Genomic DNA, 72,089 nt, shown 5'->3' with positions numbered 1-72,089 from the left:
ATTCCAAGTGTGATGAGTGCATGTGTTTTCACACTCCATTATTGGGTACTCACAAATATCATTCCGTAAGATTTGCAGTACACATGGCACTGAGAAATGTGGCTGAACTCTTATATCATTGCAAGGGATCGTCCTTTCATATACTAAAGAGAAGAAAAAGTAACCCAAAAAGCTTACACTGAAAGAAGAATCTATAGTTGTTAAAGATAAAGCCATTGCATTTTCTTCACTACTTTATATGTGGACGCAGTTCACCATAGGTGTTTCATTCGGATCACAGCTCCATTCTCATAAAGATAACATTCTAAATTTATTTAATCAACCAATTACAAAAAACAACAAGTCATTATTTCATATTTTTAGCAAAAATATAATTTAATTATCATATTTTGGAGAGATATATAATTTAGTAATGGTGTCCAAACTTTCTCAAATTTAAAAGTTATTCTGACAACAGACCAAAATAAAAATTAGCCCCAAGTCAACCAAACTAAATCAAGTCACCTATTTTAAAACCACACCAACTCAAATCACCTATTTCAAAACCAGAGCGACTCAAGTCACCTATTTCAAAATGAACAATGGGCCGCACCAGGTTTTGTTAGTTCATTGTGAATTTAATCTTTTTTTTTTAAGTCTCGTATCGATGAGAGACGTATCGTATGACCTATCAACACTCTCATCCATCCCTTCGGTTAGGCGGTCCAAGGATAAGTGATCGAAGGTCACCCACTACAGACGGACTATCCAGCGAGGTGTTGATGTGAAAACAATTTCTTTGGAGTGATTTTAGGAAGTTCACAACCGAATGGTCCGAGAAAAAGTGGTTAAGAGATAAGACAATTTCATAATATATAAATGTGATGTAAATCTCACCTAATAAACTGATTTTTATGGGATTGACTTAAGTTTAAAATTTACTTCTTAACAATTTTTTTTTATCGATAATAAAAAATATATTAATTGAAAGTGACCGTATTTCAATAAGTTTAAAAAGGTTTAACCTTTTACAAAAAAAATTTAACATTTCATAAGAAAGTCCGAAAAGAAGGATCAAACATTAATATTACACAGAAAGAATGTTAGGATAGATAGATATAAATAAACATATAAGCACATTCTTGGAGATATAGATTGACTTAGTAATAAAATTGAAAGAGAAATAAGAAGTTGTTGGTTCAATTTCTTTCACAAATACTTGGGAGATATAATGTTGGTTTGGAATGAAGAATGAGAGAGGTTATTGTTTAACAAAATTAATATTTACTTACTTTTTTTTTATAAATATCATTTTCATGTTTTGATTGTTAAATAAATATTTATTTAAAAACTACTAAAAACTACTAAAAAGTGTAAATATTATTTTATTAATACAAGTAAAACAAATGTCAATTTTAGAAATATGATGTGAGAGATAAGTGTAATATTCATATAACAAAATAAGTGCATATTCTCAAATATAAACTAATGAAATTAAAATGAAAAACGCCTCTAACGTGAAGAAATAATAAAATATTTATTAATTTTATATTTCCAATCTAAAACTAACATAGTGTTAATAACTAACCATCAACAAAAAATAGTATGAATTGTTATAACGTGTGTTTTTTACTCGATAAATATCTTTATTTTAATCTACTTTTATTTATTTTTTGTGAACAGGTCCTTTATTATGTGACTCCCTTTCCAATAGGATTACTTGTTGCCGTTTTTAGTATTCTGCAAATATGCGTCCAAGTAGTTCTGAAAAGTGAAGAGATGATGTCGTTCTTCCTTATCTGTTACTTTCTTGCGCGGAAGTAGTTTCCTAATATAGTATTACCTGAACCTGAACATGAATGCACCTCTGTTATTTCTCAAACGCGTGTCGTGTATAAGAATTTATGTTTAATACGTATGTTTTTAGGAAAAAAAAAAGGATTTGGTTTTATTTTGAAAAATAGTTAGAATGCAATGTGGTTGACCGCTGACTAAACATTGTTTGCCGGTAACACGGGGAAGTGGAAACTTTATTCGAGAGCTTGTCGGGTTCAGCAAATCTTAGTTTCAGAGTCAATAGATTGTGTGTGCTCATTCTGCTTCCAATGCTACAACCATAGATGCCACACCCTATACAACCTATGTTCTATCCTACAACTTTGCATTATAATTTCTACACTTATTTAAATCATTATTTCATTAACTACTAATAGAGGGGTTACTGTGACTTTCAGTTGTTAGGGGTAAAATTAACATTTCCAAATTTAAACAGTAGATTGCAGGTGATCTTTGTTTCCACTTTCGTTCACATGTTCCACAAAGATGACTTGGTTCACTCATGAACACTCTTTTCACTTTTTTTTTTTTTTCTTTTTCATTCCTTTTCTTTTTCTCTTTTTATTCACTTGTGCTTATCCTTCTGATTTTCTTCCCCATAAAGCATAGAGTGCAGAAGAGCAAGAACAAACACCAGTTAACTGAAAAGTTATTCATACACACTTATGGTAAAACCATCTTAATTTAATATTATAAGGACTAAATCATCTTTTTGTCTTGGAAGCGTTAACTATGGCTACTTTGTGGCTAAGAAAATTATAAATAAACTTGTGAAATAGTCAAACATTTCATTGTTATGAAGTTTGCACTTGTAAAATATCACTCATATCTATCTAATTTATTTATCTAATTGTAGACTGTTATAATAAAATGTCAATGTAATTTTTTGGAGAGAGAAAATAATTAGCACAAAAATACAACAAATTTATCTTTCTAAGGTGGTTGGTGCTCGAGATGAGAATAAGAGCTCTCCAGGTTCTGTTTTAAAGCTTGTCGAAGCTGTTACACAACATGCTGTGGAGCATGCCCTGTTTTGAAGTCTATCTTGGAGAGCCGGTTGTGGAACCTATGGTAGAACTTGTGGTTTAGTCTATGGTAGAACTTGTGGTTGAGTCTATGGTTGAGCTTGCGGTGAAGCTCATGGTCGATGTTGTAGTTCCTATGGTTGACGCTGTAGTGGATCTTGTGGGAAACAATAATGTTTATGTTGAGCATGAATCTTATATTGTTAAGAATTGATGTTTCCATTGGTGGTGGTGTGACAGTGGATTCTGATTCCTTGATTGATATGCCTTCTTTGGAGGATGTTATTTCCATTGTCGATAGTTTACAAGGTTTATAACGTTTAGACTTGTAACGTAATTGACTAGTGTACCTAATTGTACAAGTAATATAGTGGACAAGTTCATATATCGTTTCCCACAGATAATGTGATTTAAAATAATTGGTTGCTTACTAATAAAGGAGAAGAGTAACAAAACATTTTGGTGTATAAAAATAAAAATAAATTTAGAAATAAAGAAATAACAGAAATTCACGCAATGGAAACAATCAACTCGATTTAAGAAATTATATGATAAAAGCTTCATCGAAATTGAGTTTCATGATTCAATTCAAAGTAAAATCAACAAACAATATATTTCTACTTCCTTCTCTCACATTTACATCTTTTTTAACAAGCCTAAACTTGAATAATAAAAACTTTATGTTTAGCAATTTTTGTTATTAAGTTTGCATTAATGAAATATATGTTGATGTTAAGAATGACCAATGACCATGTCTATGTCTAGCATGTGAAATTAATTAGTTGTTTTATCCTACTTAGGTTTCCCAAACTATCTTTTGGATTAGCCAATACTCCCACATATGCACATATCTAAAATATGCACTTGAAGATCATAATCAGGTTTCCCAAACTATCTTTTGGATCAGTAGGTACTATCGCATGTGTAAAATTTCTAGACTATGCAGTTAAAACAAGAATAAAATACAAGAGATGATGAAAAATAATTATATTGAATGATTAATCCATAGAGAATTAAGAATACATTACAATCAACCTCCATGAATGAGGGAGTTAGGTATTTCTAGACATATTGAATACTAGAATGAAGATGAAATTGAATGCCTCAAGCCTTTAGAAGGCACTTCTACCATCAAGTGTATTTGGATCAAGTTTCTTTCTCTCAAAGTGTGTGTTTTGACCTCTGCTAGGCCCTTAATTTATACACTTTCAAATTTGGACCAGGCTTAAAATTTGAACTTGATTTTGTACTTGAATAAATTGTAATAGATAATCTTTGATATATACACTAGTGCAGGAAAGAGATTATGCCGCGATTATTTTGACTTTTTGGCTTCGGTTTTACACCCGAGGCATATGCTAGCGAGGTAAAAAAAGACATGTTTATGCCTCGGTTATGAACCGAGGCATATGCGAGGGTTACTGCCTCGGTTCTAGAAGGAACCGAGGCCTAATGTGCATCGCAGATTTAAAAAAAAAAAATTTCTGACCCAATAACAGCATCACACGTAGCCATGATCCTTGTACACACACCTACACCAATCACAGTGTGCCAGATCATCATCTTCAACCTTCTCCCAAATCAGAAACCCTAGCCACCATTCAAACCCTAAATGCCGCCAGTGTGTCGTGACCACCATCTTCGACCACCGCATCACGCCAGAACAACTTCACGACGCCTTCATTCATCTCGCCGGTGACGCAGAACACCCTCTCTTCACTATCATATATGAACGGAAACATCCCACGACTAACCATCGTGAGCCAAATCGCGACTTCGACACACACATCGACGTTCGAAACCCATAGAAGAGTCTTATGATTTGAAAAAGGAGAAGCACATACTTACAAACGAGATTGAATGACGACAATGGAGGCGGTTTTGCAACCTCTGCGATGACAACAATGGAGGAGGCTCGCGTGACGGAGGAGGCTCGTTCAACGGCGGACCGATGGTGGAGAGATGAAACTAATACTACGTGGAAGAAGGAACCTTTGCGATCTGGAACAATGGCGTTCGGAAATGGAAGAGAGAAAAATGGTTGTTGCTCCACGCGAAGAAGATGAACAGTGGCACGATTTATTTTAAACCCTAAGAAGGCTTATTGCCTCAGTTGATTTTAAACCGAAGCATAAACATCTATCTGCCTCGGTTAGATGTGACCCGAGGCGTATTCCACTTGAAAAGCAATCAAATATGCCTCGGTTAAAATAGACTCGAGGCATAAACATCTATCTGTCTCGGTTAGAATTGACCCGAGGCATAAAAGTCTGTCACCAGTTTAAAAATATCAATGTAGCGGGAAAATAAAAGTTTTAGGGGGTTTATGCCTCGGTTCTAAGTACAACCGAGGCATAAAAGTTTGAAAAAAATACAAAAGTGCCACCACGTCTTCATATGCCTCGTTTGGAAGTGAACCGAGGCATATAGGGTGTTGTAAAAAACCCATTATGCACTAGTGATATATATATATATATATATATATATATATATATATATATATTAATCGTTAGAGATTCCATATCTTTGATATATTATGCAAATCTTATGATTTATAATTGAAGTAAACATCTCAGTGGATAAGCTTTAATATGTTCTTTTAATCTCCATTTTGATTCTGTTGATAATCTTCTTAAATCCTTAAGATTTTCACTTATCTAAAAGATATAAATCAAATATTTATCTTTTCCAAATTTATTAAATAAAACCTGAAATATCTAAAAAGATAAATAAAATAACAATAAAAAGAATGATAATGTCAATTATCAAAACTCACTTTATTGTAGTTTTGAGGTAGTTTTTAATTTTTTGATGTCTAGGAAAGCTCATTGGTGGAGAAATTGAAAATAACTTCTCAATGATGATGAACTAGTTCAAATGACAAGAAAACCTAGTTGAGGTAAAGTCAAAAAAAATTAATACTAAATCATCTAAAACAAGGATTACGAAAAAATATTAATAAGTTTTAGAGGACTTTTAAGGTTAATACACTGAAGAATTTGATTATTAAATTTTATTTTCCTTTTGATGTTACATTGATTTATTTTTATCCATCTATGTAATTATTTACTTTTTTTTAATAATAAATAATTTTGCTTATGATGTATTTATATCATAGATTTGATGTGGTCCCTATGTTTTTTTTTTTGTTTTTAATAAAATCTTCGTGCTATAACATACATGCCTGACATAAATGCTTATTTGGAAGTTGGACGTGATCAACTTATTCCGATAATTAAACCTAATGCTTTTTTATGAATACTTTTGAATTTAATTATAGGAAAAGATGACAACCCTAACATTTCCGAAAGAGAAATAAATGATTTATTCTACTTTTAACTCTCACTTTTATTTAATAGTTTTTTAATATAATTTCTTCAGATTTTGCGACTCTCAATATATTTTAATTAATAAATTGAAATAATTCTAATAAAGAAAACTATTAAAAGTACGAAGGAAATAAATTACGAAATTTTCAATCTTGCTAACCGGTGGAAAAGAAGTCGAGAAGGATGCCGGTTGAAATTGTTTAAAAATACATATCACATTAAAATTCGTGATATATAATTAAATTGAACGATATTGTGTGGGTTTATGTAACCAATTTTAACTAGTGAAATAAGGTTTTACTATTGTTAAAAATATGTGTCAGTTTTTTCTTATTTTATCATACAGATAACTTAATCTGGTTATATAAATTCTTGATCCATTCATCTTAATCTTAATTATAGCATCTGTATTCTTCTGTACTAAGCAATATGAGGGACAATTTTACATGGGTCTACTGTGAGCGAATGTCTGATCTTCTTCGTGAAAGCAGCAAACATGTTTGTTTAATATGCGAGTAACATGATGAATCAAATATATGGTTAAAGTAAAAGTGCTGTTTTCTCCAAATTACCTTTATCTTAGGTAAATGTTTTTCTGACAAGAACAGGTAAGTAAGATATTACATGTTTAGCTCCTCAAATGAATTTTTTAAAAAAGTATTTCAATGAATATCTATGATATAAAATCACATTATTCAATGAATTTAGATAAGTGTTAAAAGAATGTGTACCATTAGTGTTTCCTTTTTCACTATCACCCATCCTCTAGCATCTTTTTTGTTTTGAGTGGGAAGGGCATTAAAACCCAAAACTACAGTCGATTACCACTTTTAAGTAATGGGGTTGAACAGAAGGCTAAGTTATCCTATGAAATATTTAATATATATACTAATTTCTTCTTTCACTTTTTAATATTTTATTTTCTTTCATATTACATTGTTATTGCATTTATCATTTTTTTTTTCCCATTCTAATTCACTACTGGTTCGTTTGGCAGAGTGATGCGAGGAGGGAAGAGCAAAGAAAAAAACAATATGGGAGGAAGGTAGTCTGATAGAGATGTTATGCAAAAATAGTTACAAGGAACTTAAAATTACTTTATATGCAAACGTGTGCAAAGATGTTTTAACTTTACATAATTATTATATGACTTTTATAATTGATTATATGACTTCTATAAGTTAAGGGTCTGACTTTGGTACTTAAAAGAAAAGGTTAAATATACTTTTGTACATTAATTTTTAATGAAAATGAAAATTAATTTCTTTTCTAATTATTAATCAAATTTAGTTTTTTAATTTTAGAAATGCGTAAATTTAATTCTTTTATCTAAATTTTATTTTGACATTTTAAACGTATTTATCAATTTAAAGCGAAAATGTATTAAATGAAGTAAACATTTCAAGTACTATTACGAAACACATTTGAAATGACAAATAAATTTAATAAAATTTGGTTAAAAGAACTAAATTCACACATTTTTAAAGCCAGAGGACTAGATTAGGTCAAAGTTTTGAAAAGAGACTAACTCCAATTTTCACTAAAAGTTAAGGGACCAAAAGTATATTTAATAAAAAAAAATACTTAATTACTTGGATGGTCTCCACTTTGGTGGGGTGTGCCAACTTGGTTTCCGCTTTAAAAAATTTTTAATTACGTTCTAACTTTTGATAAAGTGTCTCAATTAGATCTTTTTAAAAATAAATAAATTACTAACAACATTAACGACATGCCACTTTTCAATATGTGGTTTTTTATTTTTTTTAATTCTTTTATTTATTTATTTATTGCGAAAAACTTTTGTTACAACGTGTCAAGTCCCTACCGACACGTGACACTGTTAGTGCCACATGGCAAGACAATGTTAGTGTAAGTGTCACTATCGAGTGTTAGTGTTTTGATTCAATTTAGTTCCTACACATGTCTTTCCAATTTAAGACCAAATTTATTATTTGTATAAATGTTACATTGATATTTTTTTTATTAAAAATGACTTTTTAAGATAATACATTATTGTATATTATTAAAAATGACTTTTTAACATATTATTAAGTTAATGAAAAAAGATATTGATATCCTTCTATGTGGAACTAACCAATAAAAACATGCTATATGTACATAATAATTTTAAATGATGCGACATTATTATAATCTGACCATCAAACTGCTAGAAAAATGATGAGACATAATTTGGAAGCCCTTCCTAATAGTAGTTAGCATATCCTATAATATTCCAATAAGACCATTGAAGCATAAAAAACCACCACCACAAGTTTTTGAGTAAAATAACAAAACTAAATTTGAATTAAAAGATTACCAGAATTCATAACAGAGGCACCTCCATAGAAAGAGTGAAGAACAAAAATGCCAATTTTCTTTGAACTCGTACGACATTCTTGGTTAGTGTCTTCAGACCTACCCCACCACAACTTCCCAAGTACCCACAAACATTATCACTACTATGTGCACCATGTCCCTGACACCTCTTGACAACACGTGGTACATGGACACTAAAGCTTCGTCTCACACAATGACATCACAAAGTAATGTCACGTCTTATTCTAATTTGAGTCATTTAAATCAAATATTAATTGTTGGTAGTAGTAATGTCACATCTTATGCTTTGTTTCATTGATTTTATGATGAAAATGTCTTCTTTTCTAGTTCTTTTGCCCCCATACTTCTTCTCAAAATGAAAAAAGCTAAATGTAAAATTCGAATCATTAACATGATTCCCACTCTCCTCGCTAATTCGTTAGTTCTTCTTTAGTCACTAGAGTAGTTTGGGCTTTTTACAGCGTCCAATATGCCTCGATTTTAGTATAAACGAGATATATGAAGATGTGGTGGCTTTTTCGCAATATTTGGGAATGTTTATGCCTCGGTTCTACAAACAAATGAAACATATACATGTTTATGCCTCGGTTCTACAAACAAATGAAACATATACATGTTTATGCCTCGATTCTACAAACAACCGAGGTAGATATGTCCCAAAATTTTTATGTTTTCCCACTGTTTTCAATTTTTAAAATTAAACGCAGAGTTTTATGCCTCGGGTGGACACCTAACCGAGGAAGACAATCTTTTAGGCCTTGGTCCAATTTTAACTGAGACATATGTGGTTACATTTCGAGAGTATATGTAGCGAGTGTTACTTAATCGATGCATATACATGTTTATGCCTCGGTTTAAAATCAACCGAGGTAATAAGCCTTGTTAGGGTTAAAAATAGAATCGCGTAGTGTTGGAGCGTGTAGTGGCAATGTCTCCATTGTTGTGTTTCATCTCCAATAGTTGCAGAACGTGTTGGTTCCCTTCTTCCATTGTTGTAGAGCACACATCCCTTCTTCACTGTTGCAGAACGCGTGGAGCTTAGGCGCCACCTCTTATGCCGTTGTTCAACCCGATAAAACGATATATACTTCTCCTTTTTCTAATACACCTTTTCTTGGCTCTGAATAGTAAAGTGAAGGCAATGCACAAAAAAAAAGTAGATGAAGGAACTGTGTGCAATTCTTGCATTTGGTTCTACTACTTTGGTTTTGCATGAGTAGTAGCTGAGAAAATTGTCCTTCATCTAATTGAATGTTTTTTTGAGCCAATTGGGGAATTGGGTTAACTGTTAAGGGCCTCCATTAGGTGTGAAGGATTCCTTCATATTAAAGTTGGCTTGGGTGATATTTACATTAAATAGTGAGGTAGTATGTGACATAACCAAAAATAGGATATTAATAAAACATGTACGATTGATGCATGTCCTAAGCCATATCAGAATGCAGACCTTTTGCTTATGCATGCATAAAAGGATATGAACTAAATGAGGGTATGGATATATCACTCGTACAAAGAAATTAATCGAAAAATAAAGCCTTACTCTTGAAGTAGGATTAGTATATGATATATATTTGCTCTAATATCTTCCCGAGTTGTTCTCAATGTTGCCTCCTTATACACAACAACAAGTTCATCTACCAATCTGAAGTGAAAATAAACTTATGTGCTTCAAATGAATTACATTAACAAGGTACATATATAATAGAAATAAAGATGTTTATATCCATGAACTCACGGACCCAGGATTCTACCATATAAGTAATTTCAATATCTTCATAATTATCCTAGAAAGGGGCTAGGAAGAAAAGGATTGTTGTTGATGTACTCTAAATCTCTAGTGTATCAATGGAGGCTTCAGTAAAATTAACTTCTAAGGCAACCCTTGTCTAGAATTGGAGATCAAGAAGTTCGCCATTGAAAATTATGTCAAGAAACAACACTAATGTCATAAACATTAAACAGAAACATAATTCTTGGCCTCATCTTGTAAATATCATAAAAAAGAAAAGGAACTTACAGATTTCATATCATAGAAAAGGAAAAAAATTAATCATAACATTAATTCAATAAAATATTTACAACAAATAATTATAGAAAAATGTTTTTGACTGTGATAAGGATGAAGATATAGTCAAGTAAAAGATAAGCTCTAGTGCTTAATATACTTCCTCGGAAGGCGCCTCATCAATCTCCCACTCAACTTCTATATCATCATGATCCCTTCTATACACATTTACGAGTCTTTGGTTGTCTTTTTTATCCTTTGTTCCCTTCTCCTACCATTAACAAACTACAACCTTGATCGACTCTGTGTGTTTTCTTAGGCTATCATGTTAATCACAAAGGTTATAAATGTTTTGATTTGTCTCATAGAAAGGTAATAATATCATAATATGTCTTTTTGATGAAACACAATTTTCTTTTGCCTATATGTTTTCCTCCCCTAGCTCTACTTATGATTGTTTCACTGATGAAATACATCCCTTTCTTGTTCATCCTTGGCTTAACCTTGACCTGAAGCCTTTGCTTAACCTAAGACCTACAAGATTATCATCCTCTTCATCCAACACATCACAGTCAACAGCTAACCTTTCTACCTCTCCTACTTCAAACCAGTCTGCCTTGCCTCTGAACCCTACACTTCCATCATGACCCGTCTTTTCTAGTAGAACGATTGCCACCCGTACTAGACTTGTGTCTACAAACCTGGAAAGCTCTTTAATCCCTCTACTTCCATTGCCAATTTGACAATATCACCTCTTTCCAAAAATCACACCCTTTCTTTATCGGACACTAATTGAATTTAATGCTTTAATTAAAAATAATGTGTCGGATTTGGTTTCGCGACCCGTGATGTTAATATCATTCGTTATATGTGGATTTTCATACATAAAACGAAATATAATGGTTGTTTTGAGCATTACAAAGTGTGCCTTATAGGAGATGGTAAGTCTCAAATTACAAGTGTGGATTGTGATGAGACGCTTAGTCCCATTGTAAACCCACGACCATTCACATGATTCTCACCATTGCTCTCTCCAAATACTGGCTCATTCATCAATTGGATGTTCATAATGCATTTCTCCATGGTGATTTAATTCAAACTGTATGCATGCACCAACCGTTCGCTTTCTATGATTCCCTTCACCTTAATCACATTTGTCACTCGAGGAAATCTCTTTACAGTCTGAAGCAAGCGCCTCGTGTTTGGTACCAATGCTTTGTTGACTATGTCTCCAACATTTGGTTCTAGCATAGTGTTTCAGATCACTCCTTGCCTCTAAATGTGCTATGAAGGATCTTGGTCCTTTGAGTTATTTTCTCGGGATTGTGTGACAAGACATGCATGTGGCCTATTGTAATCCTTTCGTTACTTGATACCAAGCTGAAGCTCATTATAGCCTTTGACAAACCCTATGAGGATCACACTATGTACCAGAGTCTTGTCGGTGCCCTATAGTCGTTTAGGAGGTATGTCTTCACATGCATGCCCCTGCATCGAGCACATGGCAGCATTGAAACACATTTGACGGTATGTTCAGGGTACTTTACAATATTTTTTGCATCTTTATTGGACCTTTATTTAGAAACTTATTTCATATACTGATGCTGATTGGGGTGGATGTCCTGACACCAAACACTCCACATCGTGTTACTATGTGTTTCTTAGTGACAACCTCATCTCATGGTCTTCAAAGAGCCAACATACTCTTTCTCGTCTAGTGTAGAGGCTAAATATAAAGGTGTCGCCAATGTTATTTCTGAATCTTGTTGGCTCCATAGTCTTCTCTAGGAAATTCATTTTCTTCTCAAATAATCCTATGCAGCATTAGCGTAGAAAACATATTGAGATGGATATTGACTTATGGGGATATGATAGATTAGATATTATTCTTCTCTAATTAAGCCAACTAGAAATTATTCTCCTATGATTAAGCTAATTATCTTCATGTAAATAGGTTACTAATCTCTTGTAATTATGTTTTGAATAATTAGATACCTATTTTAGGTCATACGGTTTGTGTATTTATACCGACCTCTAACGAATAAGAATGCACACATTAAAATTACCATATGTTCTTACAACGGGAGTAGCACCACCAACATCGTTGCACTAGAGATGACTATTGTGGTCGCAATTGACGGAAGAGAAGGTGATGTTGGAGTACATGTCGTTGGTATAGGTCTAAACCTAACTTGACCAATGGATGTTGGGAAAAGAGTGGAGAGGTGGGTGAGGACGTGGAAGGTGAAGTAAAGTAGTGTCACATCATTTAAAATTATTACATATGACATGATTTGATTGGTTCCGTATATAAAAGAGTACAAAAATTGTTTCTTTGAAAAGGACACTGAAGTAATACCCTAAACTTAATTATATAATGTTATACAATAAGACATGATAATTTTCTTAATTCCTATAGTTTGTTGATTATGTAGTTCTCTTAAAATTTATGTGGCTTCTTTAATCAATTATGTAATTGTAATAATTGATTGTGTTACTTAATTAACTATGACCATATTTTATTTTGTTTTTTTTATAATAATAGTAATGTCATTTATAAATCCTAGTAAAATAGCACATAATTTATTATAGGCTTAATTATGTTTTGGGTCCTTAATAAATTTAAGAATTTTTAATCGAGGCCTTAAATGTCGTCATGCTTAAATGTTGTCACAATACTTTGCAAAAAGATACCATAATGACGAGATCTCCTGTCATCATGCTTAATTGTCGTCACAATATTTTGCAACAAGATACCATAATGACGAGCTCTCCATCAAGAATTTGTTGTATCTAACGAAAGTTATTCTCAAAAACAAAATTATAAATTATAAAACTATAAAACTATAAAATTACAAAATTATTAAACTTAAAATATACATAAATGTATTAAGTATAAAAATATTAAATTATAAAATCAAATAATTATAAAATTATTAAACAATGAAATTACAAAATTAAAAAAAGTAAAATATAAAAATTATAAATTATAAAACAATAATGTTATAAAAATATAAAATTATAAAGTTACGAAATTAAAAAAATTATGAAAATATAAAATTATGTAATTATAAAATAATAAATTTACAAAAAAAATAAAATTATGAAATTATAAATTCTTAAAATTACAAAATAATAAAATTATTAAATTATTAAATTATAAAATCATAAAATTCTAAAATTCTAAAATTCTAAAATTCTAAAATTCTAAAATTCAAAAATTCAAAAATTCAAAAATTCTAAAATTCTAAAATTCTAAATTCTAAAATTCTAAAATTCTAAAATTCTAAAATTCTAAAATTCTAAAATTCTAAAATTCTAAAATTCTAAAATTCTAAAATTCTAAAATTCTAAAATTCTAAAATTCTAAAATTCTAAAATTCTAAAATTCTAAAATTCTAAAATTCTAAAATTCTAAAATTCTAAAATTCTAAAATTCTAAAATTCTAAAATTCTAAAATTCTAAAATTCTAAAATTCTAAAATTCTAAAATTCTAAAATTCTAAAATTCTAAAATTCTAAAATTCTAAAATTCTAAAATTCTAAAATTCTAAAATTCTAAAATTCTAAAATTCTAAAATTCTAAAATTCTAAAATTCTAAAATTCTAAAATTCTAAAATTCTAAAATTCTAAAATTCTAAAATTCTAAAATTCTAAAATTCTAAAATTCTAAAATTCTAAAATTCTAAAATTCTAAAATTCTAAAATTCTAAAATTCTAAAATTCTAAAATTATAAACTTTTAAATTTATAAAATTATAAAATTATAAAATTATAAAATTATAAACTTATAAAATTATAAACTTATAAAATTATAAAATTATATAATTGTAAAATTATAAAATTCTAAAATTCTAAAGTTGCTAAATTGTAAAATTGTAAAATTATAAAATTATAAATTTATCAAATTATAAAATTATAAAATTACAAAATAGTAAAATTAAAATTATAAAATTATAAAATTATAAATCGATAAATTTATAGAATTTGAAAATTATAAATATATATAATTATAAAATCCTAAAATTAAAAAATTAAAAAAGTAAAAAATTATAATTTTTCACATAAAATTCTAAAAACTTGATTGAAATATTTTAAAATTTTAAAGATTCAATCTACCAAAAGAATTTAATAGGGATTCGAATTGAAATTCTCAAATTTATTAGGAATTCATAACATAATTTAGTCTTTATTACGTTTTGTAATCTAAGGACATAAATATGTAAAAAAAAAGATTAGGGTGACATAAACAAAAAAATTGTTATGTGTAAATTCTTTTTCCATATATATGTCATACTTTTCTCGTTTGAAAACAATTATATTATTGACAACTTGTCCTTCCTTCTCCATATATTTTACAAAGATTTGTCATCTTCTTTTGATAAGAACTTTGATGAGTCCACCCATTACATATGTATTAGTTCTATCTATATAGGTATACATTCACTCACCAATAAAGTTAACCCCAACATTTGAATTGGACAAAAAAAAAACATTCATGCCTTAGACTCACCACCGTACAAATCTACCAAATTTTCATCATTCCAGAACAACCAAAAACTATAACATAGTACATAGGGAAACTCCCCTTATTTGATTTTTCTAATCCAATTGCACTGCTAACTTCATTATTGATTCAAAATTGACACACCTTTGCCCTTTCCAACCAAGAACCCTTACTATCCTTCCTCTCACTCTTTGGTTGCGGAGTTATGCTCTCTTAGAACCTCTCTCTACTGCGACAGGTATGTCCCTCTGTTTTTTCTTCACTAGACTCTTTCTTCTATCATTTTTCAGCCAAAAAAATAAAATAAAAAAAAAACGAAAATTAACTACACCATGGTAATGGCCATTCAAATACAGCCACCCAATTATCAAGCATATGAATAACCAACAAACCAATTCATGTTTTGTGATAATTCATGCACATCTATGATTATATTATCAGACTCCACAGTCAAGCATACATGCAAAACAATTAAATAATTAAACTAACACACTAATGACATACACAAGACTCAAACCCAAGTCCTCTCTCTACACCATCCAATATGCTCAACCACTTAGGCTATCTATGTTCCTTGTTAGGATTGACCATTTAATTCCTTTAGGGTTATCCCTAACCAACAATTATTGATAATTGAATACTTATTTATAATTAATTTTCTTGGGTCTTACACTATATACAATGTTTCCACACCCTAAAATCAACTAACTAGGTATAGTTAACTATTCTAACTTTTAAAACTAAAAAATTGAAAATTAACTAATTAAATGAAATTAGACTATCTCTTAAACTAATCTTAGTGAACTCTAGTTCAACTGCCAATAGTTAAGTGCTCTCCAATGGTCATTTTTTCCTTCAACATGTCACATAAGATGTCTCTTAGAGTCTCCAACAGCTAGTACATGGATTTGAGTTTCAAATGTGAAAGTCAATTATAAGGTCAAATTTCAACAAGCTCCAACTATTTTTCGGATTTTGCATTTAATTAACATTCAACCACTGGGTTGAATGTATTAACCTGTACCAAATTCACAAAACTCAAATTAGTATATTGGTGTTCTAAGAAAATACCAAACTAAGCTAACCTCAACTCTATTATAATTACTAAACTGCATTACCCTATCTACTTAAACAAACTAAACTAGTTAATTAGTTAACATAATGTAACTAAACTACATTATCCTATCTACTTAAATCAACTACATTATCTAGCCTTCTTTCCTAGGTTTTCCATCTCCCAACAATTGTATTTTGATGTCCCTTGAAGTCTCTCTGAGCTGGTACAAGTCTATGGTGTTGAGGATGGTAAGATGGTGACTCCTCCTCTATGTTATATAACTCAAACAAAGGAGGAGTCTATGTATTCTCAAGAGAGGTTGGGCCAACTCAAGAGGAGGGTGGCTAGAAGAGACCACATGGGATGTTTTAGCCTTTTGGTGACCTAAATGAGTAGTATAACCCCCCACATTAATTACTATAAAGATCCTATTACCAACATTTATATTAAATAAATATTTATTTATTTAATTTTCCCGGGTCTTACATTCTCCCTAACTTATAAAAATTGTTGTCCTCGAAAATTGTACTTACCAGGAAACAAATTCGAATATGACTGCCTCATGAGGTCCTCCATCTCCCAAGTCATCTCTTGGGTTGCCTCGTCTCAAAGGACTTTCACCATCTTGATCTCCTTCCCTCTTAGCTTCTTGACTTGAGAATCCAAGATCCTCATTGGTCCGACTCCTACCGTCAGATCCTCTCAAACTTGGATATCGTTCGCTTTCAGCACATGTGTGGGACTTGCAATGTACTTCCTCAACTCTGACATGTGGAATACATTATGCAAGTTCGCCAAGTGCGACGACAAGGTGATCTCATATGCGATTGGATCGATCCTCCAGTAATCTAATATGTTTGATGAATCTCGGAGTCAACTTCCTCAACTCGATAATTCTTCCTATACCACCAATTGGTGTGACTCGGAGGAATACATGATCTTCGACTTCAAACACTAGCGGCCTCCTCCTCTTATCTGCATAGGACTTTTTCCTGCTTTGAGTCGCCTACATCCGGTCTTGAATCACCTTTACCTTTTCTGTTGTCTGTTGTAAGAACTCAAAACCAAGAACAATCGACTCTTCATCCTGATGCCAACACAAAGGTGTTCGGCATTGTCTTCCATACAAAGCCTCATATGGTGTCATTTTGATGCTGGAGTGATAGTTGTTGTTATAAGTGAACTCCACCAAGGGAAGCATCTCACTCTAACTGTTCAGGTGATCTAGTACACATGCCCTCAACAATTCTTCCAGGGATTGAATGGTCCTTTTAAACTGACATTCCGTTTGAGGATGATATAATGAACTCATCCTTAATTGTGTACTCAGTTCTATTTGCAATGACTGCCATAATATTTACGTGAACCTTGAATCACGATCTAACATGATGCTCGTGGGTACCCCATTCATCCTGACCAGCTCCTTGACATATAACTCAACCAATTTATCCAATGACATCCTCTGAGTGATTGGTAGGAAATGAACACACTTCATCAATCTGTCTACGATCACCCAGATTCAGTCATGACCCTTTGCTGAACTTGGTAAGTGAGTCACAAAGTGTATGAAAATGTTGTCCCACTTCCACTAAGGAATATCCATCGGCTTTAGCGTAAACCCCAACTTCTGGTGTTCAATCTTCGCCTTTTGGCATACCAAGTACGATGCCACAAAGTCTGCCACATCTGTCTTCAAACCAGTCCACCAGAAGGATTCCTTCAGATCCTTATACATCTTAGTCATACTTGGATGTTTGCTAAGACAACTTTATGCCCTTATTCCAGAATCCTCTTCCTCAACTCCGGTTTCTACGAAATGCACACTCTATTCTTGGTGGGGAGAGTTTTTGAGAGCGTGAAAGCACGATAAAGGAGATCTTGGAGAGATTTTATACAAAGGCTAGGAGGGGTTTTAAAGTTATGGCAATTTTTGTACAAGGAAGAATACTTAAAGTACATTGGAGCAGAATTTCCAAGTTAGGGGAGCAGCACTTTGTGATTTTAATTCTTTGTTGTGTAATTACGAGTTGTATGAAAAACAAGGGTGCTTGTTTATGCATTTTTCTAGATTTTGTTGCATTTCTGGAAATTTTCCAGAAAACCGACTAGCGAGTTTTCAATGCCGCCAAGCGACACAGTGAATCAACCCAGTTTCTGGGTTTTCTATTAAGAACCGCCTGGCAGCGATGTCCGCCAGGTGACTCGCACAAACTTGGTCTGTTTTCTCTGTTTCGTGCATTTTTTGAGAAAGTTAGGATCTCGTTGGGGTTCCTGTACTTTTGATAAATGTTTTGATATATTAAGTGTGTCGTATGGTGTTGTGATGACTGAAATTGGATGAATTGTTGAGTGAATAAGCATGGGGTTAAACTTGGGACTCGAGAATGATTGGAAAGCATGATTTTATGTTATAAAGTTGTGGTAATGATATATTGTTTAATTTAATTGAACCTGTATGAAAGCTGGAACCACGATCGCATAATTTTCTGGTAAAATTGCATGAATAGGAAAAGATATTGAGATTTTAAGGTTCACATAATGAAAAAAAATCTAGGATTTTCCCAGAATTAGAGGCACCACCTGGCGGTAACTAGTGCAGGCAAGTGTTTCCACTGTAGTTATTTTGGTCATTTGACCTCAATTTAAGACCCGAGTCATATCCAGCCGAGGAAAAAAATGGTGACCTTAATGGTTCGATTATGAATCGAGGCATATTTAACCCTTATTGCCTCGGTTTCAAAGTCAACCAAGGCATAATATAGAATGGCTACCAACATCTAGCCATTGTGAGCATAATACATGAATGAACCACCATGGATGCCGACAGTCGCGTCGTCGAAAAATGTTTCACTAACCACCACACCCATGCACATGCACATGAAGAAATGCATACAAATCACTATTGCTTGTCTGCACCAGAGACAAACCACCACCGTCATGTTTCTTCTACACGAGAAACATATACAAAAAGAAGCAAGTCTAAGTTCACACACCAGACTTTCTTGTTGCACATATGCAACCAGCCACCACGCATGAACAAGAATGATGTAGTAGCAAACCACCACAGACCATCATATCTTCACCATTAAACGCAAACTCGAACCCACACATGAACGACAACAATGGAGGCGACGCTTGAGCTCCACGTGTTCTACAACAGTGAAGAAGGCTTGTGTGCTCTAAAATAATGGAAGAATGGAACCTGTGTAGAAGAAGGGAACCTGCGCGTCTGCAATTGTTGGAGATGAAACGCAACAATGGAGACGTTGTTGCTACACCACGCGAAGAAGACGCTCCAATAGTGCACTATTTTGTTTTAACCCTAACAAAGCTTATTGCCTCGATTGATTTTAAATAGGGACATAAACAAGTATATGTCTCGGTTAAGTAGCACCTACTACATAAATGTAACCAAATATGCCTCGATTAAAATTGGACCAAGGCCTAAAAGACTATCTGCCTCGATTAGGCGTGCACCCAAGGCATAAAATTGTGTTTAATTTTAAAAATTGAAAACAACGGGAAAGCATAAAAATTTTGGAAAATATCTACCTTGGTTGTTTGTACAACTGAGGCATAAACATGTATATGCTTCGATTGTCTATAGAACCAAGGCATAAACTTCCTCAAATATTACAAAAAAGCCAATGCATCTTTATATGCCTCATTTGCGCTAGAACCAAGGCATATGGGGCACTATAAAAAGCACAAACTGCACTAGTGGGTACTTAGGTTGCCGTCAGGCGACAATCATTGACCAGTAATCTTTTGGGGCTTGATAGGGTGGGGGTGCGGATTGTGTTGTTTAAATTTCCTTGAATGCATATTGTTGATGAATAATGAACATGTGGTTGCTGTTGTGAGTCTAATGTGTGGAATGTAGTATGTATTGATGCTAAACGAGAATTAGTAAGAGTAAACTGAACTAAGAAACTATTATTGGGGCAGAGGTAAGTTATGTTTTGCATGAGATGTATGTAGTGTTTAGTTATGTTTTAGGATTTCATTATGAGCATGTTATACTTCTTGTAAATGTAAGGTTTGGCATGGTTTAAATTTGTTAATGGATATATGTATATAATATATATATATATATATATATATATATATATATATATATACATATACATATAATTGATGAATGTGATGATTGATTGAGCATTAGAGTCATATTAAGTTGCCTGAACATGCCTCAAGGTACACTAGATGTTGCTGGTTGTGAATGCTATTACAAGTAGGTATCCTTTAAGAATTGTATGTGGGAAAATAAGATCAAGTTATGAATGCAGGTGTGCTTATATACTATTGATGCATATGATCTACGGTGATACCATTTGAGGTATGTTGAATTGTTTGAATATGCAAATTGGTGCTTGATGTGTCCTATGGTGATTGGAAGTATGATTGGACTGTTCTGTTGTGCATAAAAACCAGTAAAATCACGTTAATGGTGTAGCGCCTAGTGGCACAAGGGAGATCATCGGGCGATAGCTATAGATAAAGGAATTCCTGGAGCACGTAGAACCTGTCGGTGAGGATGATCCCGCTAAGCGATAACTGTGTAGGCAGTGGTCACTAGAACGTGTGGCGCCTCACGGGGTGGATGATCCTTCCAAGCAATCACTGCCAAAATAGTGAGCTCTAGAGTACGTGGCGCCTAGCGGCGGGTAGTGCCTGCCAGGTTGCCTGTAGCAACTTATCGTCTAGCGGCGCTTAGGCTACGCTAGACGATAAGATATGGGGCAAGGACTGTTATTTGGAAATTTTGCGTGGTTTACAATGCTTTGGATGATGGCTTTAGCTTGAGACGTGTTGAGACCCATTTACGAGTAATGGCTTGTAATGTATTATGAACACATGCAATCATGGCTGATGGTCGGTGATGCTTACAGAGGTTGAATCACGAGTTGTGGCTCAAGGCAGCATGTGCCATCTTAAGGTCATTATCAAAGTGTGTAGAAGCTGGATGAACATGGTGGATGGCCATGTTTTCTAGTGCATAATGAAAGGTTCTCAAAAGAGGTTTTGGGATAAATTATTATGTTGCGGGTGAGGGTGTTATACTTCTTTATGCATGTTTGATTATATTAAGCTCACCCTTTTTGTTTGTGTTTGGCAATGATCATGTAACTTGTTACATGGGAGCAGATGATGTTTCAGGTGGTGCTAGTGATACATAGAGCCGGAGAGGGGCTAGTGATCAAACTCGTACCCAACCAAATAGCACATATAAATGCAATACTCAAGAGTTAAAACAAAGGTCATTTCCTAGTGATCATTATTTTCAAACAAAGCTTTCCAATTGCAATTCAACACAAAAGGGGGGGATTGCCAGATTCAAATGCTAACAACATATTAAATGAAATGCAACAATAATTCAAATGTATTGACTTCCTTGATTCAAATACAATTCCACTTATCATAGGCCACCAAATTAACATCTCTGCCTACTCTTAATCTACTAGACAATAACCCATTAAGCGAAAGTTACAATCCGGTTTCATTACGCAATTAAGCAATGCATACATCCATGAATTTGTGACAAGCAAGCTAAATACATCAAGCATGAACATAACCCAACCCAAACATAGGCACTTAATTTGTAAATTAAGCATAAACAGTGAACCACGTACATTCCACGAATTCAAGACAAAGAGATGGCAAAATTAACAAAACCAACAAAACCTCAAAGCTTTATTGCATTTTTTACCAAGGAGTAAATACACGAATTTGACAAGTCATGGAAATGGAACAATTAAACACTTCAAAGCGGAAATAACCAAAATAGAACATCAAACCCTAAGTTGGGTCTTATTGAAACGCAAATTCAAGAGCAAACGAGATTTCCAAAGCTTTAATGGAACAAAAATGATTGTTGTGATATAAAAAAAAACAAAAACTCCATACATGAGTGTTATTCCAAGTCACTACAATCCAAAAAACGAAATGCCTATGCTCGCAAATGAGCTAAAAACGTAAAACCCACATTGGGTGCTGTTAATAATGCATAAAAACGTTAAAAATGAGTGCTAAAATGTGAAAAATGAAGAAGACACCTTCATGGGTCACCAACCAACTCTTAAGGATGTGAAAATGGAGAATGAGGAAAATGATGGTGGCTGTCCATGAAAAAGAAGACCTAAAACTCAACATATTTACAAAAATGTCATTTTGGTCAACATAATTAAAAAAAATGCCACTATAGGCTGAAAATGCTAGCCCAATGACATGGATAGGCTCATTGACATGGTGCAGACGTGGCAATGATGTGGAAATTACGTGGCAACTCTCTCTTGAGCTTATGATTAACATCCAAGCTCCAAAACTTGCTTCACAAAGTACCTAAAAATAACTAGAAATAAAAATTAGATAAATTAATGTCAAATTACTCAAATTTCAGAATAATGGTCCAATGAAGCCCAATTGAGAAAAATGCACTAACAAAAGATAATTAAGCACTAAACAACCATCAAAATGGATACAAAAAGGCAATTAAATAATGGAAAATAATGACTCATCAGCTAGCATGGGAAAATGTTTATGATTTGGTAATCAGTATTTATGATTGGACCTAGTGTTTTGGACTATATATGTTTTGGTTTTAAGTTTTGAATTATGGCACGTTTAATAAAGTTTATATTTTCTCGCGTTTTGAGAGAGAGGTTGTATTAGTTGACGTCTTATTATTATTTGCAATTTTATTTCTATTTAAATTAGTAATATCCGACTAGGATATTACATCTTTCATCCTACTCAATTGGATATTAAATCACACAACAATATCTAAAAAGGTGAATGAAATGTGTCAAATACGTCCAGGAAGATGGATGATACTAGTATATCAATTGTGTTCCGGTACACCCATTAAGTCACACTTCACTTAGGAGTCAAGGTCAAGTGCAGTTGATATACTCCTTCCTCACTTCACCCTTCGAGGCACCTTTTAATGATAAAATCGTGACGGAGCTCTACGCTCCAAAGCAGACAATACCTCAGGAATGTGGTGGTTGTGCCTAACGATGACTACCAGAAGGAGTTGTGTCGGATCGGAACATTGGCTCCATCTGTGGGGATCGACAACTCCCCTTGCACTCAACTAGGGGGCTTATCCGATACACCCAATACCCAAATTGTTTAGGAGTCGAGGTCAAGCGCAATTTAAATACTCATTCCTTTCTCCATTCTCCGAGACACCTTTTAAGGATAAAACCATGACGATGTTCCACGCTCCAAAATAGACAATACCTCAAGAACATGATGGTTGTTTCTGATAATGATGTTACCTGATGGACTTGAGTCAGATCGAAACAAGTTGAAAGAATTCAAAAAGTAAATTTCCCTCCAAAATATTTTTCTTTTTTCCTTTCACATTTTGTATATTATAATTCAAAGTAGTATATTAACGTTTGCCGAAAAAAATCTCCACTTTTATCCTAATCATAAAGCCTCCAAGAAATTGGGCCAATGTTTTGGGGGTGACATTACTCATAAAAAAGCCGTATATGGATAGACACGAAGCTTGAGTCAGGTCGCAATGATTTATTAACCGTATCTGAAAATAAATAAGTACAGAAATTGAATATAAAGGTAATCTATAAAAGATGAAATATGAGCAAATTAAAGTAATGTACATAAAAATAATAAGGATAATGCATCCGAATATTCTTTCTTTATTTTATTCTCTCAATGTTGTTGTGATTGTCAAACTATTATAATCATTCAACAATACCTGAATTTTGTAAGTACATTTCATCAAAATATAATCCTTAAATTACATTAATTCAACATACACGACATTTAATTAATATTATTAAATTCGATTTGCTGATTCAGTTAATATAATACGAGAGGATACTGTGACGCTGATTTCAGTAGTTAGTCATTGGTCAAACTAATTAAACCAAATACACTTTCTATTTTTTAGAATAATATTTGTTTTTACACACTACCAGTGTATCAATTTTGCATACTGATATAAAAAATGATTACTTTGATTGGATTACAAAACAAAACTGGAAGGCTGAAATGTATTTTACCAGTCGAATTACTCTAGAAGTGTTAAATTCAGAGTACCTTAAAATAATGTATAAGGCAGATCGACATTTGGTATTGAATTCTTATTATTATTATTATTTTTTAAATGAAGGGGTGGAGGGAGAAGAAAAAAAAAAGGAAGGGAAGAAGATGGAGTGTGATACTGACATAAAGTTGGGATGTTTGTATGCAAGTTCATAGGAATATTTACACGTCATAACCTGATAGCACCTGGGCTTGTTAGTTCTTAACCATGGTTACCTTAACCAAGGCTGTTTAACTTATCCACTTTCCGTGCTTATATATTCAACTGATCCCCACATTCTCTACATCCCATGACACACGTCCATCTCTGAAAGTATAACAACAATTCCCTGTCCATCCATCTTCCTCTATTTTTCTTCCTATTTTGACCAAACATGAAACCCACGACAACATTCTTCTCCTTCCAAACCTCGATACTTGTTTCTCTTGCCCTAGCGCTTACCCTTACACCGACAACAACGACAAAGTTCCAATTCCACAACACCCTCTCCTTTTCCCCACTCGCCACTCTCTTTGTCACCCTCTTCGCTCTTTCCCTTAACTACTGGCTTGTCCCTGGAGGTTTTGCATGGAGAAACTATCGATTCCAACATCATTCCAACAACGAAAAACCAAACGCAAAGCTTTCTGGGCCTATGGGCTGGCCCATACTGGGCTCTCTGCCTCTAATGGGATCTCTGGCGCACGCCAAACTCGCTGCTTTAGCCGCGTCGTTAAACGCCAAGAGGATAATGGCGTTCAGCCTGGGACCCACTCCGGTTGTTATAAGCAGCCACCCCGAGACTGCCAGACAAATCTTATTCGGATCCTCGTTTTCGGATCGTCCCATAAAAGAATCCGCACGCGCTCTCATGTTTGAGCGTGCCATTGGTTTCGCTCCTTCCGGCACCTACTGGAGGCAGCTTCGTAGGATCGCGGCGTTCCATATGTTCTCTCCGAGGAGGATTCAGGGTTTGGAGGGCGTCCGGCAGCGAGTGGCTGATGACATGGTGAAGAGCGCGTGGAAGGAGATGGAGGAGAAAGGGGTGGTGGAAATTCGGCGCATGCTTCAGGAAGGATCTCTGTTGAATATTTTGGAGAGTGTTTTTGGGAATAATGATAAGAGTGAGGAGTTGGGTGATATGGTTAAGGAAGGGTACGAGTTGATTGCGAAGTTCAACTTGGAAGATTATTTTCCTCTTAAGTTTTTGGACTTTCATGGGGTGAAGAGAAGGTGCCACAAGTTGGCGGCTAAGGTGGTTAGTGTTGTGGGGCAAATTGTGGAGGAGCGAAAACGAGATGGGAGTTTTGTTGGGAAGAATGATTTTCTTAGCACTTTGTTATCCTTACCCAAAGAAGAAAGGTTGGATGATTCAGATATGGTGGCTATTCTGTGGGTAAGTACTCTACCTATTTTTCTTCTCCCAAACCCCACACTCGGTGGACCTCCATCCATGGATAATAATAATAATAATAACAATAATAATAATAATAATAATAATAATAATAATAATAATAATAATAAAAATAAAGCAAAACCGTATAAAAGCATGCATCCTTTTCCACACGCCATATAGCTTACATTTTCCTCAAAACAACCAAACAAAAACATTAATACATAATCTTTCTTGTTCATAATTGGCATGCACAAGTAAAAGCCTTTGATGTAAGGTAATGTTATGAATAAACGGTCTTTGAAAGATTCAGATTGGAACTCACCACAAATCTGTGATGTGATGTGCTTATATGTGTTGCTATGATCTTGTTATTTGAGCAGGAAATGGTATTTCGAGGAACAGACACAGTTGCAATACTCCTAGAATGGGTCATGGCCAGGATGGTTTTACACCAAGACGTACAAAAGAAAGCCCGCGAAGAAATCAACACGTGCGTCAGCCAAAATCGTCACGTGCGAGACTCGGATATTGCGAACCTGCCTTACCTACAGTCCATAGTGAAAGAAGTTCTCCGACTGCACCCACCGGGTCCACTACTATCGTGGGCCCGCCTCGCGGTCCACGATGTCCACGTGGATAAAGTACTTGTGCCAGCTGGCACAACAGCCATGGTTAACATGTGGGCAATATCGCATGACTCCTCCATCTGGGAAGACCCATGGGCTTTCAAGCCCGAGAGGTTCTTAGCAGAAGACGTTTCCATCATGGGGTCGGACTTGAGGCTGGCCCCCTTCGGAGCTGGACGTAGGGTGTGTCCGGGCAGGGCCTTGGGCTTGGTCACGGCCCATCTCTGGCTCGCGCAACTTCTCCGCCACTTCACATGGCTCCCGGCGGAACATGTGGATCTTTCGGAATGCCTTAGGCTTTCCATGGAAATGAAGACCCCTCTGCGATGCGTAGTGGTTCGTAGATAAAAATAAATAAAAAATGTGGTAAGTCCTTGAGCCAAACCATGTTAAATGCATCCGATGTTTGATGTTAAAGTGAGTCATCGTTTCTCCTTCTTTTCTTTATGAGTTTGGTACTCAAATGTGTAGTGAAATACTTTGAGATTAATCATGAAACTTATCTCTAAGTTGTATTTCACTTTATTTTCAAGAGTATCAAATTATTAAAGTAAATAATTATCCAGTGCTAGTTGACTAGAAGTGGATGTAAGAAGAGAGTGTATTAAGAAGGTTTTATGTCTCTAAATTGTAAAATGTAAATTATTGTAAGGTAATGTAATGAATTTGCTTTGCTTTGCTTTGATATGCACCATTTTCTAATTCTCTAGGTTCTCTCTCGTTTTTTTTTTCATATCACAACTTTAGGGAAAACCGGATTGCAAACCGTAGCGTAATTAATTAAGCTGCAAGCACAATTTTACATAATTTATTTATTTTTTTAAAAATATATGTGGCTCATTTCTTAATTATTCAAGATTTTTACATGGAATATTGGCATCTTTATGTTATGAAGTTGATATGAATAAAAGAGATCGTTTTACTGTAAAGATCTAGTTCTAAATTTTTGCTGGAGATGTCCCACCGCAACTTGATCACTAACCAAAGCCTTTATCATAATCATTTCTCAAATTAAAGCGAGTACTATTGGTTCTCACTATCTTTAGCTGTCTATTTTTTTATGATGCATATATACGTAACTGCTAAAAGCATTACACTTTAAACTCGTATCTTTGAAAGAAATAAAAAATAAATATGGCTTTTTCTATGTCGAACTTTAGCAAGTAAATAATGTTATTTGCTGTCTACTCATGATCTGTTAGAAAAGCTATTTTTTAGTTTTCTTTCACCAACAAGTTGTACGTTTATCTGAATGTATGTAGATTTTTTTGAACTTTAAATACCTGTAGTAGTAACCAAAACTTAGGGAAAAAATAAAATAAAATAGTAACCATACTTTAACAAACATAACGTGTAACCTTATTCTTTTTTAATTATAATGGTATTAAAATCAATTAAATCCACTTTACAATAATAGAGAAGATTTCTTTTTTTTACTTAAAAAAAATTAAAAATCATAAAACTATTTTTAAATGATTTAGCTAATGGTAGAGTCAATTTAGCAAGTTCTAAGTAAAAAAAAAAAAAACAACTTTTAACTCTTTTCAATAAATATTTGTGCCAGATTAACACTGTGACGAAGGATCATCTGGAAGGAGTCACATTGGACCTTTGACTAGAATCATGGTTAGGTGAATGTAAGAAGAGGAAGGACTTCAAAAAACTCTATTATTATGGAGAATAATTTATTAACTTGTCTTTTCCTTTTTTTAGTATTGTAAAAATGTAAATAAGCCTTTTTTTTCGGTCTTATATTTAGGCCAAGCAAATATTTCTTTTTTCGGTCTTATATAATCGATTAAAACCAAGCTTGTTCTACAAAGTAGCAGAACATCTACAATTTAATTGATTATGTAAGTAAATAGATTAAATCAAAGTGCGCAAGGATGTAGTTTTGGCTTTTCAACTAGATTCTTGAGTAACCTTAGAACATTGTTTGTGGACCAAGGCATCCTCTAGCATGCTCATGAAGCAAAAAGAGGTGCATGCATTTGACAACTGATTAGTCATTCTTGAATAAAGTTCTAGAGCTTTTTAGTTTCAGATTCTTTGTATATTTCTTTCTTCCATTTAGACTTGAGTCAACTTCTCAAATCTATTAATAGGAGATTCTTTTTATCTTTGTATCTTTGTATCTCGAAAATCACTTGCCAAAATCTTATCCGAAACAAGTTTTATTCTCCAAAATAAAACCTCATTAAAATAAATCAACCAAATTAAGTAATCAAATGAAAACTTATTACAATTTCTTCCAAGTTCCAAACTCCCACCAAGCTCCTCACAACTATGCTTCTCTAACTGCATCTACATTAACATCTACTCCCGTACAATACAAGTTATATGATCATCGCAGTTGGAAACCATAACCACAAACATTGAAAGGTGAGCTATACGAATAAAAACAATGCATAATAATATAAATTCAACATACAAGCAACAAATCTACACGTTCAACAAAGACTTAGGTAAGAGCACTCTTGCTAAGCTCATGTCAAAGACTTATGGTTTAAAGAAACCCTTTTACCCAAACTCAACCAAGCCCTCTGGTTAAAAGAACCATCATGGCTTGATTGTTATCAAAGAATTCATATTGTCTCATCGCATATGTATATATATACATATGGTTTAATTATTTGGATGGTACCCACTTTGGTACAAGTGTGTCAATCTGGTACCCGTTTTTTATAAAAGTGTCAATTGCATCCCAACTTTTGAAAAAGTGCTTCAATTAGGTCCCTTTCAGACGGAGTTGACTAACGTCGTTAGTCAACATGCCACGTGTCAGTCTGTGGTTTTTTTGATTTTTTTTAAATTTTTTGAAAAATAAAATAAAAATGCCACGTGTCAGGTTTATGTGTGTGACACGTGGCATTGTCAGTGCCACGTGGCATTGCAATGCCACGTGTCAGTGTCAGTGTCATACTGACATGTGGTACGTTGACTAACGACGTTAGTCAACTCCGTCTGAAAGGGACCTAATTGAAGTACTTTTTCAAAAGTTGGAATGCAATTGACACTTTTTTAAAAGCGGGTACAAAATTGACACACCTGTACTAAAGTGGGTATCATCCGAGTAATTAAACCTATACATATCATGTCATATCACATAATTAACCATACATCAACTCATCAAGTCCAAAAACTTGTATACTACAAACAGGGGACCTATCATAATTTATCATAACAAAAGCATCAACACAATACAATATGAAAAGAAATCAGCAATATTGTGTTGAATATATCTTCAACTACAAATATTCAAAAGACGATCACCCTGGTCAAACTCAAGAACAACATGTTACCGATCAACTATCAAATTTTCAACTCAATCCAACGGTTAACGAACCTGAAAACTCAATTTTACAAAAACTGCACGTAGACAAGAAAAATCACACTCGCCAAGCATATAAAAACGTGTCATGCAATAGTTCGTGACACATTGATTTAAGTAAAAACCCTCCCAACGAAGATCACAATGGTAAAAATGAAGAAAAATATGTAAACAATGAATTGTCAAAATTTCAGCTCAATCGAATGGTTAATGAACCAGGAAACGTAATTTTACCAAAATTGTGCAGACTAGAAAAATCTCGCTCACCCAACATACGTAAAGCCGTGTAAAACACATATTTTGGTCACATCAAAAGCACTTAAACATACCAAATAACCAAATGACCATTCATCATGCATAAACCTTCATAATACTCTATTCTTTACCTTTCAATCTTCCATTTCATGCACATCATTCATTGCTTCAACACAACCAATTCAACAAAGACTAAATTTAACCAATTTAGAACAAAATTGCACCTAATACATTCATGACACTTAGTAAAACTTACCACAATCTTTTAAAGCCTACACTCACACTACACCATAATATTTTGCACCTACCATTTTATGATACATAATAAAACCTACTCAATTTTTCCTTAACCATACAAACAATAAACCATACAAAATCTACTCTTATAAATTAGGGACATAATATTACCACCAAACCACTTCAACATTATATTCACAGCAACAAATTCAATCTTAAAATAACAAACTATACTACACCTATCAGATGCCAAGAATCTATATCATAAGCATTAGTGCACATGAATTATGAACCCAAAATCAATCAACTTACCTCCCATAAGCAATCTTTGCCACCAACAATTTCTCAACACAAACTTTTTGTTGCCCATACTACAATATTTATCCAATGCCATAAAAAATTCATATTGACAATTAAAATTTCCCTATATCCCAACAAGGATAACACCTCATCATACAACTTAGCATTAAAAAAAACTTTCTAACCACGACAACAAAATTTTATCATACCATAACAAATTCTTGGACCACCAAGTCTACCACCCAAAGAATACACCCCAAAACAAAATTATTATATCAACTTACAAGAGAATTAATCTTTCCACCAACATTATCATGTCAACAACATTGTATCATCGTCTCACCATAAACTCATCCATGGAATAAAAGAGACATCCATAAATAATATTATAATCATCCAGAAAATTCATCTTATCATCCCAACTTCAAACATTTTACAGAAAAAAAAAACATACCCTTCCCTTACAATTGCATATTCCCACTTCAAAATATTTTTATGTAATTAACCACACAAAAAAATAATAAGAAGAAAGGTTTAACTCCCCTGACCTGGAATACTCCTGAACCAAGATTCTTCCTTTTAATATTGAATTTTGTCCCCAAAGTGACCTTCTCCTTCTTTTCTTCTCTTGCACTCACAAAATTTTTCTACTCACTCTAAGAATTGAACGCTGCTCTACCACATCTCACAGGCAAATTTTCAACTTTGCTAAAAACCCTTCTATTTTCCCTTAAAATTCAACGTTGATACCTATCTCCTCTAAAAAAAAAAATCTGACTTAATTTCCCTTTCTAATAATCAATTTTAAAATAACAAAATAATTCAATTAATGGCCACAACAAAATAGAAATAATTATGACCACCATTTCAATTTTGTGCTCATAAAATAATGTCTTAAATACTGATTTGGTCCTAATATTCATTCAATTTTTTCAATTTGGTCCTAATAAATTTTTTCGTTCAATTTGGTTGTATTATTCGTCAATTTTGTTCAATTTGGTCCTATTTGCTAACATCGCTAAAATAATTAACGAATTGTGAACAGTAACTAACATGGGTCATTTCATAATTTTTATTTATTTATTTTTAATTTATATTTTTTTTGTAAATTTTTATTTATTTAAAACTAATTTCCACGTGTCAAGTCAATATCATGTCACATGTTAGGGTTAAGTTTTTTATATTCAACTTGGTTCTGATATTCGTTATTTTTGTTCAATTTGGTCCCAATTTTTTTTACTAAATTGAAAAATTTTGCCCCTCTCCAAATTGAGACTAAATTTAATTTTTATATAAATTTTATACTAATATTCTTATTAAAATTCACATTTTTAACTTTTAATTTAGAATTAGAGTTGGTTTAGAATTAAAATTTTAATAGTACGAAATAACACCATCGATTTAAAATTTTATGAGGTAAAAAATAATATAAAGTAATATAACTTATTAATATAAGGTATATGTCATTTTTAATTCTTTGTGTGGTTTTTAACCTCTTAAATTTTTAAACCAATGGTTTTATTATCCACTTTTAAAATTTTCCTTCTAATTTTAAACCAAGTCTAACCCTAAACAAAAAATATTTAATAAAAATGTAATTTTTAATAAGAATATTAGTATAACATTTATATAAAAATTAAATTTGGTCTCAATTTTGAGATGACAAAATTGCTCAATTATAAAAAAAAATTAGGACCAAATTGAACAAAAATAATGAATATCAAAACTAAATTGAATATAAAACATTGACATTGCCACGTGGCATGATATTGGCTTGATACATAGACATTTTCTAAAAATAAAAATAAAATAAAATAAAAACCTAAAAAAATCACGAAATGACACATGTCAGTTACTATTCACAATTCGTTAATTATTTTAACTACGTTAGCAAAAAAGATCAAATTGAACAAAAATCATGAATATTAGGACCAATTTGAACAAAAAAATATTATTAGGACCAAATAGAGAAAATATTAGGACCAAATCAATATTTAAGCGTAAAATAATTAAAAATGAGCAATTATTAAGCTTAAAAATGAGCAATTAAAAATAATTTAAGCGTAAAATAATCAATGTTTATTTCTACACTATAAACACCTTAATGAGCAATTATTTTATGTGTTTGTGACCAGATTCAACAAACCTACCTTAAACTTTTCATCTTCCTAAGAGTACCACAAACAAATAAAAAGGAAAACAAATATGTATGCATTTTTGTAAGACTCAAGAAAAGTAATTATTTATTCAATGGTGGTTTTGGGGCATGGGGTATCATTTAAATACATAAATAATGAAATAATTTTATGAAAGTGAAGTGTAGCATATTTGGGTAGAAGGCCTTGTCATGGGTTGGTGGCCAATATGCATTTGGAGTATTTATGTTTAAATATTGTTATTATGTATTTTTGCAAACATGGAATTACAAGGGAAACAAAGTTTTTTTTTATGTTCTTATTATGGATGGGGAATTCGTTGATGGAGAGTTAAGGTGTTGAATTCAATGATTGTTTTTTATGGTTGAATCATTGGTGTAGTTGGGGAGAATTGATCTTTGTCTTGCTATCATGTGTTTTTATTTGTGAGTAGAGCAATGGATGTCAATGATTTTTTTTTTTGGGAATGTTAATTATGGTTTGGAGAAAGCATGATTTGATAATGGGTTCTTAGATGTGGCCATGGAAATCTTTTGTGAAGTGCAGGGTGTTCGAAGGTAAGTTAATTGGTTTTTTTAAGTATTTGATGGCCTGGATTTATCGTTAGGAAAGTATAGGTGAATGGTTGTATGAAATATAATTGTTTAACTTTTGGCATGTGAGAAATTCTTTGAAACTTGAAGGTTTGATGATATGATCTTATTGTGTTTTTTTTTCCTATTCTTGAGCTTATGGGAAATTCCATGGTGTAATAGCAATTGGGGATGTTCCCTTATTATGATGAAATTATGGTTTGTGTTGGAGTTAGCCTGGTAGATTTACCTTTTCGATCAATTGAATGGAGGTTTATAAAGTGAATATGGTTCCAATGTGTACCATTTAATTGGTTTGGGTGCAATTTTTTTGTGGATATTAAGAAATCATGAGTTCGAGTCAATGATTGGGTGAATTTTAATTCTTGGTTGAATTGGTGAATGATGTGCATGAAATAGAAGGTTGAAAGGTAAGGAATATAGTATGGTAAAGTAGTATGCATGGTTAATGGTCTTTTGGTATAATGTTTATGTTTGAGTACTTTTGAAGTGACAAAAATATGTGTAGAATGTTATGGTGCAACAGGGTTTAGGTTGTGAAGGATTTTTTGTAAGTTTATTCATAGGTAAAGTAAGCATATGTATATATGGTTTATGTGATTTGTAGAATTGATGTGAGATGTGTATGCTTGGGCATGAGGATACTAGTATAAGAAGCATTTTGATGTGTGTATTTTCTTCTAAGAGGTAATTATATGGTGGGGGAAAGTTTAGAATATTTGCGTTCATGTTTTTGGTTGCCGGAATGTGTGAAATAAGTGCCTTGTTAATGGAAAATGCTATTTGTTTCGTGTTTTTGCCCAAATTGGGGCTTTAGGCATTGGCTCACTACAACTAGACGGTGAATGTCGGGATGTTAGAAGTTGGGCGCTAGAATCAGCGCGTTGGGTGGCACTGGGTTTTTCTAGTAAGCACACATTTTGTAAAATTAAGTTTCTCGGTTCATTAACTGTGGATTAAGTTGAAATTTTGACTGTTGATCGCATGTTGTTCTTCATATTTACCGGTGTGATCTTCATTTGGAGGTTTATATTTAGAGGTATATGTCACATATGATTGCTGTTTTTTTCTAATTGTATTGTGTTGATACTTTTATTATGGTAAATTATGATAGGAGCCCTATTTATAGTATGCTAGATGTTTGGGCATGATGAGTTGATGTACGGTGCATTATGTGATGTGATATGATATGTATATGTGTACATATGTGAAGGAACAATATGAATTCTCTGATAATTGTAAAGCCAAGATGGTTCTTTTACCTATAGGGCTTTGTCGAGTCAAGGTAAAAGGGTTTTGTTCCGCCATAAGTCTTTAGCATGACCTTAGCAAGAGTGCTCCTATCTAAGACTTTGTTGAGCGGGTGAAGTTGTTGCTTGTAAGTCTATGGAAAGCAGGGTAAGAGACTTTTCCAAGAGGCATTGTTGTGCAGGAAACATAGAGTGGTTGGTTGTGAGAGAATGTCATACTGTTTGATATTACTTGGTGCTCATATGTTGATAATTGCATAGCTATGAGGAGCTCGTGGGGGAAGACTTGGGTGCTTTGCTTAAGAGTGTTTTGTAATTGTGAATTCTTTTGGATGTCTTGGAAATTTTAAAATTTCTCATGGCATCTTGGAAGGGGTGTTACAATTTTACTCTAGCCAAAGTTTGAACACACAATGTTGCCACCCAATTGTGGGTGTGTGAATTTGTCTAGCAAGTGCATTGGGTCTATTGTACCACAACAAGGTCATTTCCATAGAGATTTGGTAACTAGATCAATATTCTATAATCTAACTTGAGTTTGACAATGGAACAATAACAAAGTTTTTGGTTTTGGTTTTGATAAAGATAAAATTAAATAAATATGAGAGAGGTGATGTTGATTAGGATGTTGGGATTCAACTTGTCTTCTTAACTACAATTGTACTGCCCTTTAATTATCTATATATTGTGTTCTTTATTTTAGTGTTTCTAAAAGTACGCTTATGTGTAGATCTAACCACATTCATGTGCTTTAGAACTTAAGGGTGTCAGACGCAGAATTTCCCAATCCAGGTGGAGGAACACTTGCTTCGAGAATAAGACTCTTTAAACCAACTAAACCCACATATCCATGTCTAGTATATGCCTAAGATTAGGAGACTTGATTGGATCTAAACACTAGACCATATTCCTCTGCATCTAACGTTGATGAGGTATGATGATTGGCCAAATCACTACCGAGTAAAATACAAATCAAGTAACCAACAGACAAAACAAGAATCATAATACATATATCATACCACAAGTAGCCTAGATGTTTTGGTGCTTGAAGATTTGATGAAGAGATATGAAGCCATTGCCTTGGAACATGTTGAAATCATGCCTAATTGAAGAAGATGTGAAGATTTGATGTTTCATGTGTTGATCAAGCCTTGTGTGTGTGTCCTCTATCTGGATTATTCATGAAGAAAACAAGCTTGAAGAATTGTATTCATGTTGTAGACCATTTAGCATTGTATAAATGTATAGGGTTTTTGTTGTGTCTATTAATCTATTGAAATATTTTTCAACAGATTAGATGGTGTTTTTTAATATGTTAAAAAAGGTTGTCTTGTTGTGCTTGTGTGATTCTTGTGTGATTCAAAAGAGTCATTGTGGAGTGTTTTTGCATATTTCTAAAGTGTAATGTTGTAAACTTTGTAAATCTTTTAAAATAGTGCAAAGTCAGTCTCAAGTTGCCTTGACTAACTGGATGCAGCTCAGGTTTGAATGAACCAATATAAAAATCTTATGCATTGTTCTTCTCTCTAACCCTTTTCACTTTGTATTGCACTTTAAAGTTTATAAATTTGAATTGAACCATCTTTTTTATATTCTTGTGTCTTCTGGCATAATCTGAAGTTGTGCTCATATTTGTATCAATCATAGGAATCAATCTTGTTTGATCTTTCATACCGTTTTTGGTTTAAATAAAAAATTCGCATTTCTACAATTCTCCCATTTTTTTAGTCGATTGTTTTTGGGATTTAATCTGTTGATTCTATCAGTGCTGTATCTGTTTAATGAAATCAATCGGCTATCTCTATTTTTGATTTATTAAAAGTGTGCAGTTCAGCAACCTATGCATCCTTAATTCGTGGTCTAATTAATTCAAGTGAATTGTTTTATGCTTTTAAACGTCACCATATTTTTTAACTAGCCAATTCAACCCCTCCTTCTTGGCATTTTAAACATTTCAATATTTACAATATATAATCAAGTGTAGTACAAAGAGAATTAGAAGTTACATTCAATCCCAACTATAGAGGAATTAGCTACTCATGATGATGTATACAAGATGAACATGAAGTAGCTTCCTTCCTTCCACAACTTTATACTAATATACTATAAGAACTAATCTAGTCTAAGAGTTTATCTCTCTAGAATAGTATACAAAATCAACATAATAATCCCAGGGACATGTCTTGTATTTATAGATTTTTAAGTGCTGCTCTAGCTTCCAATATTGAAGTTTAGCCATAGAATTTTCCTCCCTAAGTGGGTTTCTTTCCAAGCTTGGACATCCATCTTTAGGAGATCAACAATGGAGGTTTCTTTGCCTTGGAGGTTTCCCTTTGATGCTCAACTACAAATTTGGAGCATGATGTTTCCTTGAAGTGAAGGTTTCTTAAAATGTGGCTTAGTGTAAAATTTCGCTACTCAACCATAGGTTTAAATTTTACTTTCCTTAGTTCATCTTTCTGGCTTGAGTTGTAACTTTTGGGGCTTAGTACCAACTTCATAATTTCCTTCATTTTACCTACAAAAATAGTACAAAATGTATCAAATTCCACTTTTTATATTTTCTCGTAACCACATTTTGTATTTATATACAATTAGGGCATTTCTAATGATTTTTACATTGATTTAGTTTTAGATAAGTGTCTAAATGATGTGTAATTTGTAACATTCCGGCTGGATATTACTAATTTAAATAAATTTGCAACATTAAGTCTCCGTATTTGTCTGTATTTGTCCGAACCACAGTCCGTATTTGTCCCAAGACTACCAAACTCATCAGATAAAACTGAGGAAGGCAATCTTCTGGAACCCATCCGTACGAGCCACGATCTCGTACACTCCACTGGACTTCCAAAACCACCAGGCTACAACCTCGAGTGGCCACGTGTTACCCCAATACAAGCTACACTCGTAACTGGGCTCCCAACAAAGCATCACCTCAAGACCTCCATCCAAAATCGTGTAGAATCCTCCTTGCAATCTAACTCTACACCTGAAACCGCCTAGCACATCACTCGCGTCGTGAGGAGAAAACTGGTTCCAAACCGCCTGACAAGACACTTGGCGCCGCTAGGTGCCAGTCCACTGGATTTTGGTTCAGGCTCAATTCTACAACACACCGCTTGACGAGACCACTTACGTTGCCAAGCGCCAACTCTCGGGTTTGCTCCAAAGTTCGCTTTGTGGCCTATCTCCTGGCGGTTTACACAGTTCTGCCAAACGCCACACCAGTAACTGGTAATTTAATGGTTTTTTGCACTCTAGAACAGGTTCCAATGAACCTATTTACACAAGACACTCAATTCACGCAAAACATGCATCCATGAAAAGTAAATACACTTTCATATCATTAAGTTGAACTTAAGTACACAATATCACATGGTCATACATAAAACACAATCATATCCTTGCTTTCATACATCCCGGAGAATCATAATAAATTCACATAAAATCATCAAAATAAAGTGTTATACCCAACACACAATCCTAAACAACCAAACAATATACAAACCAAGAAGAACACATAATCATTGCTCTAAAATATCGCATAGGCAATAAAATAGTAATAATGATAATAATAAAAACAACAAGAACAACAAAAACAATAATGATAATGATAATATTACTAATAATAATAATAATCATCATCATAATAATAATAAAAAAACAAAACAATAAAAATAAAAATAATGAAAATAATAATAAAATAAAATGAAACAATAATAATAAAACAATAATACTAATAAGATAAAACAATAGTAATAATAAAATAATAGTAATAATAATAAAATAAAGCAATAATAATAAAACAATAATAATGATAATAAAATCATAAATAAAATAAAATAATGATAATAATAACAAAATAAAATAATAATAATAATAAGAATAGAAAAATAAAATAATAGTAATAATAAGTGTGGCATATTTAGAAGAAAAACTCTAAACATCACATACAACAAACATCAAGGGGTTAAACGATAAAAGAATTTGGTTCAGGTGAAGACTTTCATGCATCAATATATAACACAATTGCATAGGAAAAAATAAAATATTATGATTTTACTCTAGCCAATGTGTTCAAACCCAATTACTAAGTACATGCATAACCATCAAGCCAATTCGTGTTTCTTGATAGTTCGTACACATCTAGGATTATATTATCACGCACCATGATCACACATATTCTCAAAGAATAAAACAATTAATATAACACACAACACAATCAACTACTCTCAACCATTTAAGCTAGTACTACTCCACGTATAATTCCCAGTATTAAATGTCATAAAGGTTCCCACTACCCACATTTATTAATTAATTATTTAATTAATTAATTAAATTTCTCAAGTCTTACATAATTTAACTAATACTAGACACTTATCAACATGCTCCAACTTTAGCTCTTTGCTTGTCCCCAAGAAAAGCTTGAAAAAGTTCCACATAATGGTTTCAAAAAGATTTGATCATGGTTATTTTAGGAATTTATAACACTTCATAAAAAGGTTAATAGAAATGCAATCAAGTACTTGAATTGGAACCAATGTAATAAGTTAGACACAAATGTAGTTCATTTTTCATAGAAAAAGATCAAACATAGGGTCTCTCAATGTATTTTATGTGTACGTGCAAAATTGCATCCTCCCAAGTGGTTAAAGTGTTTGCTCTCTTAGCACTCATTGCAATTGTCCATTTAGCTTTGTATTTTCATTCACAACAACTATGTACATATGATTGGCAAATATCACTAAGGTCTTTTGGGCTTGTAACATCGTTGGGAAAATGAAGAACTTTGTTTTTTCAAGACAAGCAAGATTCATTGCTAAAAAGGAAAACAACAATGCGCAATTTCCATGGGTCTAACTTACTCTAAGCATCTTTTCTTTCTATTTTTTTCTTTTGTTTTTCTCTTCTACTACAATCCAATTTCTTTTATCTTCATTCCTTTTGTCTACATCTCTAATTACTTGCTTTTTGTTTATATTTTTCAGATTTGGAGTGTCCCAATTCAATTTCATTTTTGTTGTAGTTTTCATTTTTTTCTTTGCATTCTTAAGTATGCTTTCAACATACCCCAACTTTATTTCTTTATCCATATTCAGAGGTCTTTGATGAGTCATTATTTTTCCTTATTTCATTGCCATTTTATGCCCATTTTAATGATTTTTTAGTGCTTAATTGTATATTGTAAGTGCATTTTCATCAATTAGGCTTCATTGAGCCATTATTCCGAATTTTGATTAATTTGACATTAATTGGTCTAATTTTCATTTCTAATTATTTTGTAGGTATTTTTGTGAAGTAATTTTGGAGCTTGGACATTATTAATCTTAATATGAATAGAGTTTCCACATCATTTCCACATCTTTGTAATTTCAATTTCATGGTTTGCTAATTTCGTGTATTGACTTCTTGGAAGAGATGCAATTAAGCTTTAAGGTTCTGATTTGCATTTGCGTTTTTGTTCTCTCTTCATCTTGATTCTATGATGAATAGATAGTCTTGAAATTGTTAATGCTTAACTTATAGATTGGGTAATGTATTCTTGGTTGAGTTTGTTCATGCTTAATGAATTAGTGTTGCTGCCACAAATAAATGGATGTATGTTGTAAGACCTGAGAAATTTAATTAATTAAATAATTAATTAATTAATAAATGCGGGTAGTGGGAACTTTTATGACATTTAATGTTGGGAATTATATCTAGAATAATATTAGCTTAAATGATTGAGAGAACTTAATTGTATTGACGGGACTTGATCAAGTCCTGTGTATGCCATTTGTGTGTTAAATTAATTGTTTTATTCTTTTGAGAATATGTGTGATCATGGTGTGTGATAATATAATCCTAGATGCGTAGGAATTATCATGAAACATGAATTGGTTGAATGGTTGTGCTTTGACTGGGTAAGAGGGGGGTGGTGTGTTTGAACCTAAGCTAGAATAAAATTGTAATATGTTATTTTTGCCTTGGTGACAAATTTGCGTAGGTGAAGAGCTGGAAGTAGGTTTTACGAATCTGAACACAAAAAAAGAGGTTAATGAGACTTAATTAGACTTTAAGGAAAAAATTAAGTAGGGGATTTTAATTAATTTCGTTTTAATTTAATATAATTAGTTTTAGGGTTGAAGAGTGAGGAGAATCAAGTGAATTTTAGGGAGTTTAGAACCCTAAAGAGAGGAGTGTGGAGAGTGTTAGAGGGTTGGGAAAAGGTCTCAAGGTTGGAGGTTCAAAGGAAGGACAATGTGGAGCAAAGAGTTTTAGAAACACTTTTGGAGCGAGGAATCCAGGTTAGGGGAGCTGTCATTTCCTTTTTTAATGATATTATATGCAATTGCATTATATCTTGATGCATGAAAGCCTTCTCCTGAACCAAATTCTTTTATCGTTTAATCTCTTGATGTTTGTTGTATGTGGTTTTAGAGAGAGTATGCATGTGCTTGTGGTTTTCGTTGTATTGAGTTCTCTTTGTGACCCATCACTGTTATGTATTCTTCTTTCTAGCTTGACATGATGTTTAGAGTTTTTCTTCTAAATACGCCACACTTATTATTATTATTATTATTATTATTATTGTTATTATTATTATTATTATTATTAATATCAATATTAATATTTATTATATTATTATTATTATTCTTATTATTTTATTTTACCATTATTATTATTATCATTATTTTTATTTTATTTTACTATTATTATTATTATTATTTATTATTATTATTATCATTATTATTTTTATTTTATTTTACTATTATAATATTTACTATTATTATTATTATTTTTATTATTATCATTATTATTTTTTCTATTATTATTATTATTACTATTATTATTATTATTATTATTATTATTATTATTATTCTTTCATTTTACTATTATTTTATTATTATTGTTATTATTATTGTTGTTTTATTTTATTTATGATTTTATTATCATCATTATTGTTTTATTATTATTTCTTTATTTTATTATTATTATTATTATTTTATTATTACTATTATTTTATCTTATTAGTATTATTGTTTTATTATTATTGTTTCATTTTATTTTATTATTATTTTTATTGTCCGTGCGATATTTTAGGGCAATGATTATGTGTTCTTCCTGGTTTGTATATTGTTTGGTTGTTCAGGATTGTGTGTTGGGTATAATACTTTGTTTTGATGGTTTTATGTGAGTTTATCATGATTCTCCGAGATGTATAAAAACAAGGATATTGTTATGTTTTATGTATGACCATGTGATATTGTGTACTCGAGTTCAACTTAATGATATGAAAGTGTATTTACTTGTCATGGATGCATGTTTTGCGTGAATTGAGTGTCTTGTGTAAATAGGTTCATTGGAATCTATTCTAGAGTGCCAAAAACTAGTAAATTACTAGTTACCCCTAAGCCAAGGTCAACAAGTTAACTTAAAATAGTCAACTAAAACCAACTTCATGGAATTGAAACTAGAGTGATGCAAAATAAAGATAAAGAGGATTATACCTTCCCTTTTGTCATGCTTCATGTGATCCTCCTAGGATTGGCCTCCATAGAACTTGATGAGGTGGTCACATCTTCATCAGCTCCTATCATTCAGACGCTTGATTGGACAACCTCATATCAACTGATGTGTGATGCATCCAATCATGCATTGGGGGTTGTCCTTGCTCAAAAGATTGACAAGTAGTCGAGAGCGATCTACTATGCCTCCAGGACTTTAGATATTGCACAACCAAATTACACTACCATAGAGAATAGCTTATCACCATCTTGTTTGCTCTTGATAAATTTCGATCTTAATTGCTTGGTTCTCATGTTATTGTGTTTATTGACCATGCAACTTTGAAGTACTTGTTGAAGAAGGCAAAATCCAAGCCTCGGCTGATTAGATAGATGTTCTGGCTCCAAGAGTTTGACTTAGACATTTGTGATAAGAGCGAAACACAAAATTTAGTGGTTGACCATCTGAACAAGATTGAAAGGGTTGCTGATGATGCTTTTGACTTGGAAAATATTATTAATTATATCATTTCTTCTATTTTCCCTCCATTGGCATCCAAAGCTCAAATTGACAAGATTCAGACAAATGCAAGGTATTATGTTTTGGCTTACCCATATTTGTGGAAGTTGTGTAGTGACCAGGTCATTAGAAGATGCATTCTAGACCATGAGATTGATTCGATCTTGCAACATTGTCACTCTTCCGTAGTTAGTGGTCACCTCGACACTTAGAGGACCGCTCGTAAGGTGCTTGGTTGTGGTTTTGTATTGGCCTATCATCTTCAAGGCTGTGTGGAAGATTTGTAACACTTGTGAGCAATGTCAGTGAGCTGGTAAATCCATTTCTTAGATACAGATGCCCCGACAACCTATGCTATTCTGTAAATTTTTTTATGTCTGGGGTATAGATTTCATAGGTCCTTTCCCTATCTCTTTTGGCTTCTCCTACATTCTGCTTGTTGTTAATTATGTTTCAAAGTGGGTGTAATCCCAAGCCACTAAGACTAACAATTCTTGTGTTGTTGTGTATTTTGTTAGATCTAACATCTTTCGTAGGTTTGGAGTACCATGAGCCATTGTTAGTGATTAAGGCACACACTTCTACAATAAATCCATGTAGGCTTTTCTAAAAATGTATGGGGTTGTGCACAATATTTCCACACCATATCACCCTCTACACTAACGGGCAAGCCAAGATTTCAAATAGATAGATTAAGAGGATATTGGAAAAGATTGTGCAACCCAATAGGAAGGATTGCAGCAATAGATTGGAAGACACTCTTTGGACACATAGGATTGCTTATAAGGTACCCGTTGGGATGTCTCATTATCAGGTTGTCTTCGATAAAGCATGTCATCGTCCTATAAAGATAGAGCAATGAGCCTAATGAGTTGTGAAGTCCTAATATCTCTCTTGACCAAGCTAGGGAGGAAAGGAAGCTTTCAGATGAATGAATTGGATGAGATCTGAATGGAAGCCTATGAGAACTCCAAGTTTTAAAAAGAGAAAACCAAGAAATTCCATAACAGCTTGATAACTTGGTCACGTTCACCATTCCATTTCTCAAAGATCAAGTTCCATTAAGTGTTTTAAATGTTTAGGGTATAAACACGTTGTTTTGAATTGCCAAACCAAGAAGACCATGATCTTAGAGAAGAGTAATGATGTTGAGATTGAACACTCATTTCCCCCTTCTCTTTCAAAAGAATCTTCTTCCTCTAGTAAAACTGAAATGTGTGAGAGAGACCCTATGCTAATAAGGCGCATGATAGGCCAAGATCAAAGTGAACTTGAGCCAACTCAAAGAGAAAACATTTTTCAATCAAGATACAAAATTAACAAGTGGGTTTACTTTTTAATTATTGATGCAGGAAGTAGTACTAGTGTGGCTAGCACAAGGTTGGCGGAAAGCTTAACTTAGAAACCATTTCTCATGATAAAACCTACAAACTTACATAGATAAGTAAGTAAGAAGAAATATGTGGCAACAAATAAGTCCTAATTAACTTCTCTATAGGAAGCTACAAAAAATGAGGCCCTACGTGATGTTTTTCCCATGGAAGTTACATATATCTTACAAGGTAGGCCATGGAAATTTGATGAACAAACTTCACATGATGGGCATACCAACCAATACATTTTCTTCACATATGAGAAAGGGATCACTTTACTACCCCTGTCACCTCAAGAAGTTAAAAAGGATAGAAATAAAGTAAAAAAGGATAAAGAAGAAAAGGGGCAAGTTTCCACCAAAGTGTTACTTGCCTACAAAAAGAGTTTTCCAAAGCAAAAGGTGCACCAAAAGTTTTTCTATTCCCAAACCAAGAGAGAAGAACAAGGGCGCAAGCAAGATCCGGGAAGAGTGGCTTAGAAAATTTAAATGGCCTATCCTAACCTAGGGGTGGAATCATTAAAGATGGAGAAAGATCTCATGAGAAATTACTTCATCACCTCCATTCATCCTCCATCAACAAAGACTTCAAGAATTTGATGTCACATTCTCTCCAAGAAGAGGAGGATAATGAAGGCTTGACCCCTACCAAGGATGATGACTATGGCAAATGCTTAGGAGAAAAGCAATTCCTTAATCTCTTTCATTATTTTTTTTTTCATTGTGTTTGAACTTCACTAAGTTGACTTAATTGACCCAATCTTAGTTGACTTGTTGACCTTTGACTATGTTTGACTTGTTGACTAGAGTTGACTTGACTTAAGCCAACATGTTAAATCCTTGTTTATGTGTTTTGCAGGTTTAATCAAGGTTAAGTACGGTGGATGATGTGGCACAACCCTAGTGGAGAAGTGGAGATGATATGGAGCATAGGTACAAGAGAGAGAAAAGGCAAAAGTATAAAGTAAAAAGCATAAAGCATAAAGCAAATGTGTCTTTGTACCTTTGGTCTCCTTTATTTCTAGCACACTTAGGCTGCCTTTTGGAGACATATGAGACACCTTCTTTGTCTCATTTAGAGATTGAACGAAATTAGCATTGAACACACCATAATTAGCTTATTTGTCTCTCATTTTTGTAACCTTATTTGACCTAGTTTCTAGAAGCTAGGGTTAGATTTTTGTAGAGAAATCCATATGTATATTTTATTTGCTTAGAGGCCCCTAAACTCTTCTATATAAGGGGTGCTCCTAAACTTCTAAATGGTTGAACATTTTAAAGTAAAATACTCTTTTGTATCAACCATTTTTCCATGAGAGCTTTCTCCTCCAAGGAGTGAAGGCTTCACCTTGGCCTTATCTTGCCTAGCAAATGGCGACATTCCTTCACTCATATCTAGAGTTGGTTAGCCTTGTGTATGAATGGAATGCTTCACTTCCATTTTTATCATCTTTTATGCTTTCCATTTTGCTTGTTTCTTCCTTATTTCAATTCAGTTTAAGCTTATGTTCATCATTTGGGTTTTTTTTTCTTGAATCAATCTATTTCTCTCATTCTCTAGAACCTTTAGAAGTGAACATTCACATCTAAATAGTTTGCTATATTAATGTCAAGTAGGGATCTTCTCTAGGTTTTCCTTAAATAACTCATCACCATATTCTCAAAAATATATATAAAAAAATCAACTTAATCCTCATCACGTGTCCTCTTCCTAACGGAGAGGATTTTTTCCTTGGTCTCCAAGTTTGTAGAATTAGGGTTTTACTTCTCCATTTTGAGACACTTTAAGGTTGCCTAAGCTTACAAATGGTGTCTCTACCATCTATAACTATCTTTGGATTAAGTATTGTTATGTTGGAAATTGTGCCATACTACTCAACCTAGGTCACCAAGGCTATAACACCCATTCTAGGTTTCTTCTAGCTACTCTTCCTTAAGAGTTAGCCCAATCTCTCTAGAGAGAACTCAAACACCACCATAGCCTTTCCCTCTTGCTTAACTCATATAGCTTGGAGTAGGATCCAACATCTCATCAAAACCCCCATATGTGCACCATACTTCCAGCACCATTAAGTTTCCACAAACCACCACCCTTCTTCTTTGTCTTTATTTTCTATTTCTTTATGTTGACTTTCCCTAAGTGGACTTTGGTTGACGTGACTTTGGGTGACTTGTTGACAATAGTTAACTTGACTTAAGTTGACTCTGTTTTGTAGGACATGCTAGGCTATTTTAGAAGGGAAAAAGACTACATGGAGAGGAGGAGAAGCTCACTCTTAGAGCCAAGCACACCTAGTTGCATAAGGAGAAGCATGAGGAGTTGACCTTCCCTTCTAGAAGATCAATGGCGCATATGGAAGGCTAGGAGACCAAGCTAAAATAGTCACCGTTTCAAGTCTCCTATTTTAGATATAGTTTCTAGAAGCTTTTTGTGTTATTGCACCTTTATCTTTAGCTTTGGTTTTCTATAAGAGGCCTTTTTTTTATATCTATAAGAAGGGCAGTCTTAAAACTTTGGAAGATTTGAATATTTTGAAGTTATATACTCTATATACTCTCCTAGGAGTGTCATCTTTTCTTTGTCTTATCTTGAGAAAAGCTCTCAAGTAGTGACATACACCACTAATCTTGCCTTAGTGAGCCTTAATTGCCCTTGAGTGGTGTGCCTTCATCAAGAGCTCTTGTCCCCTCTTTTATCATCTATCATCTTTTTATGTTCATTTCAATTTTCTTATACTATGCTCTTGGTATTCTTGTTTTAATTTTCATTCTTCTATTCTCTTCGAGAGCTCCTAAAAGTGCACCTTACATCTAGATAACATTGTTATCCTAATGTCTATTGTGAATCTTCAAGGAGCTTTCTTAATCCCCAAAACACCATATAATGCCAAACTCTAAAATGGGTCTTTATCAGTCTACATTTTAAACTATAAATTTGGTTGGGTACGACACCGACCAACAGGTAGCAAGTTTCCAGGTCTAGCTATTGTTCTCAATCTAGGCTTTCCCAGGTCATCTAGCAGCAAGCTTTATAACACCTACATGTTTAGCAAATACAAGTCAAGTCTCAATTTTTTTTCTCTTTTTTAAGTGCAGGGTTCATCTTCAATTATAGGCCCTTTTTGCTCAACAAATGTATCTTGAAAAGAGAGTTTATGTACAATTGCAATTATTTGTTAACTAAATGCAAGAACTTGTTAACTATTTAAACTATAGAAAATTTGCCTAATACTAAACGGATAAAAGTCTAACATATAAATAATAAAAAGAGAGTAAAAGATAAACTACTTCCTAAACTAAAACTATCATGCAATTAGTCAAAACTAAATCAACTCCTACTCTAAAAGCAACAAAGGGATCAACTATTTTAAATTCAAAGCAGAAACTAAAATAGAGAATTTAAATCTAAACTTTAACAAATGACAACTACAAGATCCTACCTCTAACAAGCTATTTAAAATACAATAAACAAAACTAAAATCAAGCTAAAACTAGACTAATAATGCAAAGAAAGTAAAACTAATGAAAAGACAAGAAAAACTATAGACACACCATATTCTATCAAATAAATTCTAAACTAAGAGTAACAAAACTAGGAAAATTAAGGACAATAGTACTCTACTCTAGATTCTCACTAAAAGTGGTCTGAAAACTACAAATTAAAAGGAAATTAAAATAAAAGACTACCTAATCTACAATAAAAATTGTAACATCTCTATTGGAAATTACTTAATTAAAATAAATAAATACCAATTGAAAATCAAACATCATAATTTTATTATTCCCAAACATGGAAAAAATTTAAATATCTTTCAACACGCCATAGTTTAAATGAAACTAGAGTAGTAAAATTATTACAAGTTCCTAAATCCGACAAAATAGTAAAAAACACAATAAAATCCCTAGCTCAAGAGTCCCTAAGCTAGCCCCCTCTCCATCGTTATGCATCAACAGCATCACTTGGAATATCATCTGCTCCCGTGTGATAAATCACACAATCATCGCCAAACACAAACATAAATGATGAGTTCATAAATAATTGACATATAAATTAATAATATCAATATACACCCAACTATTTTATTCTAGTTAGTTCTTGGCCAAGACCTTAATACCCTAAGGTTTTTCAACCTTCAATTCACACAAATAGTTAACCATGGACTCAGGATGTATGATGCTCACACGAACCTGCCCGCTTGTGGTGCTGCCTCTACGAACCTTCCTGCTCGTAGTCTTGCCTTTACGAACCTTCCCGCTCGTAGTCTAACTCCACAAAACTTTCTGCCCGTAGTCCAACACACGTGATCCACTAGCTACGAACTTCCCCGCTCGCAGCATCTCTCAAGTGTGAGCATGGAACATACGAACCTCCTCGCTCGTATCCCCACACGAGAGTAACATGATATGAACCTCCCCACACATATCAGCACATGTTCACCACCATCCATGAACCTACTCGCTCATGGCACAACATCTCCTGATCCAAGTCTCGCATCACTGCATACAAGCAACACACATAAACCACTACCTACAGCGTTATCGCCTAGCGGGACACCATTGCTGCCAGGCGCCAGGCCTATCCCAGACCCACTGTTTCAGGGTCTATCGCCTGGTGGATCACACCTTGTCGCCAGGCGCCACGCGGTGCAGGGACATCCTTGTTGCTCCTATCGCCTAGCTGCCACACCCGTCCGGCCAAGCGCTATACTAGTAGCGTACCAGCTACTGTTTTAGCACCCAAAAAAGATTATCCTACAATCCCTTAACACCTCCAATGGTATTAATGTACTCTCATACATCAGAGTTTGATTCTTGGTCACTTGTCACTCCACGCAAGGTTCCATTACCTATAACTTACATTCTCAATCCATCTATTCAAGACATAGGATTTTCCAAGTTTTCTATCATTATCCAATGACTTAATCTAACTTATGAAAGTGACGCACAATCTAGTATCTCAGAGCACACAACCTGCTTATATCACATTGCAATAGTACCACATATTCCCCTCAAATACCTTCCAATTCATGCTACACAATTTATGATTGATACCTTACCCTACTAGATTGTAAGTATCCCAACAGTTATAATTCTATATCCAACAAAACTCCATCCTTTCTAACATACCCCAATCTCAATGACCAGTACCATTATCCTTTATTCTATTCTCAAAACCATGTCCATACCAATTCTCTCATACTAGTACTATAAACACACCTTCATAATTTTTTCATTATGGCGTTCCAACTTATCAAGGCTTAAATTTAATATTCTCGTCCACCTCAATTCGTCACGATGACCTATACACAACTCTCGACCCTACACCATCCGAACACTAAGTTGGAAAGCTTCAAGCTATCACCTGGCGGCAGATTATGCGCCGCCAGGCGACGTAATAGATTCTGGGAATTTCCCAGTTTTTCCCTCTATGCAAAACGTCTCTTTGCTTCCCCAACCCCAAGTCCCCATACCACTAGGCCTCATTCTTACACATATCCAGAAAATGAAAATGCACATTTATGGATACAAATAATTAGCAATCAGACACTGGAAATCGATTCCCAATTAACCTTACTTCAACCCTATCATAGTTCCATGATTACGCCCACACCCTCGCTACAAAGCTTTATCACCCAATCCAATTATTCAATTTACACTAGTAAACATCAAACACAGTATACACCAACCAATTCCAGAAGTCGCAATGACTCTTGCACCAAAACACCACAAAATAGCACAGAACAGTGTCGCGCCCCTGGTGGTAGTTCATCGTCGCCAAGCGGTTCATAGCAGAACCCAGAAACTGAGTCAATTCTATTGTGTCGCCTGGCGGCACATTCATGCCCGCTAGGCGGTTTCTAGGAAAAAACCCAGAATTTGCGGAAAACAACGTAAACAGAGAAGGATTTCATGCAATATGGTTTATACAAGGCACAATACATTATATACGATTAAAACATACGAAAACAGCTCCACTTACCTGTTGATCCTTGCTCAATTTGAAATCCCAAACTTTTTTTGTGATCCACAGGAGTCCTTCTTTGTTTCACCACCAATTTAGTCTGCATACCTTGTGCCTATGTGGCAGATAGTTGTTATGATCACCTCCTCTCATAGTGCACTTAAAATGGCAACCAAGCAAGTGCACAACCAATTCAATCAATTCATGTTTCGTGATAATTCTTCTAATTTTAGGATTTCATTATCACTACTCATATTCAAACATAACATTAAAATAATTCACTTATTAAAATAACATACAATTGGCATACATAGGACTCAAACCCAAGTCCTCTCACACAATCAAGTACGCTCAACCATTTAAGCTAGTACTTTTTCACGTCATAACAATCCACATTAAATGCCATAAAGGCTCCTACTACCCGCATTTATTAAATAATTATTTATTTAATTATTTAAATTTCCCGGGTCTTACAAAAATGTCCTAAAAAGCTAAAACTCACACAAATTAAGCACTTGGGATTCATCAATAACTCTTCTCATTCAAGAGTGATTTGCATGAGTGAAGTACCTTTATTTATAGGGTTCATACATGGTCAAGACTAAGCAAAAAAGGGAGGAAAATTTCAATTGAATTCCCCTGTATGGTCCTAAAAGCTCGACCCAAAGGGTGGATCACATGTCATGTGTCCACTCATGCTTTCCACATTACAACATGCGCAAAATATGGTGCATGTGCACATCCCTTGCTATGAATAATTTGCCTAGGGTTTCTCTTAGGTTCAACTGAACCCAATTAGAACCTTAGGTAGGTTACTCTACCCTGGACAAACCCTATTTTATTTAAGGCCCCAATACAAGCCATAAAACCTACACTACTGGCCCAACTCAGGTCCAAAATACAAGGTTATCAAATGATTCCTACTATGCTTTTTACACTATTTTGATTAAGGTTAGGTTAGGTGAAAAACATCTTGGGCCTGTAAAGTTCATATGAGGCCTAATCTTGTATCCGTCTTTTCATTGTCGTGGTGGTTAATCACTTGATCAGTGATTTACCATCAAACATAGAACACATAAACAAAAAACGCACACACAAACTTTTTACTAAATCTCTTTACAATTTTCTTAGTATATATATATATATATATATATATATATATATATATATGTGTGTGTTTTGTTTTTGAATTTAGATTTTTATTTCAACATTTATTCTAATATAGTTTTTATAATAAATTTCTTACTTATTAATAAAAAATCGTAAATCATTAATCCTAAACTTTTTTAATTATTATAGTTATATTGTATCATTGACTTTTATAAAATTTTCATAGGATTATAATATTACCAAAATCTTCATTAACCTTTCTTTCAATTCTTTTTATATTTTCTCTAGGCCCACTACTAAATCCGTAATTATAGAGGATGGAAAGAGATATTAGTTAGTAAACCTTATGCTAGTTAACCCGTTCTAACACGGTGACAAATCCGGAAGGGAACATCATGGGTGGACCACAAAAGATAAATAAAGTTATAGTAAGATACGTCTAACCTATTTTTTTCGAAAGAAAAACATTTAAATAGTGAATCATTGTGTGCCGAAAAACATACAAATCATTTCATCACATCAATCATTTCCATTATATAGAAAATATTGTTAAAGGAAATACTAACAAGAAAAACATGCTATCAAATCAAATTCATATACAAACAATACATGTCAAACTTATTTAAGATAAAAACAAAGTAAGAGGAACTCTACATGTCATAAAATCATATCATTTATAGTAAATTTTAATTTTTAATCTAAATAAACCAATTTATCTACATAATGACTTTTTACATCTAAAATAGAAAATAATATTAAGTATAACTTACTTTTATAATATCCTCAAATATGTAATATATGTACATGTTATGTTATTCTTGTAATAAATATTACAAATATTACACCATAATAAATATATCAGTTTAATATCTCACGGATCTCATTAAATTTGATACTGAATGCACATATAAAAATAAGAAATCAAGTATAATATTCTATCAATTAACTTTGTTTAACAAATTAATTGTCACTTCTACATTTTTTGTGCACTTCCTCACTATAAATGTCACGCATTCTGTAAGCCCCTTTTTATGTCTCAAAAAGGGTTGGGCCTGACCTTTCGTAAGCCCAAGGTCAACCTTTCTGAAGGACCCCAATACCCCGTCAGCCCCCTCACAATCTCACTTTATCTTTGTTTCAGAAAAACAACTTTCCTCCCCATCTCTCTTGTCCTCTGCTAGGAGTTCTACTAGGGCACGAAGTTTGTCCGTCTCGGAGCTAGCAAAACTCATTCTTTTTCCAAGTAAGCTGAGCTTTAGAGCTTCTGGTCCATTCTTTTCCTTTAACTCACTATTTGACCACGTTGGTCAAGTTAGGGTTAAGTCTCCTAACCTCGTCTTGTGCGAATCTTCATGTTTCAGCTCACTACTCTGGCCTTGGAGCTGAAGTACTCCTTAGTTTCGAGATTGTTTGCATTTTGGTTAGCATCTAAGCAAGGTAAGGAAAGCTAGGTTTTGAGTCTTTAAGAGCTATTTCTGCATGTCTTTGGTTTGTACCATGATTTTATGCTTGATTGATGTTTTGGATAGTATGAACTAGCTTGTTTGCGCTCTGGTATGTTGCTATTGAGTTTGAGTCCCTGCTGCATGCGCGTAACAGTGGCGAGTACTGGTATTCTCGCTTAAGCGAGCTCGTCTCGCCTAGGCGAGAATAGTTGAGACTCGCCCAGGTTCTGTTCGAGCAGCTCGCCCAGGCAGAGGGCTCTTGTTTTGAGTGACACGCTGTCTCGCTCAAGCAAGAGTGACTCGCCCAAGCGAGTTCTCAAAGAAAACTTGGTGTCCTCTGCTCGCGTTCTCATCCAGGCGAGGGATTTTGATTTTGGGCGAAGAGTGATCTCACTCAGGCGAGGGAGTCTCGCCTAGGCGAGAGCTCGCAGCGAGCCCCTGTTACAGATCTCGCTCAGGCGACTTCGTCTAGCTTAAGCGAGACAGTTGTGTAGCTTAAGCGAAGACAATTAGCCTAAGCGAGAAAGGGGTCAGGTTTGGGTCTATTTCCTTTGATTTATCTGTGTGTTGGCTATATGACTTGAATATGCATGATTTCCTGATATATATATATATATATATATATATATATATATATATATATATATATATATATATATATATATATATATATTATATGCACTGGAATTGGTATGTTTGGTATGAGTGATGGCATGGAATTGTACATAATGGTTGGGTGAAATGAGAATTGAATGTATGAGATGAAAGTGGTGGTTGTGGCATGAGAGACATGAAAATTGTATGTGATAGGCGTAATTCCATGAGTCTCGTGGGAAGATCTCATGGTGGTGTGTAGTGTATATATTAAGATATGGATTCAAGTAAGGATCGCATCCCGAAACTCTAAAGGGTCAATGAGTCTCAAGTAGAGCAAACTGACCCAAGTGGTGAGAGTGGCGGGAGGCCTTAGTCTTTGGTAGGATAATGGCCTTAGATGCTTGAAGGTTAACCTTGTGCGTGGTAGGGTGAAACCCATTGGCAATGGCTCTGCAGAGAAGTAGAGGCCACCACGAGTGCAAGCGTCCAGTGAATCCGATCTTAGTATATTTATCCGGATAATTGAGTCATAGTGTCCTGCTTGTTTGCTACAAACATGATTCTCTGTGTTGTGTTGCATGCTATGGAATGTTTAAGTACTTGTTCGTTATACGATGATAAGATTTATATTACACTAGCTTACCCTTGCATTTTTGTATATGTTCCTGTTATGTTTTCTCTTTTGCGATGATCACCCTTGGTGGGAGCAGATGGGGGAAATCCTAGGAGTAGGCCTAGTGGTAGCAGTAGTGCAGCTTAGGGGATCAGTATGTGTGACTCTCAGGAGCAGTTCTATGGCCCTAGTGCCTTTTAGTAATTTCATGCTCTAAAGGAGCATCGTCTTCTTTAAAATTGTTGGCCTTCCTTTGCTTTTGTTATGGCATAGTAGTATGCCCAAGCTTGCTTTCACAGTATACTCTTGGATGACTGTAATAGTTACCTTTCTTATATTTTATGTTCATTCTGATTACTTCTCATTATTATAACTATGTGATGATTTAGTTTAGTAGATTCTACCCTAATTTAAATGGGATGTCACACATTCTCATACTAAGTATATACTTTATTTCTCTCATACTCACTTTACATATTCATATATTTTATGTTCTTACTAATTTGAACGGAGAATTTTCTCAAAATAGTTCCCCCTCTTGATTGATCAATTATCAATATTTTCGTGTCATCTGTCTTCTCGGATGATCCACACATCTTTTAGGTAAGAATATTTTGTATCCTATATATGGGACTTGATGAAACTCTTCCCTTGCTCCTCTAAATAAGTTAGTTTTTTCTCTTAATTCAATCTATGATCAATTTTTCTACATAATCTCGAAGGACTCACACTTGTATTACATTTATAATTTATAATATTATAATTTTAAAAATTAATTACTAATTTTTCAGAAATTAAATTGAATGGTTTTTAACTGATACAATTGAATATTTATTTATGAAAAAAATTACTTTAATTAAAGACATTTTGCCATAAAGAATACCATACTTATGCGTGTAAAAAAATCCCATACTTGTGAATTGGTAGGTCTCATTTATAGGGGGAGAATATTTTTCTTTTCAAATGTGATTTTCAGCCTTCACAGTTCACGTAATCAAGAGATAATTATAAAATTGCTATATAACCGTACGCAATTATACAAAGAATATGATGTATAAATACAGTAACTACTAAACAAACTACATGTCTAATAAATTTTGACTAAAAGTATTTAATTCTCATGGTTTTCGTCCTACTAATAATCCAATAGAAACAACTTGTTCAGAAATGATATATTTCTGCATAATTTTTCTTTTTTAAAAAAGAGAAAATACTACAGCGTACTTTAATCATAATTCTTTAACATACACTTTGTTGGTAGGTGAATTTTGTATGAGTTCATAATAAAAGAAAGGAAATAAATATTGGTTAAGGAATGTATTATATACTTATCACTAACACTGTTCTAAAGGATGAATCCAATAAGATCGTTTTTTCGTGGCAAGTAACTTAATTGGGCAGAAAGGACAGTAATAGATTTTGAAGTACCATTCCACTTCTCGCTTTGATGAAGTTAGTGGAATATATTGGGAATCTCATGATATGCATTTTCCAAGTTTGAGGTTCTTTAAGTGGTGTGCTATTCATTTTCGATTGAGAAAATGATGATTAGAATAGAGCATTAAAGATATTTATTTAATTCACATCCCAAAGTTTTAGGCTTTTCAATCCAAATCAATATATTTGTTTGGCGTAGTCTCCTACAGCATAAAAGGCAAAGCCCTTTATTCCTGTTGAGGCAAATACATACTCACACTTCCAATAATCATGTTAATGCTCCACAAATCTCTTGTCTTATTGAATTGGGTCCCCACGTAGCATCACCTTAAAGTTAACATATTCTCTTAGGCGTGCCCGTGTACCATTAATTCATCATTTTATATACACGAAATTCACAAAGATTCTACGTTATCTCTTCATATCAATGCATTTTCTGATTAACCTTCTTTTCTTGCCCTTCAAATGTCCACGATCAACGTAGGAGAACTCATTTCGATTTTCTAGTTCCAGTGCATTCTCACATATTCGTTATAACTTAAAGCACCTGAATTATGCAATATTTTATGGAAAATATCGTTAAGTTAATTTGTTGTGTTATTCAGCTTTAATAAACATTTAAAACTATCGTGTGTAGTTTTACGTTTTGTCGTTTTTACCTACAAACTGATGGTCATATTGAGCTTGTAGAGAAGAAAAAACACAAGATTGGATCGGATCTCGTTTTTGCTTACTAATAAGTTTTATTTTTAGGCAACTACACACACATTAAAATGCAATTTACAATCTAGTTGAAAGAACCGGTTTAACCAAATTATTAGCTATTTAGATAAACGAAAAATGGACGGTTTAAACAAGACCATCTATGACAATAGATGAAGATATATAAAGCAACTAGAAAGAAAAAGATTCAATATACTTAATATGCAAGAATTCATGGTAGACGAATTTTGGTTATGTGACTTCTTGGTTATCCATAGTGGGATAAAAAAAATGTGATGATGAAATTTGATCATTTTGGTGTGTAAAGATTGATTTAGTAAAACTTTCTTAAGGTTCTTGAACCATCTAGCTATTTCAAATCATATAGTACAATATGTGTATGTTCTAGCATCAATGATAGTCATTAAAATGTTTTGTCTCTCGGTGTTAGAGAAATTAGTATTGTTTAAGTGATATTTGTTAAGTGACATTTTAGCTTAATTGTAGGAAACATTGTTCTCATGTTTTCTCTATTAGTTAAAGCGTATTTTACAAAAAATAGTTATTGTAAGAAAAATAAGGATGACTTTGTTTAACCGACATGGGTGAAGTGGTTTTAAAATTTGTTCATAAAAGATTTTATTTTTTTATGTTCTTTTTAAAATACTTCCAATTTGAAAATTGAATGCAAATGGTTTGGAGAATCAAGATTGATAAAAGATTGCAAGCTATACAATTAAATAAGATAAAGTAGGGACATGCAAAGCATAAGAGAATTTTATATAGGTTCAAATCACCAATAATCAGACATCTGGTCTTTATTTTTCAACCTTTGAAAAAACATATTCCATTATTAAATAAAGTTTGTACAGGCAACCTACACTAGAAACTTTCAACAACTATCAACTCTTGAACACGATATCACAACTAAGAGGACATTGTTCTTCAATCAAGTTTGAATATTGAAGAGGACATATGCCCTCATCCACTCATTAATCAACCAAGAAGATCTTAGCCTTATTAACTCTTGTTGCCAACACACAACAAACAACTACTTGAAATACTCTAGTAATTCAACAACAATTACAATACTAGACACACTCTAACAAACACAAAATAGAAAGAGTTTACAAAGAATCCAAACATAGCAAAAACAACACAAGGGTTCAACACAACCCAACATTTATATTGTTTCTTTGTAAATCGTGAAAGCTCACTTTGAAAGTATAAAACACCTCTATAAATCTCCAATTGATTTGTTGAAATCATGTTCTTTCAAAGATTGAGAAAGGGTCTTTATTTGTGCAAATTTCAAAACAATGACAAAAAATAAGTATTGAGGCATTTAATCAATTATTTCAAACTTTTAATCAACTATTCTAATTGAATTTTGAAAATCTTTGCAATGTCTCTCTGAAATTATCTATTATCATATAATTTAATCGATTAAAAACACTCATCTCTAAATGTTTAAAATTGATTTAATCGATTGTGAAAATACTTAATTGATTACTTTACTAAGAGATTGAAAAACACTTAAATCACTCTTTAGTTTAATCGGTTATTTCCATGAATAGTTGATTTTTTTTTTTTGTTCTAAAAACCTCTTAAGAATATTTTAATCCATTATTAAAAATTTTAATCGATTAAAAACATTGAATTTCATTTTATATTTAATTTTAGCTTCTATAAAACATTTTCACTTATTATCATAGGCTATACGTTGAATTAGTTCCTTCTGAGTACCTTGTGTGGAAGATTCAAATTACACTTAAAGAAACAAATCATAGGCTATTAGACACATCATCTAAATATCTTCACTTGGGACATGAGACTAGAGAATTTGAACTTTCTCTTCATGTTGAACAATCTTCTTCTTTTTTTGTGATGACCCACACTTCAAAAGTTAATTATGATTCACTTTAGATTTCATGCTAGATGTTGATGTAAACACAACTTTCTTTGAAAACTTTGCATAGTAGAACAACATATAAAGGTACTCCCCCTTTCGCAATGCTCCCTCTGAATAAAATACAAAGAAATAAATTAGCATAGAGACTAAGAGTGCAACCAAAATACTCTAAACAAGCATGCACGAACACAAATGCTCATGAATTCTACCCTTTGAGGCATTATTCAAAAAGAGATTAAAAAACATGTGTAGGAGAAAGAAATAAGATAATCAATTCAAACAAGTATGACCTCCTTAAAACTTCAAGAAATAAACTTAACTGAAATCATGAGTTAAAATCATTATTAATGAATTACTTATATGAGAAAATAGAAAAAAAAATGTGGTTTTAACTCTTGGAATGCATTTCTTTTGATAGATTAACTTAAATTTCAAACAATTCAAATCACCAAAATAGAGTAAAAATTGAATCTAAAATGAATATATTCAAATAATATCCTAAATTCTTTCATGATTCAATTATTTTTCATGAACAAAAACTGCAATCTTAAATTGATATTACTTATCATATTTTATATCTACAGACAAAACCATTGTTTTTCCATTAACATAAATTTTGCACATACAAACAATGTAACACATTTGGCCAAAGGAGTGCATTAAACAATTGACACGAGTAAAGAATTTACTCATCAAAACATATGGTTCAACAATAGATTTAAATTTTTAATCAATGTAATTAGCAAAGGAAAACATGCAAAGAATCAAAACACTTCATAGTAGAAACTTATGCACCTTGCATGTTAAGAGTAAAAAAAATCATAAAGATAATTCAATGTGTAGCATCCCTGGCCAAGTGTCACTAATGTGAGTGGAAGGGAGAAGAAAACCTACGTCTAGAGAAGGTAGGGACAATGACCTCGAAGCTCAAACAATCATTTAATGCTTGATAGTGGATTATAATCTAGAGCTCTAACTTAACTATCTATCATCCAATGCTAAAGTTGTTTGATAGATAGGTTGTCTATGGAAGATTGCCTGCTCAAGGGTTTGTCTACTCGAGGATCGTGTAATGATAGATAATTGTTGGTGCAATATGGCTCTAAAAGGGGGATTGGATAGAGCTTGTACATATTTTACAAACTTTTTTCCTAGACATACTATTGTAAATAAAATATAGAGAGTAAGGCAGAGAAGAATGCAAACAAGGATTTATACTAGTTCACCTTCACTTAAGGCTACATCATGTCTCTTAAGCCACCTACTTAAGAAATTCATTAGTCAACACCTTTGATTAGCAATGAGTATTCTACCTCTCCAGGTATCACAAGTTTAACCCTCTACAGGAAACACGTCTACAAACCTCTTTAGGTTACAATGATTTTACCTCTCTAGGTATCCATTCTCAATCTCGCGCTGAGATAGAGAAGTCACAGTTACAATGAATAAAATAATCCTTCATGTAGGAGAGTACAATCATGCTTACAAGTTATAACTTCAATGTGTGAAGGATTTAAAATGGTTTACACTCAACCTATTATCACTCTATACAAAAATGAATATGACTCTTAAGCTCAAAGAGTATTCTCTCTTTTCTTTTCTCTTCAAGAATTGATAGAACAATATTTCAAGACTTCGATAATTTTCTCTCGTATTATTTTTTTCTTCATCATCTAGGTCTTGGTACTTATAGCTAGGGATGTCAAAAAAATTTGTAGTCGCGAGTATCCGCGGATAAAACCCGCAACGGGTAGAAAATGGATATTAAAAATGGATACCCATTACCCGCAGGTATAGGTATTTTTGATACCCACATGTTAACGGGGCGAGTACGGGTATCATAGTATCTGTACCCGTGGATACCCGTACCCGCTAAACTTACACCCCTTGACATTCTTCTCTTTCCTTTCTTTGAAATTGGGTATATACATCAAACCTTATATAAACAATGACATTTATAGTATGCTTGTTGTCAAATGATGGAATCAAAATAAGAATACTTGGCATGTGGCAATTGAGGTTTATTATTTGCTTATTTTGTTTATTTCTCAGGAACCAATCGGAGAAAGTGAGTTTGTTGATCAAGGAACTAATTAAAGAATTTCCATTGTGTTGAACGTCATTTTATATTTACTTTTACAATTATTTGTACCTGTATCAACTTGAGTTTATTTGAACTTTATTTAAAATTTATGACAGTGATGTATTTTATTTTATTTTATTTGAATTTATGATTAAATATTTGTTTTTTAAATAACTTACTACTAAAAAACCTCATATTTCCTGCTAATTTTTTTTTGAAATTTTTTTTGTAGGAAATACTTATAAATTTTGTTATGAAAAAAAAAATTTGTAGGAAATTGCTGCCAACTTTTTTGCAAAATATTTTGTATAAAACACTTTTCGCAACAAATTTTGTAAGAAATACTTGCGAATTTTATAATTTTGTAGGAAATAATTACCCACGAAGGAATTACCTGCCAATTAAAATTCTTAGAAAAAATAGCAGGAAAAAACCTTTTCTTGCAATTTTTTTTAACAGATTTGCAAGAAAATTCTCATGTAATATGAGAATTTGTAGTAGTGACTTTGTAAACACCCGCAGGTACCCGTGGATACCCGTGGATTTGAAAAAAATAGGCGAATACCCGTACAATGGATACCCGATGGATATGGGTACGGGTACGGGGCATATATTTATCCAGCAGGTAGGGTACGGGGGAGCTACTAGCCGTACCCTACCCTCCCCGTTGACATCCCTACTTATAGTCGTGTTGTTCCATTTGACCATTTATATGTATTGAATTCAGCATATTCTTTATATATTTTCTATCTTCATTAGGAAGTAATTGTGAGTTATGAGTTCTTTCATTTTCAACCATTCAACAATTTGAATTTCAAATATCATAATTGTTGACTGCAATCATATGGATATCCTCTTACGGTCTTTGATCTACAAAGTATTTCTCTTGTGATTGGTTGATAAATATATGACAACATTCACAATATTCAATCAGAGAATGTTTCCTTCTTCAGTTATTCAATCATCTATGATATTCTTCATATTAAATCTTCAATAAGAATATCTTCTAATAATTTTGAGACTTGCTACGCAATTTTCTTTTTAACTTGGTCAACAATTTCAATGTTTAAATTCCTTTGGTCAATTTAGGACTGATATTTGTATCACTAGTCGAGGTCATACCCAACCAAATTAAACAGTTTAAATGCAGTACTTTGGAGTTAACCCAAGGTCGTCTCCCGACGACCAATACTTCCATTCAAAGGTTCTAGATTCAAACACAACAAATGGGGGGGTGTTGGCAAATTCAAAGAAACTAACAAAATGCTAACAATAGATTAAATGAAATGAAACAGTGATTAAAAGGTACGTACTCCTTGATTTAAATACAATTCCACTCTCAATCCACTAGAAAATAACCCACTAAGAGAAAGTTGCAAACCAGTTTCAATACGCAATTAAGCAATGCATACACCAATTAATCTATGACAGCCCAACTACATTCATTAAGCATGAAAACAACAAGAACCCATACACCCAATCTGATTATTAAGCATAAACAACACAAGCATACCAGCAACACACAAATTCAATGATGAAGATAGAAGAAAAACAAAATTAGCCATTACAAAACAAAAACCTCAAAGCTTTATTGCATTATCTTCAAGAAGTCAATACTTGGAAATTAGCAAGTCGTAGAAATGGAGCAATAAAACACTTTAAAACGAAAATACCTCATGGGAGAAGATTCAAAAACGCAAATAACCAAAACAAAACATCAAACCCTAAGTTGGGTCATATGGGAACGTAAATTAAAGAGCAAAACAAGATTTCTAAACCTTCAATGGAACAAAAATGGTTGTTGGTAACATACAAAACGCAAACCTCATACATGGGTATTGTTCCAAGTGGCTACAAATAAAAAAACTAAATGTGCAGAAAACATAAAATCCAACAATGGGTGTTGTCAACAATGCATAAAACATGATAAAAGAGTGCTAAAACGTCAAAACTAGGTTGGCACCTCCATGAGACAACATACAAAGCTCAAAAAAAATGAAACTGGAGTATGAGGAAGAAGGTGAGGGCTTTCACACCAAAAATGAGATCTAAACTCGTGGTCACATCACTTTGCCGCTCAATATTTACAAAAATATCACTCAAGTCTATAGAATTACAAAAATGCCACTTTGGACCTAAAATGCTAGCCCAATCACTTAAATGATGTGGAAATGATGTGGAAGATCTCTTCATCTTAAGATTAATGTCCAAGCTCCAAAATGGCTTCACAAAAATATCTACAAAATAATTAGAAACGAAATTAGACCAATTAATGCCAAATTAATCAAAATTAGGAATATGACTTAATGAAACCCAATTGATGAAAATACACTAACAATAGACAATTAAGCACTAAACAACAATCAAGATGGACACAAAAAGGCAATGAAATAAGAATGACTCATCAATCACCTTGTCATTTGAAAATTTCTTGTTCATTCATTAAGAACATATTGAAAGATGAAGAGCAATGGAAATAGAGAATATACATTACTAAATAAGAACCTCAAGGTTTCATTATATTTTATTCAAGGAATCAATACAAAGAGTTAGTTCTCCATTGATATAGAGTTACAATATAATAGCAAAAGAAAAATCATCTTTGGAAATAAAGAGAAGAGAAAATGTTAACTAAAGGAGGCAATGAGCTGAAAATGTGCAATGTAGAGAGAAAACGAAAAACCCTAATATAGGTGGTTGTCTTAGGGTCTCCAAACGTAAGGAACCCAATGCAGAACGTTAAAACACCCAAGTGGGTGGCTTTGTATATTAAAAATTTTGAAAAACTCAAGTGTGTAGCTCCTCATGTTGTCACATCAGACCTCCAACAAAAACCCTAGTCTGACCTAGGTATGGGCCCAAATTTGGCCCACAAAAACAATACAAAAATTCAAACAAAGTTGATATGGAAAAAGGGTCCAAGTTGTGCTGGCGGGGAACAAATGACGTGGCCCAAAATTGCTTCACAACAAAGCCTGAAAATAACAAATAAACAAAAATTATACCTAGTAAATTCAAATTAATTAAAATCCGAATTAATGAAAATGCACTGACAATAGACAATTAGGCATGAATGAACAATTAAGATCGATATAGAAGTAGTGACTCATCATTAGTGCATCAATAACTCTCAGCCTAAATGAGACAAGAAACATAAAATAAATTCTAATTTGTTTTTGTTTTTTAAACACCCACGATTCATCTTTCTTTTGAGTTCTTTTTCATAATCTTAAGCACCAAAAATCCACTGCCTCATTTGCAAAATTACTCATTCAACCACCCCACCTTGCTGCTAGCTTCATCGAGACGTTTGTTTTTTGGCAAATTTCGTTCCAGGGAAGAGTATTGGTAAGATTGTATTAATCTTTATCTGCGTTGAGAATGATTTGATTTTGGTCTTTGATGTTTTTACAACAACTTTTAGTGCATACATGATTTTTCCAAGCCTATAACCATTTAATCATTTGTTTTATTATTCAAAACCCTTTAAATCTAAAATCTTGATTGGATTCAAAGCATAATGGCATATTCGAAAAAGTGGTGTAAGTTTAGTTGTACTTTCTAATTCAATCAAAATGATGATAAATAGGGGTCCCGTTTTTTAAGTATATATTTGCATATCATTCATATATTTGAAAAAAGAATCATACATTGATGTGGGTTTTGGTGCCGAACGTTAGCTTTTCCATGTTTTTCCTTATCATATTAATAGCTTTTGAAAATGGTCCATATTATAATCAATTTCTATAATGACTTTCGTTTCTAAGTAAATAATTAAAATTTGCTTTTAAAAAAGAAATATTGTAATGATCATCTGCATCGGTCTCGTATTTAATGTTTTTGTTTTATTCAACATATTTCTGAAAATTTAAAATATCAACGTTTTCATTCAAAAAACAAAACAAGCAAGTTGTTTTCAAAATTTTTTTCTAAAAGTTATTTTCAAAAGAACTACGTGACCCTGATTTTCCAATATGAATGAAGATACATAGGAGTAAGGAGTAATCCTTGTCGAACCCAAAAAACAATTTTTTTTGTTTCTTTTGAATTTTCTTTGTCTTCTTTATTTATCATTATTTTTTATTTTAGAAAATAAACATTTAAAGGAGACCACATCCATTTGTATTTTAATTAAAGGTATCGTCTTAGGACGGATGCTGTAGGGTGCTAACACCTTCCTTACACATAACCAACTCCCGTACCTCAAATCTGTTTTCGTAGACCTTGCTCTTTTTTTTATGGTTTTCCATAGTTTCCTATAATAAATATGGTGGCGATTCCAAACCTTTCTTTTTTTTATTTGTTTTTTGGTTTGTCGTTTCGTCGCGATTTCAGTTGCGACAGTAGAGGAACAACCTTTTCCAAGAAGCATTGGTGCGCAAGGAAGGTAAATGGTTGGTTATGACAGAATAACATACCAAATCATATTACTTGGTGGTAATATGAATTTATTGAGTTATGAACATATCATGTTGGGTGAGTTGTATGTTGGCAATATATTCTTATGTGATGTTTTATAGCTCACTCTTGCATGTTGGTGGTTATGGTTTCCACCTGTGATGATTGTATAAGAAGCATAGTTGTGAGGAGTCTCGTTGAAAAAGCTTTTGGGATTTTTAGAAAAGAATGGGAATGGTTTTGTCTTTCGAATAAAATGTAATAATTGACTTTATTAGAAATTATGTTTAGAAGATGTAATAATTTTAGGATTGTATAAATAAAGCATAAATAATACAATTATGACATAATGATATATTTAACATGTCTCTCCCAATCTCCTTGTCTTCCAAGAAAAAACTAAAATAGTAAGATTTTTTTTTTTTTGCCACAAATTTACACATGAGGATCGAGAATATATATATATATATATATATATATATATATATATATATATATATATATATATATATATCAATTTAATTAACCTCTTACTCAAACTATATATTTATCATATAGAGTACCAAGTTCATCAGTACTCAGAGACATTTATAATTAGGGATTTAGATTTATTGAAAGAAAATTTGTAAACTAGTATAACAACACTTTTCATAGACCTTGGTTTTCATATAAATGACCAAAAATATGCATATCAAAATAACAAGGAAATTAGTGCATTGTGTGCTAGTCCACCTTCACTTGCAATCGAAGAAACTTCACATAACTAATTGTTTTCTCCAACATGGTGACCAAATCAACCTGCAAAATTCATCAATGGAATTAAATCATAATCCTAGTAATTCTTGCAAAGGAAATGCAAAAGAATGCAGCATTTCAAACTTGTTTGAAAAATCTACCTTGGAGCCATTGGGGACCAGTTCTTGTATCTTAAGCCCCTTACTTATTCTCTCTCACTTCTATTCTTAAATACACTCATGTAAACATTCTATCAGCATTGAATCTCATATTTTAAGTTTCTTACTTTGCAATCAAAACTTGGTGGCGACATAATTTATCTTATGTTTGAAGCAATTAAACATAATGATAGAAGAGCAAAACAATGAACAAAGAAGTTAAAGAAGCAACATTGTATTGTTTATTACTTAAAGTATATATAGCTACTGCACTTGCACATTTAATTCCATTCCTTAACTTGATCATTTTCTACTTTGTTGCGATTTCTGGTCCGAATAAACAAGATTAACAATTCTTTAGATATTTTTCCCATTGCTCAAAATGGACCTCACACAAATAAACTGAGAAGAAGAAATTGTGAGAAGCATGGTACTGAATAACTTTAAATATTCTGACACAATTCTTTAAAGTAGATGCACAAAACATGTTCGGTGTTGTTTTAATTGTCACCTTGAAACCAAACACACTTGTAGTGTAGCAAACCCTGTAATTTCTCAAATGCATGCACAAATAGGATGCATATACAGATAAAATAATAGATGAATCAAACTTCCATGAAAGAACTAAGAATTTAAAGAATTAAAGAAAAGTTTAACAATAGAAGAGCTCATGCCTTGATGACAGTCCAACTTTCAAATGCACCAGAAGAGCATGGATTTGGGCTAAAAAGACGCCTAAGAACTCCATTTGGAATACTTCCAGCTCGAATAAATGCAGTCCATACTAGAACCATCATATTTAATCTCTAACCATTGACCATAAGGGAAAATTTCATGCTTTCTTAGGTCATATCATATTCACTGCTTTAACTTCAAACTAATGCTACTAATGAATTGTTTGAGGGGGAAAGATACTGAATTATATGGCAGCTAAAAGAAGAAGAAATCCCAACCAGCTCTGATGGGTCTTAACCAAGGATTAACAAAATATGTAGCAGAATTCAAATGAAATTCACTCTATAGTAGAGATTGAAGAGTGAGTTGAAAAGAGTATGTTAAAGAGTGTAGTGGTAGCATTTCTTCTCATGTTTATGTTTATTCTCAGTGGAATTTTTGTCTCATCCTCCTAAAATGTTTTAGTTATTTGCAATACAACAGAGGAAATATACAATTGGAGAACTAAGAGAATAATATAACTTAATTACAGAAGATAAGACTATTCAACCAGGACAAAGACTAGAAAACTACAATTGAGATAACATGGCTCCTAGAATTTGCTAATTTCAACTAGTGAGACAGACTGAATATTCAAATAATTTAAAATCTGGTATGTTAAAAATTATAATTGAACATGAGTTCATATACACCAAAGGAAAATGTAGAAATAGAAATCAAAAGTTGCATAAATTCACTACAGATGAATTGCATGTTCTGCCCCCAGATACTGATCAACAATAGAAAAAAATGACTTGTGCAATAACCTTCATTTGAAGTTCTTGCAAATAAAAAAAAAATATCAAAGTCATGATACTGATAGTCTAGCACATCTGCAAGCAGGAAATGAATGATCAAATGCAATCACAAAAACTTATTGGTAACTCTGCAAACTCCACTGGAATTGATAAGAATAACCTTATTGACAACAGAATCAAGGGACAAACAACCAACAAACGTCCAATGTCATCATTTTCATATTATCAAAAAGATATCTTTAATTCTTTGATTAACCAAACACTGAAGCACTAATCAAAAGATAATATCAAATTTAGAATTTTCTATAAATAAACTAATATAATTACCATGACATAATGTTTTTGACAACAATATCATGAGGTAGTATAAAAAAAATAAGAGAATGTATCACTTTTCAATAGCTGATCTAAACAAGGCAAAGAAGCAGGGAAGAGCTCAGGTAATAAAAAATACGATTACAGTTGTACACCAGATGCAACTATTGAAGCTGTGTGTGTTCCATGACCATCTTTGTCACGAACTGATTTGTAGTCCTCTTTTTCGTTTAGAGGGCCAAATGCACTCTCGTAACCGTGCAAGTATTAACGAGCTCCTATAATCTTTCTGCACCAAATATTTAAACTTCATGTTAATTATGGATTCATGAAAACTCAGATGAAAAAAAGGCTAACAATCTTTGTTGTTTATATCAATTAGTTTTAGTATCAGTACTATTTAACTACTATTATGGTCGATGTCCTTCTATTTCTTCCTAAGGAAATGTTTTGGTTTCAAATTTCCACCCTCATTAGTGTGGCAACACATTTATATCACATTATTTTATCACTACTCCTATGTTTAAGCGGGTGTATTAATTGTAGTTAATTTTTATTTATTGTAGAGGTATCTCCTAAGGTTACTCTTTTTTGTGAGATTTTTTTATTTTATTTTAATATTCGTTGCTTAAGTGTTTAAAATGTAACTCTGTGGGATTAATTGTAGTTGCTAGAATAGACTATTATTGTCAGTTCTAAAGGTAATCATATCATTTACGTGACTTTTCTATAATATGTCCTAAATTAACGAATTTAGGAATAGTTGGAGTTTCCTTCTTTTATGATGGTTTGCGTTTAGAATGCTCTCTTTTTCTAATCTCTCTCTTTCTCTTTAGCATCAAGCCCTTAGATGAACTATTAGAATCTTTTTTACCTTTGCTCCCTATCTTTTCTGAATTGTTCCATAAAGGACCACATAGGGTCTTTGTTTGGAGTAGGTGCATTTGATGAACTTGTCATGATTCCTACAACAACACACTAAAAAAAATTGAGACAAAAGAAGTTGTTAGTGACAATTGGTAACCAAACTCGAGACCAAGTATGATCCAAAGAAATTCACCCAAGTGTTTAGATCACACTCCCAATATAAGTAAGGCAAGACTACACTCAATATCCACCAACAGGAGTGGAAGAAACTATTAATTTTGTGAAACCTTTCCAATATAAAACTCAAAGTTTTTGCAAACCACTCAAAGAAATTCTAAGGAAAACTACTAAAACAAAAAAAGAGTACCTAAAGACAAACAATAAAAGTACAAAGCCAAGAAAGTGAAACTCTAGAGAAGAGAATTTATGAGACAACTTTAACAAGACAAACAAGAAAAGCACATGCACTACCAAGTCTCAAATCATGTATATCACCCAACACTCAAATATGAAAACTATTAGCATACCACCTTGGTTCACCAAAGAGCAACATTGCTCTCGACCCATTGGTAAAAGGCACCAAAATTTTTTCCTCTTTCACAAACTAGTTTCACAAGATGATATAAAGATGTTTTTGGGTGACTTGGACACTTAGTTCCTCAAATTTTAGGCCAAAATCAATTTTAAGGAGCATACATCAACCAAGACATAAAGTGAATGTGATATGGTCACATTCTAGAAGCCTTCTTGGCCAAGGCAAGGTGGATGCTCCTTCTAGATGTTTCTAGGCTTCTTGGTGGCCAAGGCACGTGGTCATCCTTTCTAAATGTTTCTAGAAAGCCTTACCATCTCTCTCTCTCCTCCGCATGGGCTTGTCTTCATGCATCACTTGTCCACTTAGTGCGCCACCTCCTTAATTATCCTACAGAACAAATAAAGCTAGACTAGCATGTTGGCTTTATGTTAAGCTAATCTTTGGGTCAACTAGTCAACCTAAGGTCAAGGTCAACAAGTCAACTTAAAATAGTCAACCAAGCCAACTTCATGAAATTCAAAGAAATAAAATAAAACAGTGAGAAGGAACTAAGGAACTCCCTATCTCTTAGGCATCTGCCATGAACCATTATCCTTATTAGAGATCAAGCCTTCATCAGTTAATCTTTATTTCTCTCCAAATCTCATGTTTTAATAATTTGAATTAAGATGCAATTTTAATGCATTTATTTATTATTTTTATTTTTTACATTCATTTTTTCTTACAAATAAAAATAAATTCAGTCTAAAAATGTAATATTATATTTTTTTAATTATTTAAATATGTCATTTTTTGTATATCATTTCCTATTTCAATAATTTATAAATTTTAACAATTTATTAAATAATTTATAAATTCTAAAATATATTAAATAATTTATAAACGAACTTATTTATTAAGTACCTAATTAAAATTAATATAATCATGTTTATCTTTAATTGTTTAAAAACTTAAAAATTAATTAATATTCATGTCTATTTATTTACTTTGTTTAATTAAATGCAATCATTTTATATTTACATTCAATTTGCATATTTATATGTAGATATGACTTCTAATCATTTACGTTTTTTAAATGTTTAAAACAATATAATTGTATTTTAAAAACTTGTTTTTGAGAAAAATACAATTTTTATGTTCATATCTAATTGTATTTATATACTTTAGATTGTTTATGTACAAATTTATTTACTTTTGTGCTTAGTTAAATGTAATTATTTTTATATTTACATTCAATTTTTTATTTACAGATCAAAATAAATCATTTTTCATATTCAGATTATTTTTACATATGAAAATGAATTTTAATTTGATAAATTCTGTTAGAAGGTCGTTAATTACATTTCTTAACTTAAATTTTGTGATATGTTATTTTGCATAATGTAATTAAGAAACAGTTTTAATATATTTTTTAATTTGTTTTGAATGTTTATACTTTAGGGTTTAGGGTTCCAAAAATTGTGACGGAACAATAAAAAATCATTTAAAAAAATCTATATACTCAGTTAGAATAAGGAGTCATTATCATCGTTTATTAGAACAACTATGAAAAACCAAAATTTAATGGTTTGTGAAATTAGATCGAGTTTGGAGATTGATTACATGTGAGGAAAGTATTAACACCCTACATGGGTATGCAAAACTATAAAATTTTTTAAATATTTGTGTTTTTCCAAAACTCAAATAAAATATATAAATACAAATAAAGAAAACATTTTAAAATTTTTTATATTTGGGTCCAACAAGGTACTTAACCGTGCTTCTACATATTCTTATTCAAGATGAGAAATCAATGTTACATAATTTAAAAAAAAATATTTAAAATAAACTTTGATTTGATTAATATCTCTTTTTTAATTTTTAATTTTAATATATTTTTATATTTATCAAGTGAATCTGAGACTCAACATAATAAAAGTGTTATCACCAAGTAAGTCTATGACTAGACTTGATAATTATTTTTATTTAAAATTAAAATATTTAATTATTAAATCTAAGACTTGACATGACAATTAATTTTATTTAAGTCAAATATGTAATTATCAAGTAAGTCCAAGATTTAACATGATAATTAATTTTATTTAAATGAAATTTCATATAAAAGTTTAAATTTAATTATCAAGTAAGTCCAAAACTTAATATAATAATCAAATTTTATTTTAAAAATATTTAATTAAGTATGTATGAAAAATATGATACAAAAAGAGATAAAAAGGTCCCCTTAAACAAATATAATCAAAGCAAGAATAAGCATAGATAAAAACTTGCCAATTAGTTCAATTCATTACTCCATATGAACATCAATTATAATGTCAAATGATAACCGCGAATATTAATTTTAATCACAAAATCACACCCATGTATCATTCATCATTGGTATATCAATTTGGAAATTAAATGAAACGTATCTTAATCACAAAACGTCGACTCATATTTGCAATGAATTCCTGTCCAATATTACATACTAAAAACATCAAGAAAGTCAGAAAATGAAACGCACATACATTCACTAACACCTTTTGAGATCAAACACGAACTTTATCCAGAACCAAGATAATAAGGAATAGCCCATAACTACAAGAATGACACCTTCAACAATACACTCCATGCAAGAATCACACATTTATATAAAATAAATCCAAAGAAAAAGGATCTATTTATCAAATGAATCCCACAATTTACTAACATGTCAAGATCAATGTCATGCTCTAATTTCAATGCCATATTAATATTAAAACTATTCTCCAATCATGAAAAAATCGTTCACATCAAGAGATAAGTGTTGAATAGAAATTCCAGATAAAAAGAACATAATCTACTCGTACTCAATCATGATATTAATCCAGACATTAGTCAAGGCTGAGAGGAACAAATTCTGCTTCAAATAACAAATAAATCCTCTATTTTAAACAAATATGTTTGTTACGTTTATATGGCATTTGCGTCAAATAAACTTTTCAATTTAAAACAAGTATACATTCTTTGATTCCAAAATTCAGTTTCAAGCATCCGAAATCATCTTTCTCTCATTAGAAACAATTTTCCTTATCAATATTTTATAAACCACTCCAATCCTACTCCATTCCAGTTATGCATCAAGAAAAATACTCTAAAATCAATATGTGGCGGAATTGCAAAACCGAAACAAGATAATAAGAAACAGGACCATAATACTCACATCTAATCACATAATCACAATCACAATCTCGTTCAAATATCAAACAGAAAAGTTAAAATCCAAAATATAAAATGTGCATATAGGTTATATAGTTTTCCAATAAGAGCGACGCAAACGCACATTTCAATCCGATGGTCATAATAATATTCGATCGAACCTCAATTTTTCAAATCGGAAACACATCAAGAAAACAGAGAAAGAAAGGGAAAATACCTCTCCTGTACCATCAACGAGAGGCCTGAACTCAAACTCCAAACTCCAGGGATGTGCCGCGACGACGATTCCAATAGAGAGTGGCGCGAACCTTGGCGATATGAATCCTTAGAAGCTACTAGAAAATATATAGAGAAAACCTTGGAAGCCACCAGAAAAATCTGGAGAAAAAGACCCGGGGTTTTCCTTTGTTTCCCCTGTTATGTTCACGTGTGCGTTTCAAGTATCTTGAAAGTTGAAACGTCCATTCCACATCCCTTCGTGCAGCTGGCGTAAGTGAGACCTTCGTGTGTGTGTGAGAGTGAATTGTGAAGTGCATGAGTGGTGTGAGCAGTGCGTCAGGTGAGGGTTTAGTGTGGTATGTGAGAGGTGAGTTATATGTGTGTGAACGTGAATAGCGTTTCCGTGAGGTAGTGTGAAAGAGTGTACGTCAGGGAGTGAATGTGAATGAGTGATAAGTGTCCCGTGTGCATGAGTGGCGTGAGTTAGGTGTTCTGTTTCGTGAGGGGAGCGTCTGAGACACAAGGTGTGAAAGTGTGTTTTTGGGCTTGAAACAAAAAAAAAAAAAGGGTTAGGTTAGTAAAAAAAACGTGTCATAAACAAGACAAGGAAATAGGAACAGAAAACATAGGGTACAATTAAAATACACTAACCAATTAACTTTCTCTTAATTTTTTTATAAACTTTATTATTACCT

General features: G+C 32.8%; 1 protein-coding gene and 1 long non-coding RNA gene across 2 annotated transcripts; one reads left to right on the top strand and one right to left on the bottom strand.

Moving 5' to 3' along the window:
• Positions 1–24,426: 24,426 nt before the first annotated feature.
• LOC114179594 (cytochrome P450 78A5-like) lies at positions 24,427–26,841 on the top strand. Its single transcript, XM_028065996.1, has 2 exons — positions 24,427–25,530; positions 25,911–26,841. Exons 1-2 carry the CDS (start codon positions 24,529–24,531, stop codon positions 26,502–26,504), a joined length of 1,596 nt encoding a protein of 531 aa, XP_027921797.1. The 5' UTR covers positions 24,427–24,528; the 3' UTR covers positions 26,505–26,841.
• Positions 26,842–66,305: 39,464 nt separating this feature from the next.
• On the bottom strand, positions 66,306–71,797 carry LOC114179696. The gene is made up of 3 exons (XR_003603520.1): positions 71,393–71,797; positions 67,474–67,577; positions 66,306–66,888 (listed from the first exon to the last, which is right to left on the bottom strand). It is a non-coding gene; the product is annotated as an uncharacterized LOC114179696 (long non-coding RNA).
• Positions 71,798–72,089: the final 292 nt, after the last annotated feature.

Source organism: Vigna unguiculata, chromosome 3, assembly GCF_004118075.2.
Source record: "Vigna unguiculata cultivar IT97K-499-35 chromosome 3, ASM411807v1, whole genome shotgun sequence".
NCBI lineage: Eukaryota > Viridiplantae > Streptophyta > Magnoliopsida > Fabales > Fabaceae > Vigna > Vigna unguiculata.
Note: the sequence above shows the minus strand (reverse complement) of the source record. Positions and strands in the feature narration are given on the sequence as shown.

Bases quoted from the DNA above. Each gene is read 5' to 3' on its own strand.
- LOC114179594 (XM_028065996.1), top strand. From the start codon at position 24,529: ATGAAACCCACGACAACATTCTTCTCCTTCCAAACCTCGATACTTGTT. The intron at 25,531-25,910 runs GTAAGTACTCTA...TTATTTGAGCAG, and splicing joins ATATGGTGGCTATTCTGTGG to GAAATGGTATTTCGAGGAAC.